We start from the raw sequence: 60,948 nt of genomic DNA, 5'->3' as shown, positions 1-60,948 counted from the left end.
TGTGCGCACATGCATGGAGGCTTAAGTGTGGATGAGTGTGAACTAGGTAGAGTGCGTTTTCTTCTTGACAGACACATGCTCTTCACGGGCCCTCAGTGAGGAGCTGGCCCACCAGAGGCAGAAATGTTTGAGGGGCAGCATCCTGGGCGGTGTCTTCTTTCACCCCCAGCTGCCAGCTAACAAACAAGTTGGCTTAGTGGCATAGGGGACAGGGAGTGTTTTCCTTCCTTCTTGACCTTTAACAGAAGCCCGATGTGGGCCGCCAGCTGGGACTTCCAGGCCCGGCAAAGGCTGGAGCTCATGCGAGAGCCATTGGCTTGGAGCTGGGGCTGAGGTACACAGAGGGGCCAGCGGGGGCTGTTGGGGGCGTGGGCTCCAGCTCCATGAAGGCCGAGTAGAGGGTGGTGAGGTGCAGGTCACCCAGCGCCCCAGAGCCCCCGTTGCCTGGTGGTGCCAAGTCACCTGCCCCACTGCTTGTCTCTGCCAGACAAGGCCCTGGGGGAAAGCAGTGGGGTGGTGGTGGTGGTGGCGGCATTGAAGATGATGTTGGGGATGAGGTCACCAGAACCAAGGGGTCGAGGGCCAAGCTGTCATCCTTCAGTTGTTCCCAGAGGTTTCCTAGTTGGGGAGAGAACAGGAGTCACTGGAAGGCAACAAAGGGACCCTCTCTGTCCCCCACTCTATGTTTTTTTTGCCTGCTAAAGAGAGAGGGATTGGGATAACATTGACTGGGAAACAGACCCTCCCACCAGCTGTGTGATCCCACGCAGTTTGCTGAACCTCTCTGATTCCTCCTCCCATGTTGGATAGTTTGAAAATTATAGCCCCATTTTTGGGCCAGGGATGAGGAGGGTCAAGAGTGAGAGAGCTGGGCCTCCCTGGTGGCGCAAGGGGTTAAGCACAGCACTGTGAAGCTATCCGCAGCCTCTGCAGCACTAGTTTGATCCCCGGCCAGGGAGGTGACCCACATGACACAGCAGACCTCTCTGGTCTTTCCAGCTGCTCCCCTCAGCATTGTATTTCTTTCTTTCTTTTTTTTTTTAAATGGGGGTATCACATTTTGGACTTTATTTTATTTATTCATTTGTTTGTTTGTTTATTTATTTATTTATTTATACAAGCACTGGGTACAGTCAGAAGCACGGGAGGGTGAGCGAATTCACCAGAGCCAGAGAGGAGAGCAGAGCAGGCAGACTGACAAGAAGTACACTGCTGAGGGGAGCAGCGGGCGGCAGGAGAGGTCTGCGCGCCATGTGGGACCCTCTCCTGGCAGCCGGAGATCGAACTAGTGCTGCAGAGGCTGCGAGCAGCTTCACAACCCAGTGCTCAACTGCTGCGCCACCAGGGAGACCCCTCAGCAGTGTATTTCAGTCAATCCGCCTGTTCTGTTCCCTACTCTGTCTCTGGTTAATCCTCCTCAACCCCACCCCCCCCCACCCCGCCCCGCACCTCTGGTGTGTACCTCAGCTCTTGTATGCATAAATAAATAAATCTTAAAAAAGAAAAAAAGGGATTTGGGATCTGCTTATTGAAAGCACACAACAAATACTCTGTACTCTGGGGTTAGTCTGGGGAGGGAGCCTCAGGAACTCTTTGCCCTGGCCACTGCCCGAGTTCTAAAGGAAGGTGCACTGCAGCCCAGACCATGGATTCCCAAAAGTGCACTGCTGGACCCAGTAGGGTAGTTGAGCTCGGCTCCCTGGGCCTCCTCCACTGCAGGGACCAAGGACGGGAGCAGAGCCAGGAAGCACACCTGATTGGGGAGCCAAAAGTGCTGCCACCCGTACCTTCTCCTGTTTTGTGTGATTTTCATCAGGATAGCCAGAGCCTGGGGCTCATGCCCTGGGTATCAGGGTTGCAGGGTCTGGAAGAAGGAGGCTAGAAGAAACCTTGGGTTGAACTTGCTGCCTGGCTTCCAGTCCTAACTCTCCCTGTTTCTGTGTGATCTTGTGTGAGTGACTTAATTGTGGCGAGCCTCTGTGAAGTGGGTTTAATAGCCCCCGTTTCCTAGAGGCCTAGATGAGAGAGCACATTAAAGTGACCTGCATGATGCCTGATGGTTAGCAGTGGCTCAGAGAGGGTAGTCCACAAGTCTTTAGCTTCCTCCGAGGCTGCTGAACCCTGTTCCCCACTTCTGCAAAGGGCCAGGATCCAGCTGCATGTTTCCGATAATTGCTTCCCAAGACCTGGCTGTCTCCCCATCAGCTAGAGAGCTCTCTGAGGGTCAGCCGCCTCCACCTGCGTGTGGATGCCCCTCTCCCCAGTCACACAGAAGGTCTGAGGCCAGTGTCAGCACCTTCCTCCAAGCCTCCTGTGGCCAGAACCAGGGCCTGGGGGTGCGCTGGAATTTAAGTGGGAGTGGGGACCTGGCCACAGGCCAAGATGGAGCAGGCAAGACAAAGAGGAATGGACAGACCCTCTCCCTTGACACCTTCCCTCAAATCTCTCCAGGATTTGTCTAGCTCTCAGGCTTACATTCTTCTAGGGGGAAGATCTGCCTCCTTCTGCATTCAAAGATGGACTCTAAGAATCAAGAACTGCTTCTGTTCAGACTATCAGTTGCTCACAACCTTAGAACATAGAACATCGGGCCTTTCCAGCCTTCCCAGATTTCAGAGTGGTCTGATAATAGAGTCAAGTGGCACATGTTCATGGACACCAGGAGAGGGAAGTGGAACCAGGACATTCCTGTATGCCCCTCGGCACCCTGCTGACATCTCTGTGTCAGTGGACAAAATAGCTGACGGCTAATCAGCTGCAGCCTGGAGACTTGGGGAGCAAGAGCCACAGTGCCTGGTGCGCCTCTCCAGTCTGGTCCTTTCTCCCCCTTCCCACCCTCAACTCACCCTGGAAGTCAAAGTCGGTGAGAGAGGGATTGATGGCATCCAGGTCAGTGCCAAGGTCTCCATCTGGCAGCAGTGGGTCATGCATGGTCCTGGCTGGGGAAGGTTCAGCCAGCAGCTTGGCACTGTGGCTTGGTGGGGAGTGGGCAGGCAGAGGTGAGTCCTGGGGGGTGCCGGGCTGGGCCCGTAGCTCCAGGTGCCCATCTGGCTGCGGGAACAAAGGCTGCGGAGGTCCAGGAGGGGCCAAGCCCGGTGATAGGTGCGAGTATGTCTGCCCATAACAGGGGGGTGCGTGCCCCCCAAGTAGGTCCTGCAGTGGGTTCTTGCCAGGAATGGGGCCCGGAGCTGGGTGGAGAGAGTGCAGCGGCTGAGAGAGACCAACTGGAGGTGCCAGGGGGCGGATGGGGCCTGAGCCTGCTAGCCCAGGGGGTGGGCAGCCCAGCAGTGGGGAGCCCAGCTTCTCCCTCTTGTCTCCAATGAGGCTGTCCAGCTCTTCTGAAAAGGCCCAAGAGAGAAGGACACGGTGAGACCTCCTTTTCCCCACAAGCCCTCCCAGCCTTGGAGTCCACATCAGGCCCCACATCAGACCCCACATCCTCGCCCATCACTTCTGCATGCTCAGCTTCTCTCCCTCTCTCTGTTTGCTCACGACACCCGGGGCCCTCCCTTGCACGGCGCATTACTCACCTGGCTTGGCCATGCTTTTGCGCACAGCAATGGGGTCTTTCCTCTTCCATTTCTGCAGCTCCTCTTGCATCTTGTCAATCTTGGCTGGATTGAGGGCCCACAGGCAGCCCTTTCGAGAAGAACTTCCCGATTTGTTCTCCACCTTCTCGAAGCACTTGTTGAGAGACAGGTTGTGGCGGACGGAGTTCTTCCAGCCATCGGGTGCCGTCTGCCGGAGCAGAGCAGGATGAGAACTCAGGCTGGGCTCAGGCAGTGGAATCTGAGCCCCAGGAAACGTCTTTGCCCCCCGAGCACAGAACTGCCCCCTACACTGGGGCTGGTTGTCCTCCTTGATACCCAGCCCATGCTCGGGACCCGTCAGTGGCGAGCAGGGATGAGCAGGAAGCTTGACTGCAAGTTATTTTCATCTAAAATCTGCCTTCTTCCTATCCCACCCCTAACCCCTCCTAGGACTGTCAAGGTAATTCATACGGGAGGGTTGGTGGGTGTTACAGAGGCCTCCAGGCCACCCTCCATGTGGAGCTGGACCGCGCCCCACTGGGTCTTCAGGCCTGTGCTTGGACCCCTTTGTGGAAGGGAACTCACTACTCTGAGGTCTCTGGCACCAGCTTTGGAGAGGGAATTTGAGGAAGCAAAGAACTACTCTCTTCCTGGGTTTGCTGGATCCCCACTGGGGCAAACTCAGGGGAAAGCAAGATGGGTGAGGTTGGGGAGTGCTTGCGTGTGTGTACATGTTGCACACGTATTTGTGATAGGCTGTGTGTGAGCAGGCACATGGCCCCAAGTGTGTTTCCCTGGTGTGAGCTTGCTTCCTGGGTGTGGGTCTGTGAGTTACTCTGAGTGTGAGGACATGTGTGTCCCCAGGCTGAGTGTGTGTGAGAAAGTTTCTCTGTGTTTGTGTGTGTACCCATGATTGTATGCGTGTGTGGGTGTGAGTGTTCACATGAGTGTGCCCTGGTGAGGAGGCCAGCCCTCAGGCAGGCGGGGGGTAGGGGTGGGGATGGTGGTGTGCTCGTGCCAACAGAATAAACACCCATTAGGAGGCCCGGTCATGCCACCAGTGCAGTAATTGTGCCCAGGGAGGGTTGTAAAAACCATTAGGCTGACTCAGTTGGGTGAGAGGCGGTGGTGGGGGTGCTAGTCTGCCCCCACCTCCCCAAGCTCTGTTCCAGGCTCTGCGACAGTCCTGGGCCAGCTGTGGGCAGGGCATCCACTCTGGCTGGTGGAGTTCCTTCACCCTCAACCCTAGGTCCCTCTCCCTTTCAGCTCACAGTTTTTGTCTAATGAGGGGCAGCCACGCCCTCCTCCCCAACTCATTTGCCTCAGGGAGCAGCCAGGCTGAATCACGCCCAGCAGAACTGGGCCTTGATGCCAGCGTCACTGCTAGCTGCTGGCAGGAGCTGCTGAAGCCTTTCTCAGGGGCAACTGGCCTGGCACAGGGGGCTAGTGGAGATGACCCCCAAGGCTTCCAGGGTCACCAGGGAGGGTTCTTGAGCCACTGGATTAGCCAGTTGGGGATTCATCTTTAAGTCCCATGACAACCCCCAATGGGAGTCAAGGTTGTGTCTCCTGACAGGCAGAGTTAATGGGCACTGGGCCATTTTATGGCCTCGTAAATCTGTGACTTTGGGATGCCATGGCAGCCCCCACCCCAGCCACTTCCTGTTTGGAAGAAGGATGGTCAGCACCAGCAATTACATCCAAAGGCTGGACACTTCCCCAGTCCCACATTCCTGACTCACGGGGCTATAGGACGCCCACCTCAGCTGGTTTAGGCATGAGTGCTGTCCACCCCAGGGCCCATTCTGCCCCAGAAAAATGATCTTGAGGTGGGAAGGAAGCAGGGGATCTTTGAGCTAATGCGCTAGGTGGGTCAGAGGGAAACCGTCAGAGTGGGAAAGAATCCGTGTCCCAACTAGGCCAACTCAGCCATTTTACAGATTGAAAAACTGAGGCCCAGAGAAGAAAGGGTCTAGCCCTAGATCTCACAAGGAGCAGTGGCAGAACTCAGACTCCAGCCCTGTTCCTTAGGTGAAGGGCCCTGCCCAGGTCACCCCATGGAGATGGCTTCACATCTAGGGCCCGTCCCATCCTCACAGATGCTTTCTCTCTGAAGTCAAATGTGAACTTGGGAGTGAGGGAGTGATGCAACTAGCTAAGAACAACAACTAGAACCAAAAAAAAAAAAAAGCTGTTAGACCTCTTCACTCTTCAGCCCCATAAAACAGGGATTACACGGCTCCCAGGAAAAATAATTAAGCCAGGAAGATGAGATGCAGGGAGGGGCTGGGGGCCAGGCAGGGAGTTGGCAGGGAAGGAAGGCTGAGAGGAGGGGGGCAGGGCCCTCACTTCCCTCCCTCTGGCCTGGCCCCTTGAAGCACTAGAGGACCCTCCAAAGTTTTAGGGGTCAGGGAGAGTTTGGTCACCTGACCTGCTGGGGCTATGGAACAACCCTGGAATCTGGCCTTGATGCTTCTCGAATCCCAGAGACAACTTTCCTCCTTTTCCTCTGGTTCCTTCCAGAACCTCGGGTGGATGACCATACTTTTCCATCCTTTGCCAAACCACTCTGGCCATCTTGTCCAGTCCTCATCCGATGGTAGGTCAGTGAGCACAAATGTGTGTGACTGTCAGCCTCCAAGTATCCAGGCAGAACAAATCAATGGGGGAGATGGTAGGGCTGGGAATCCTCCACCGGCAGGTGGAGCTGAGTTCTGGATTACATGGCCTCAGCTCCTATCCCTGCCTGGATAGGATGAGATTATACCCACCAGGATACAAATCTTGGAGAAGACCCTCCTCACACACAAGCTTTATCTCCCCTGCACCCACTCCAGGAGAAGGAGTCTGTGCCGGGGGCATGCAGAGAGAGGAGGTGGTGGTGTGTGGAGCCACCCAGCGCAACCCAGCAACTGATCCCACCCGCTCTGTGTCCTTGAGCAAATGGATCACCCTCTCTGGTATGTTTGCTCATTTGGAGAGAAGGGTCCTGCCTCTAGGGAGGGAGTCTGGTAGACCCCCAGGAGCCCTTCCTGTGAACAACTGGGACTTAATTCTGCACATAGGAAGGTCAGGTGAAGCAGCCAGTACCCTGGGACACTCAGGGACCGTGAAGCCCACACCCACTTTCTGGCAGAACTGCAGCTGAGCCTGCCGCCTACAGAGGCAGATCTAATCTTTCCCTGGAAGGCAATGGGTTCTGCGGTCCTAGATCCATGTCACTTTGGCCGGGCAGCTCCTATCCAAATTCCTCCAGCTCTGCAGCATCCTGGGGGCAAGGGTGGGGACAAGCTTTCTTTTCTTTCCAAACTTTCTTCCCACTTGGGGTGGGTGGAGGCTGCTCCTCAAAGTCTATCAGGACTGACATGTCCACCTTCCCCCAGCATAATGTCTGACTCCATGTGCTGTATGACCTTGGGGGAAAAGCTCAAGCTCTCTGTTTCCCACCCAGGGAAGGTTCTGACCTTCTGAAGTGAAGATTAGGGGAAGCAAACTCCCTCCTTACTTTCCTTATAACTCTTCTCCCACCTCCCAACTGTATCTTCCAGCTCCAAAGTCACAGGTGCCAATGTGACTTGTCCATGGGTTGGGGGTGGTGGGGAGGGGGTGGGTCTCAGGCTCACCTTGAAGTAAGGAAAGTGCTCCGTCATGAAGTTGTAGATCTCGCTGACAGGAAGGCTCCCGGTTTTACTGTTCTTAAGGGCCATGAAGATGAGGATGCTGAAGGAAGAGAAAGATCCTAAGAGTCTGAATCTCTGACCAGATCCGGAGTCTTCCCCAACCTACCCCAGACCCACCCTGTCCTGAATTAATGGGTGAGAAGCTCTATGAGGTTGAAAGGAGAAGGGGTGGAGAATAGCCAAGTTGTTGTAAAGAGTTACAATAGCCAAGGGTCTGTGGAATCCGAGAGACTGGGTTGCAATCTGGCTTAGCCATTAGCTGGCTGTGTGATGTTGGGTGAGTGCCTTCACTCTCTGAGCCTCCGTTTCTTCAGCTTTGAAGTGAAGAAAGTAATAGCTACCTCAGAGTTGTGAGGATTAAGGATGATGCCTAGCATATAGAAGGCACTCATTAAATGGAGGCTTGTTATTACCAATGAGCCCTTAACCAGATGCATGAATGTTGGAAAGAAAGGGAGAGAATTAAGGTTTCTCGAGCCCCTACGTTGTGCCAGACACGTTCTCTCACTTAATCCTTCCAGTGACCTGTTACTTTTCTTCTCTCTGTCTCTTCCTCCCTATGTGTTCTCTCTGGCTCTTTTGCTTTCTCACTATCCCAGAAGCTTAGTTAACTTGTCTGAGAGAGATTGGTTAACTCAGCTGAGGTTTCACAGCTAGTACATTCAGAATGTGGTCTTGAAGCAGTCTACTGGACCCCATGAATTGTGTGTGCGCCTCTCTGTCAGCATCTGCTTCCCATACCCCCCTATGTGTTCCTGGCAGATATTTCATTGTCTTTTCCTGCCCTGAGCTCACAGTGCTGTGACCTGACCCCACGTGAGGCTTGGCACGCAGGAGGTGGAGTGTCATGGTTGGATGAATGAAAGTTCAGATGGAGGGTCTCCCTGATGGGCTGGGTGCTATTGACCTGACACTTAAAACCCCCATCTTGGGCCTCCCTGGTGGCGCAGGCAGTTGAGTGCTGCACTGTGAAGCTGTCCGCAGCCTCTGCAGCATGGGTTTGATCCCGGCCGGCCAGCTGGCGGGAATCCCACATGGTGCGCAGACCTCTCCTATCACGCCTGCTGCTCCCCTCAGCAGTGTATTTTGTCAGTCTGCCTGTTCTGTTTCTCTCTCTGTCTCCGGTGAATCCTTTCACCCTCCGGTGCATCTGGCCTGTACCCTGGTTCTTGTATAAAAATAAATAAATCTTTAAAAAAAGTCAAAAAACAAACCCCGTCTCGAAGACATGGCACTGGATCTTGCAGATGTAGGATAACTAGTCACATCTGCAGTCTGCACCCCTCACTTATTTCCAGTAGAGCTTGGGGGTGGGAGGGAGAGAAAGGGGGCAAGCACCCTCCCTAAACTGTCAGCCCCAGGCCCTGGTTCCAGAGACTAGAACTTAGTGGACTCACCCCAGGGCACCAGCACCTGCTGAGATGAGCTACAGAGATGTTTCCCAGGGTTATGTGAGGGCAGGGGGCCATCTAGTCTCTCCCTGCCCCCATGCAGGAGTCCTCTCTGTACCCCCTGGAGGCCCACAGGGTTTGACTTCCACCCCCTAGTGTTACCCTTATACCACAGGGATTCCATGCCTCAGTTTCCCTAGGGGTTCTTCCATCCCTCTTCTTTCCACCCAAGAAAATGTACCTGTAGGAGTAGATGGGTTTCGGGAAGAGAGGCTGGTGCCCATCGGTGTTGGCCTGGGGTGCGATCCGTTGGTACGGATAGTGTGAGGAGCCCAGGTAGGGTACAGGGTAGCTGCCGCCACCTGGTGAGTACTGTAGAGGTCAAAGGGGCAGAGTGGTTGCCATGGTAATGAGCTTCCTAAGGAGCAAATTCCCCACTCCCCAACTCATATACATCCCGAGAGGGAACTGAGGCCTGTGATGGGCTCCACCAACTCCCAGGGTTCAGCTGTCTGAGGGGGACTAATAGAAGCTGTGGCCTTCTGAGGGCCAGGAGAGCCACATTCTAGAATTCAGGTTCTCAGTGGCCTCCATGCTACTTCCTCCATCCCTTTTCCCTCAGGCCTTCAGGTGCTCTAGTTGCCACGGTGATGACACAGGAGTTTGGCTGGGCTAGGAAGTGTGAAGGGTGCCTTGGCCTCTGTACCCTTCCAGGCAGGCACCAGACCTCCCTTGCAGCTCCTAGAGCATTGGGCCGGAAGTGGGATGTCCATCCTGGGTGTTTGCTGGGCACTGCCACCTTTTATGAGTTTCAGTGTCTCTTTGAAAGGGCCGGTCATGGTAGTGGGCAGGTGGGGGTAGGAGGTAGTTTTACGGCAAAGGGAGTGGCTGCGGTGCCAGGGATGGATTTTTATGGGGGTGGGGGGGATAGAAGACTCTGACTTCCCCATCTGCTCCAGGCTGAAGTGCTCTTTCCAGGTCACCCGAGAGACACTTAATGCCTGAGTCACCTCTTTCCAGGCTCCATAAAGCCCTGGGTGCGGCCATCTTGTTCGAGGAGGGGGTACGGAATGCAGAGGCATCAAAGCAGGGCTGGGCATGGAGAGGCCATTTAAGGTCTAGTAGCCCCTTAGCCCTGTTGTGGCTTAGTCTCTATTGGCTGCCTCAGGGACACCCCCTACCCCAGGTCAGCCTGGTCATTCTTGCTGGGCTTCTCCCAGCGGTGAGGATGACCCCATTATACGTCCCCTTTGCTTCGCTCCATCTCTTTCTTTCCCTCCACAATGCAAGCAGTTTTTCCCCTCCTCCCCAACACACACACACACACACACACACACACACACACACACACACACACACACACGCCTGCCTCCCTGGCTTGGCCAAGATCAGGGCCAATGCCAAAGAGCTGGGAGTAGAACCTGCTCCACAGGCAGGGCCTGTCTCAGCGCCAGGCTGCAGGTGGATGGAGCCGGGTGCTGGGCAGCCACTTGCTCTGTCTTGCCCGGTGACTCCTGGGAGCTGCCCGACTGCTCTGGGGCTCTTTTCTTTCTCTTTTTAAAAACCTCCATCCCATGCCATTGTGCAGTAATTACTTGGCATCCTGTATACCTGGGAGGAGCTACAGCAGAGAAGTGATGTGGGGAAGGGAGAAAGGGCCAGAGATGATGGGGACTTGGACCTTCCAGGTGGGAAGACCCCTAATGTCTATGCTAAGGGGAAGTCGGAGGCCAAGGCCACATAGCAGGATGGTGGTCTATCCAGATGGGACCCCACTGTTCTCATCTCTGCTCAGCCTTGTGTGTCACCCCACACCATCCTTTTCTCTTTTTCTCTTTGTGTGACTCTCTTCCTCCATCCCTTTTTGCTTCACACACTTGTTCTAATCTCAGCCCCATTCTCTTTTCTGACACCTCTTAGGGGTCTCAGGTGACTGCCACCCCCGCCAGTTCCCTTTAATTGCTGAACCCCAAACCAGGTAGTGTTTCCTGAGGTTTCAGGGCCTCGCTGCCCCTACCTGCCCATCCAGGCGTGCACACACACTCACATAGACACTCACATACCCTGAGGCTTTAGGGAAGCATGCCCACTTGCCTCAGACTCACCTGGTGGAAGGGGGGCTGGGAGGGACAGTACATGTGCTGCAAGGGGGGCTGGTAACAGTACATCCCAGGACCACTCTCCAGAGTTGGGTGCTTGATCTTGACTTCCGACCCCTGCTGGAAGAAAAAGCAGATGACCAGGCTGGGCCTTATTTTCCCCCATTCTCTTTCCTGTATCTTGAAACTTACATAAAAGCAACTCTGTCTGCCCCAAAGCTTATTCTTAGAGAACAGAGAAAAGAGAAGGGCAGAGAATTTCCCAAAGCTACCCCCACATCACTGCAGTCAGGAGGCTGAGGATGGGCTGTCCAGAGAAGCAGGGGAGACTTGTTTGTGGTCACACCAAGGTTAATCTGCAGTGACAAACGGGTGCAGTACCTGACCCCACTTGCTAAGTCTGACTCAGGGCCCGTTTGCTGGTCCCCAGTCACTCAGAGTAGGTCTGTGGACGACATCTGGAAAAGTCCCTGGTTCCAGAATTCCAGAATTCCCGCTGTGGAGCCAAGGTGAGGGGAGCACAGGTAGTAGCCAGACCGGTTGGTCCTGCTGGGGGCCCCGGAGGCCCTGTCACTTCCTCTTCTGCCAAGCCCAAGGAAGCCCGGGAGGCTATCTGGAGGAGATTGACAAGTCCCTTCTGCTCTATCTCTGGCTGTCCAGGGCTCAGAACCTTTACTCCCTGCTCTAGGGCATGTGCCCATTGCTGGTCTGCATGAACCCATGGGACTCACCCACCCTGGCTCAGGGAGCCCGCAGCTGCTGACTGGCCATGGCCAGACTCTGGCTCCCATGTTGTAAGCCCCGCACCCAGCTCCCAGGGCCTAGCACCGAGCTCTACCTTGAGAAAAGATAGGAAGGGCACAGAGCTAGGTGCTGGAAGGTTAACAGGGCCAAGAGAAGGTGGCCCATTCTCTCTGGGGTTACCAGTGGCTTCGGGAACCAGTGTCTGGTCCCAGAGGGTCAAATCAGCTGTGAGCTTTTCCTGGATGTGCCCTGGGGTTGCTGATGCAGAGATTGCCATAATCACAGAATCTTGGGCCTGGAAGGGCCAAGATCCCTGTGTCCAACCCCCTCATTTGGTAGATGATGGGGCTGAGCGCGCAGAAGGGAAGTGAGAGGCCTAAGAGCACCAGCAAATCAGCCACCTTGCTGTGAGTGTCTGGGTCTGAGCTCTTCTCCATTGCTTTTGCCTCACCTCTTACATGCCAAGGGATGTCTTGGGCAAGACACTTGGCCTCTATATAGCCTCAATTTGCTCATCTGCAATACAGGGATAGTAGGACCTCTTTTGAGGTTTTCGTGAGGATTAAATGGGGCCACTTGAAGGAAAGCACGTGGCAGAGGGACCAAAGACTGGCATTAGGTGGGCATCTGGGGGCAGTGGCTGGTGCCCTCACTGTGGGCTGCTGTCATGTTCAATGGACTTGAGGAGATGCAGTCAGAGGGCCTGAGAACCTGAACAAGGTCCTGTGTTGGCCATACCTGGTAGGCGCCCAATCCCCTTTTCTATCTTCCAAGCTTAGGAAACAGTTGGAAGTATCTTGGGGATGGAAAGGGAACTTGTTTGAAAATAAGAGGCGAGGAGAATTAATGGCATCTGGAGGGGGCACAGCCCAGGCTGAGCCCACTCAGTGCTCACCACCTCTGGGACCTGTATACTAGGGCAAAACTCAGGTTAGCTTTCCTCTTCCCAAAACTACAAGGCTATGAGGCAGACACTATTAATTATGCTTTTTAGATGAGGTTCGAAGAGGCTAAATAACTTGTTCAAGGTCACAGATCTTGTGGGTATGGCTGTGGAAGGACATGTGGACAGTAGGCACTTTGAAGGTATTTCTATGAATACAGAGAATGGGACTGGGAATGGGGCAGAGAATGAGACTGGGAAGGGTCCTTTGAAAAGACTTAAGCTGTCTGTGCGCTGATGCTGGAGAGAAGAACATTAAGCTCGGTGGCTCCTCCCTAAACCCTTTCTCTTGGCCTCTGGAATGTGTTTTTCTTCTCACATTTGCATATGGGCGTGTAGGTCTGGCTGGGATTCTTGACACTTAAACAAACAGAGAAGTCACATACACAGGAATCCTGACTCAGGAGCCTCTGGGAAGCTGCCAGCTTCCTAGCTTGACCTGCCTCCCCCATCTCACTCCCCTCCAGGCCAGGCCAGGCCAGGCCAGCAACCCTTCCCAGATGACCCATGCTCACAATGAAACCAGGAGAACCCAACTCTCTAAGCTTGCTGCTTTCCTGCCCCCTCCTGTGCACACTGACTCTCAGTAGAAAGGTCTGGAAAGTGAAGGGGGGAAGCTTGATTTTAGAGGAGTCTTTCTGGGCTGCCTGGATCTGGGACGGGGGGTAGGTGGGATGGCCACCGGCCACAGGTACTCACCAGGACTTGGGGGCTGTGCTCCTGACTGGGGTATGGAAGCCCATTGCACCAGGCCTCTGCTGAGAAGCCAGGTAGGAAGGCCTCAGCCTCCCCCACATCCACAGGGATCTCCTCGAAGGCCTCCAGAGCACCCGGGGTCTTAAAGGAGTGTCCATCGAGGGCCAGGGCTGTCTGGGCCTCAGGGAAGACGTCTTCATGGAAATGCCTCTTGTATGGGTGGAAAGGCACTTGGCTGCCCTTGAGGAAGCGCCCGGGGCTGCTTGCTGGGCCCTCTTCAAAGCCGAAGCCTGGATACTTGTCTGAAGGTGAGACCCGGAAGGGACCTGGGCCAGGACCAGCTGGGCAATGACCTTGCACTTGCTCGGGGCCTGGTGAAGCGATGCTGGGACTGTGTGGGGGCAGTGAGGGTGCCCTCTCTGGAGGGCCTTCGGGCACAAATGATGAGCAGCTGAAGCCGGCATGCTTCTGGGGTGAATAGAGGGGAGACAGCCTGTGAGTGGACCCTACTCTGCGCTAGGGGGAGGGAGTCTATGGCTAAGCTCTGGGGTGCCCCCAAATTATGAAGGAGACATTGCCCACCCTTGGAATCCCCCACCTGGTGAGGAGAGACTGCTTCTAAACCTTGGATGCTATGAGTTGACGGATGCATGGCCCTGCCCTGGAAATGCCTCAGACCGAAGGAAAAGCAGAGGTCTGTATCTAACACTCTGGATCTTGGAATAACTGAGTACTACATTCCTGGTGAGAGGGATGAGACAGACCCTGGCAGATCCCTGGGAGTTGAGTGGTAGGAGGGAGTGATTGGTCTATCTGATGCCTGTGTAGACCTCAGGACCTTGGCCTCGGCCCAGGCCTAGGTGCTAGGTACTTACGTTCTGTGGGGCAGGGGAGCCTGGGAGGCCGGGTGCCTGCATGAGGTCCCCTCGGGGCTCAACCTCCAGTCTGGTGGGGCCCGGTAGCGTGACGTCAGACTGCGTAGGGAGTAGTGACACCATCACCCGGTCCTGGCCTCGAAGAAAGCCAGCTGCGATGAGAGTGAGGACCGGCGTCCAGGGGTGATCAACCCAAGTCCATGCCCTCTACTTCCACCCCACGCCTGGACTGGAACGCTGACTCCAGTCAGACATCACATGATAGAGAGACAGAGACAGACAAACTGACAGAGACAAGCAGACAAAATGGAGAGATATCAGAATCAGAAGGAAACAGATAACATGACAGAGAGCAAGAAAGATAAGCGGGGGCTGGTGGACAGAGTGCCAGAAAAGCCAGATAGGAGCCCCCTCCCCCGCCCCAAGGAGGGGATGCTTGTCTGCTCATGAGCTCTGTAGCTGGAGAGTCAAAACCAGTTGTGGCTCTCAGTGAGCCCCTACTTCTGGCTCCTTGCATCCCTCTCCTATTTCTAGAGTGCGGGACTCAGGCTCCAAACTGTGGCAACCCTCTCTCTGTTCAGTTGCTGAGCAAGCAGGGGGTCCTGAGAGAAGGGGGAGCTGGACAGGAGGGCAGGCCGGGCCTAGGGTGGAAGTGGCCCTCAGGTGACCCTGTCCTCAGCAGAGGTGGGACCCTGAGGTCCTTAGCCTGGCTGGCAGGACCATAGTGTGCTGCTGGTGGCCTGGTGGTCCCATGAGCCTGGCGGGGTACTGGGGATGCCGCTGCTGGCCCATTCTGGAATGTCTGGTAAGCACTGTTTCCTCCTACGTCCTCCAAATTCCATCTAGTACCTGTGACTTTGTGTAGGCCCCCGGCCCCTTTGTTGCGCTTTAGTCTCACCACTGGAAAAACTTGACCATTCAGTCATTAAAAATAAGGCAATCCTACCATTTGCAACAATGCAACCCTGAAGGCATTATGCTAAGTGAAATAAGTCAGACAGAAAAAGAAAAGTATTGCATGATCTCACTGATAGGTGGAATTTCAAACAAACAAAAACCTAAAATTCAACTGGAGAAAAAGAGACCAGATTTGTGATTTCCAGAGGTAGAAAATGGGGGAAGGGGGTGGTGTAGGGGGATGGGAGGCAGGCAGACAAAAGGTATAAACTTCCAGTTACAAGATAAAAGGTGCTAGCAATGTACCACACCATGACCACAGCTGACACTACTATGAGGTAGAGAAAAGTCATTAAGAGTGTAAATCCTAAGAGTTCTCATCACATCTTTTCTTCTTTCTTTTGCATCTATATGGGAAGATGGAGGTTAGCTGAACCTACCTTGGACAACATTTCACAATATATGCAAATCAAACCACCATGCGCTATACATTAAACAGTAGTGCATGTCAATTATTCCTCATAAAACTGGTGGGAGAAAGAGGTCGGGGGTTGTACTAGATGATAAACAAAGGCTTTTTCTGCTTAGACCTTCTATATAATTAGAATACCTCTAGAATTAGAAAAGAACTCTTCTCCACTACAGCCAAGGGGTAAGAGGACTCAGCCAAAGCCAAACTTGGCCTTTCCTTGCTAATGTGCTAATAAAGCTCTCTGAGCTTTAGCACCATCACCTACAAAACAGGGACAAGACCTACCTCAGCAGGGTGCTGTAGTAAATGAAATCCTGCACACCGAGCATTTAACAATCATGCTTTGCACGTAGTAAGTGCTCAATAAATGTCAGTTTTCATTATGGATATTATTATTAGACTGGCTCTTACTATTATTATCCTAAATTCTCTGCCTTCCTTCTCTATCATCTGCGAAGAGCACTTACTTTTCTTTGCCCATGCAGACCCCGAGCAACACTACCATTTGCTGAGGACCTACTCTGGGATGGCCATTCTGTAAGCGATTCAGAGAATTTTCCCATTGGTTACTCAAACCTGTGAGGAAGGTACATTATCAACCCCACTTTCCAGCTGAAGAAACCGATGTTCAGAGGGATTATGTGACTTGCCCAGGTCACATAGTTAATCCTTCACAGAGTCAGGATTTGAACCCACATCTGCCTAACTCTGGATGTGGCACTCCTATAGCTGCTTGATTTGGTGGGGGCCAGAATGGGGCTGGGGTGAGCTGGGGGATGGCGTGAGCAGGTAACAACAAAAGCATGAGACTTATACTTACTCCTCCAACCCAACACTACCACAAGCAGAGCAGGATAACCGCATTTCCCAGGCTATATTCAGCTCTGGATGGAGGGATGGTCTTGGGGGTCCCCTGGCACCCAGCCCAGGGCTCACTCAACTTTACTAAATAAACTGTTTCCTTCATTTGACAACGAGGGCCATGGGGGCGAGGAAGGGAGGGAAGGGCAATGGGGGCAAGGAAGGGAGAGAATCCATCCAAAGTCTCCAAGGAGATCAGTAGGGGAGGAGGCTGGTAGCTGGGGTCTAAATGGGGCCTCCCACCCCTTCAAGAGTCTCATATCCCGGCGCCTGCTCACTCGGCAATGCTAAATGTGGCGTGACCAAGGAAGCGCCGAGCTGGCCGTAACTGGACACCACGGTGGAGCAGGCATGGGGCCCAAGGCGCAGGGCAGCCCATCTCTGGCTCCGCATGACCGCCCGACCTGGCTCCTGCTCCCTGGACAGCTCCTGGACAGCTCGGGCCTGCCTGCCACGGCTGGCCCTGGCCCAGAGCTGCTTTCCCGAGGCGTTCTTCAGCACCTCCAGGGGCAAAACCAGCGCAAAGACCCTCCCCCAGGTCTCAGACTTTGTAACATCTAGGGGGCTTGGGCTGGCCTCTCACCTCTCTGAAAACAGAGTGAAGAGTTTGAGCTTCAGATTGGGGCCCACCTGAGTCTGAGTTCCAGTGGTGCCAATTCCTGGCTATGTGACTTTGGACAAACTCTGTTATTCTCTACATTAGACCTTGTTCATGCACCTCACTGGGGCGTCATGAAGATGAAGTGAGAGGAGGTGTATAAGGTGCCCAGCACATAGAAAATGCTCAAGGACACATGTCACACAGCTGGCCTTGGCCCAAAGTGCCAGTGGCCTCTGATCCCAGACTCTTGTTTTCCTACTGGTCTTGCTGCTTCAGGCCTGGCAGACTTGGGGAGAATGGCAGCTACCCTTGCTCTTTCTGTCCTGTCTACTTGGCTGTCACTCAGCTAAGCTTGAGGGGCTTGGTAACCATCCCTACTCCTCTGAGACATAAACATGAGGAAGCCTCAAGTGTATATGCTGCCTCCTGAGGGCCTGGCCTTCCCAGATGGACCCCATCACCAACTGCCTTATCCCCATCCTATTTCCCCATGACATTATCAATTGCCCTGGTTGAGTTCCTACATATCCGAGGCCTTAACTGAAGGCCTGAACTTTCGTTCCCTGGCTTGGCCAACCTACTAGTCTACTGCCTCCAAGTCCCCAAGGACAGGATTAGAAAGCCATCGCCAGGGAGGCTATGTAGCTCAGACCCCTGCCCCTTGATTTGTACAAGGACCCTGAATGATCCTCGGTGCAGGGATTCTGCTGGGTAAGTTTTGTAAGTGATAACTCCTGTCGGTCACTATGGCATCCCCTTGGTTGCCTTAGCTGAAGCTCTATTCTGTGAATGAGGAAAGGAGGCCTCAGAGAAGAGGTTAAGTGTCTTGTCTAAGACCACACAGCCCCAGAAAGAGGGGGTGCGCCACCAAATGCATGTCAAAGGGACCTCCTGCTTTCAAGGTTGGGCTGAGGGGCTCTGGTTGGCGTATATGAGAGACTCCTGTCCAGCACAGGGAAGGATTTACTGTGGGATGAGGGATGGCTGCCTTGGGATGTGACCTCTCCCTGGAATGGCTGGCAGAACTCCTGAAGTTGGATTATCTAGTTCAGAAGCTCTAGAGTCAGAACTGGGTTTGGATCCCAGTAACTGTGGGGCTTCGGTTGGGCAGGTTGCTTAACTTCCTTCCTTAGACCTCAGTTTCCTCATCTGTAAAAAAGGGCTAATGATACGTACCTCTCTGGGGGATTAGATGAAATATTGCTTGTAAATAGCTTAATGCATAGTACATGCTCAATAAATGATAGCTATTATTAATAATTAGCAGTGGGACAGAGTTAATTTAAAGCATGAACTCTGGGGGTGGGGGCAGAGAGAGCAGAGGGAGCTCTTTCCTGCCTCCCACCTCCAGTTCCCTGACATCATCCACCACTGGCAGATTTAACTTTCTTCCTCCTGACTATAGCCTTAGAGATCATTCCAGGCATTCCCCTGCGGCAGAGCTGGTACGGGTAGAAAGTCCTAGGGATTAGGGTAGGAAGAAGGGGTGGCTGTTAGGTCAGATCCCTCAGGAGACCTCTCTGAAGCATCTAGTGTCCTGGGGCTGACATCTGCTTTCGGAAGGAATCTGTCATTGATGGCTAAACTTTATCCTACCTGCCTCAGTTTCAGGAAACACGGATATGTGGGTGCTAATATCAGCGACCCGAAAGCAGGAGGCCCTTTCTTGGGAGCTTCCCCCTGAGGGCTCTTGTGACCCTGCCACTTAGTTTGGGCTGCCCCCTTCCTGGGTTGGAGCCAGGCCAGGGCTCTCAATGGCAGATTGTGCCCTCGTCCTGGGCACCCTGTACAACACGCGGCAGTTCACAGAGTTCATGTCTTCCACCTCATTTCTTCCTCCCTTTGTTTCGGAAGGGAGCAGACAGTGGTGTGAGGAATCAGCTGTTAAAGGCTTGTGAGAGCCAAGCGTGCCCTCCTCTTCCCAGCTTCGTGTTCAGTGAAAGCAGTCCCAAGGGCCACGGTGGTAGGGTTTTACCCATGGAAGTGAGCAAATCCATGGGTAAACGGCAAATCAGAACTTTTTTTTTTTTTAGGGCTGGTGAATATTGATCAGCATACTGCTGGCAGGAGAGTAGGTCATCAACCCCATTTTTCAGGGGAGAATATTGAGGCCCAGAGATAGGAAGTGTCATGCCCAGGACCCACAGCTAAAGTTGAAAACCACAGCTTCTGATTCTCAAGCCTGTCAGAGCTCCACTGCATCCCAAACACACACTCCAGAGGGGCAAACACTGCAAAACATTAGCTGAGTATCTAGGCATCCTGTCTCCCCCTGTTATCTCCTTCCATGATCCTTGGAGAGTGGAGGGTAGAGGTGGGATGGAAGAAGTAAACTTGACCTTTCTGGAGTCAGAGAGAGGAAAAGAAATGACTAATCTGAGTGGGGAGCGTGCAATTCCCCAGAAAGCTTGACGACAGGATCAACAACCATCAAATCCCTGCCCTGTGCCCTTCTCACAGCCAGGCCTGTGCCTCCTGTACCCACCACAATTCCCCACCTCTCAGAGAAACTTTTCCTGGTTCCCCAGGACTCAGGCAGAAGTGGTCATTTGCAGGTGGGAGCTAGAGAATAACCTGTTTGCTGGCTCTGTGACCTTGGTCAAGTCGCTTCTGCTGTTTAGTTCTTAGTTCCCTTAGAAGTGAAATGAGGGGCCTCCCCTGTGGCGCAGTGGGTTGAGCAGAGTGCTGTGAAGCTGTGTGCAGCCTCTGTAGCATGGGTTTGATGCCTGGCCGGCCAGGGAGATTCCCACATGGTGCGACCGACCTCCCCTGTCTTGCCTGCGGCTTTCCTCAGCAGTGCTTTTGGTCCATCTGCCTGTTCTGCTCCCTACTCTGTCTCTGGTGAATCCTTTCACCCTCCCGCGCCTCTGGCCTGTACCCCAGCTCTTGTATGAATAAATAAATCTTTAAAAAAAAAAAACAAAAAAGGAGAAGTAAAATTTGGTGCTGGGACCATTTGCATCTAGAGATGCTATAGTTAATCCTGTGGTGCTGTGTATGGTCCACAGAGCTGCCAGCAGGGCCTCACCTCTGCTCTGCCTTCAGCAGGGACCTCCCTGAGGAAATCCTCAAGGGGACCAGGAAAAGCTGGGTGAGTTATTGCAGCCCAGAAGGAAGGTGTGTATTACCATTCCTACTTTATAAATGAGGAAACTGAGGCTCAGAGAGGGTAACCTGACTTGGCCAAGTTCACTCAGCTAGTAAATTATGCTCCCCGGGATTCAGACACAGGCTTCAAAGCCAGCATGCCTAACCACTATACTACACGGCCCCACCTCAGGACACCTCAGCTTTCTTGCTCACATCTAGAAGCCAGAGTGGCGGGCGGGGGGCAAGGTTGGAGGTTTCCTTGGCAGGGTCTGTCCCTGTGGGCAGCTGAGTCACAGAAGACATGAGGGCCCTCACTGGGCTCTCTCCACGTTCCCACCCACCTGGGCTGCCTCCTACCTGCCCTTTATGAGCCAGGTGGAGCCGGTGCAGTTCCACCTTAATGGTTTCTGTTGCTGGCTGCGGCAGCATGTTTTATGAGGGGTGGGGCTGTGCCTTTGGCCCCACCCGGGGCTCCACCCTCCGGGCTGCTGGGAGGGGTCGCCTGGAGCAACTCCATAATTACCTTTGAGGGGTGGCAGGGAAGGGACTGGGGGCCACTCCAGAATACTGGGAGTGCTAAGTTGCCAAGAAGGAGGGGGTTTCTAGTTCCTCTCCTCCCATCAAGATTACGGATTCTAAGGCCAAAATTCTTGCTGTTCTGGCTCTTGACTCTGCCTTGGTTTGCCTAGGAAGTGGGTCAGCTTCCCCTGCTTTGAGATCTGACTAAAGCGCCTTGAGAAACAGCTAGAGATGAAAAGGACAGGGGGTGGAGTGCAGAAGAAGAACAAAGGATGAAGGGCACCCATGTCCCCTATGGGATGCTTTCCTCGAGATCTATTTAAAAATAAAATGAGCTACTGACACCTGCAGCTGAGTCATTCCCATCCCCCAAATCCATGCTCTCCCAAAGCCACATTAGCCATTCCCCTGCCTCTAGGATCAGGCTAGTCCTACAGCACCACTCAGTATGCCCATCCTGAAAATGCACTTGAGCCACTTTCCATGCCTGGGGCTCACCTGGAAAGTCTTCCAGATTTCTCACCCTAATCTCTTCTATCATCTTAGTCCTCTTGCTGTCCTTTCAGCTGTTGAGAGAGAGGGCCCTCTGAGGGGTGCCAGCAATCTTATTCCCCTTTGCACAGTACCCCTTCCTTTCTACCATCCCTGGCCATCTCTAAGCAGCTTCCCATTTCTCTAGGTCTTTCCTAGCCCCCTGACACCCAGCCCTGGTCCCAAAGGAGATTAATCCAAGCACTCACAGTAGACTCTGGGCCATGGCCACCATCACGGCTTCGGGGAGTCATTCAGTCCATCAATACCCCAGGAACCTCCATGGCGGTATAAATACTCCCACATGCCTGGACCGGCCCCCTGCCTGAGGGCTGAGGCGGGGCTGACTCCCCAGGCTAGGCAGGCAGGTCACATGCCCCATAAATGCCACAGGACCACAGGTCCTTCCCAGCAGCCCTGGGGAGACTGACTGGGGCCTGACCTCATTGGATGGAGGAATAAATGGGTGATGAATGGGTAGATGAGTAGATGAGTGGATAGATGAATGGAATAGACAGATCAGTGGATGGGCAATTTGATGGATGGAAAAAAGACTGAATGGAAAGTTGGACAGATGGATAGATGAACAGATGGACAAATAGATGGATGAATGGACAGGGGACAGATGGATGGATGTCCTTGACCTGTCTGTGGACACTTGGTAGGTGGGAAGGAAGGGATGCTTGCTTTCAAAGAAACAAGAAACGCTACCTCCGAAGCTCCCAGCCATCCTTTCTGAAGCACACCTGTCAGGACCCCTTCCCTCCTCTGCTACAGCTAAGGCATCAGACAGCTTGGCTCTACTGTTTTCCAGAGCCATCCTACCTGAATGACCATGCCTCTCTGGGATATTTTGTTTTTACTTTTTTTTTTTTTTAAATTTTATTTACTTTTGTGTAGAAAAACTGGGGTACAGGCCAGAGGTGCGGGGGGTGAGAGGATTCACCAGAGACAGAGTAGGGAGCAGAACAGGCAGATCTACTGAAATACACTGCTGAGGAGAACAGCGGGCGAGATAGGAGAGGTCTGCTGCGCCATGTGGATAGCTCCCTTGCCAGGGATCAAACTCAGGCCACAGCAGTGATAGTGCTGAGACTTAACCCCTAGGCTACAGGGAGGCACATTATGCCTTTACTTTTGGGTGCATTGGTAGTTTGCCTTTTCCTCCCTCCTGCCTACTCGGGAGTGCAGAATCTGAAGCTGTGAGCCCACCTCTAGATCTTGTTCCAAGAAGCAAGATCATCTCGTCCTCCATTAATAGAAGGAGGAGGAAGAAAATTCTCAATTCCAAGAACATGAACCCATAGATGGGCAGCTTAGGGAGAAGGTGGCCTCCACCCTCTTTCTGAGGAATTTTTTTTAAAGGCATGGCTGAAAGGTGGGGCTTCTTGTCTACTGAATCGCCCAGTGGCAGTGCAGAAAGCAGAGGTTTGATTTCCAGGGAAGAAAGTTCCTTCTAATTCTCAGTCTACCCAGCTGAGCAAGTGACCAAAGGGTGGATGATGAGACAGGGAGTGACTGAAGGAACAGGAAGATTTTTTTCACAGATTATGAAAAACTGCCTTCATTCTTCACAAAGGCTTCCTCTCGCCACACTGACTAACATGGGGTGAAGGAATGGATGCAGGTGGGGGGTGGGAAAAGTTCCCTCTGACTATCTATTATCTTTGCAGTCCTGTGGTCCAGGAAGAAGTCCCACCTCCATAATGAAGTCACTCAGGGCTGAGCCTGGTGATACCCCCAACCCGCACGCCTCCTGTGGGTGGCCTGGTAACTGGTCACCAAGTTGATTAGCTATAGTGGTGATTTGCAGCTGAAGATTTGAGCCGTGAGGACAACAGGTCTGACTGGGGCCTTGTTTCACTTCCCCTCAACCTGGTATTTGTCATCTCAGAAGCCCCCAGCTGCCCCATAAATCAGACCCTTCACAGGGACTGCTTCTGACCAAAGACCCCAGAATGGTTCTCTCAGCTCAGCCATCAGTGTGGGCTAGTCATGGGAATAAGTCTCATTTTCTCCTTTATAAAATGGGGTCCTGAGCTCTCTGGTGGCACAAGGGGTTAAGTTTCAGCACTTTGAAGCTATCAGCAGCCACTGCACCATGAGTTCAATCCCTGGCCAGGGAGGTGACCCACATGGCTCAGCAGACCTCTCCTGTCTCTCCTGCTGCTCCCCTCAGCAGTGTATTTCAATAGCTCTGCCTGTTCTGTTCCCCACTTTGTCTCTAGTGACTCCTCTTAGTCCCTGTACCTCTGGCCTGCACCTCAGCTCTTAGATGCATAAATAAATAAAATAAATCTTTAAAAAAATAAAATAGGATCTTCATCTTTGTCCTACACAGTTTACCTGACTGTCCTGGGGACTGGGTGAGAACTGGGATGTTATAATGCTCTGAAGAAGCCAATACCTTCTTGTCTGGCCCCCTTGCTGCTCCCCTTGGGGCCCCAGGCCCACAGGATTTCAGGAGTGGCGTGGGGCTGTGCTCTCTTCTTCCCAGGGCGCTCCCCATGGGGACAGTCTAGAGTGCTCCCATCCAGCTGGTGGGCCCCTGCCCACCTTAGTGGGGGCCCTAGATGGCTTAGGATCCCACCAGCACTTGAGCCGGGGGCCGGTCATGCTCTGTACATATCATTATCAAGGGGACTGCTCATTATTACCAATCTATTATTAGGGATATGAACTCTGCAAGCACTGCTAATAACACAGATCTACTACAAGACACATAATATTGGTGTAGCCCTTCCCCCATGCCAAAATGCTCATGACCGCATGTGTGCGCACGCGCACACACACACACACACACACACACACACACAGGAGGCAGACACTAAGGTAGCTTCTTGGACTTACTGAGTGAGAAGAGGCCTGGGAGGCTCTTCCATGCAAGAACCCCTGTGTTTGATGGATGGGGAAACTGAGACACCACCAGTGAAAAGGATTGTTCCCTGCTAGGCAGGTGTCTGCCCACCAGCCTTTCCTCCAGGCCCCTTGGCTGGGTGAAGCCGGCTCTGAGTGCCTAGTCATTCCCTTGCCCACTGAGGAGAAGATGTGGAGAGCGGCAGGTTGTTGGAATGTTTCCCTGAATCCACCCACCTCCTGGGCTCCGGTGTCCACCTTGGACCTTCCAGATCCTCCAGGGCTTGACACTCATTCCAAAGTGCTTTATAAAACACTTCCCACCTCAGGTCCATGGAAAGGCCCAGAGAGGTCAAGATTCCTCCCCAAAGCCACCTGCTCTGTGGGCTCCACAAGGGGCCTGGGGACACTTCTGGTAGTGAACACTGCTGGGGGTGCTGTGGAGGGATGGGGGGTTGTTAAATCAGAGTTTGAATAATTGGGTTTTCTGATCACGCTGGGGTATGTGTGTGTTTATATGTGATCGTTGAGCACATCCTATGCCTTTGGAGCCTGATGGGCTGCTATAGTCTGGGACATGGCTATGGAATTTACAAGTATAGGTGGGATCTCCAAGTGTCTCCGGGCAATCCGGTTCCAGGGACACGCCCCATTCTGGGCTTGTGTGTGTGTGTGTGTGTGTGTGTGTGTGTGTGTGTGTGTGTGTGTTGGTGCCTAGGATGGCTGTAGCTTGTCAGTCTTAGGCTGGGGGAGCAGAACTTGAAGTTGACTGACCACCATCTTCCTGGGAGCATGGGCTGGAGGGTGTGGGTCAGACTTCCTCGTGGTGGTTCTGTTGCCTCCCAGGGTTCTTGAGGAATGCCCACCCCCTGGAGCTTCCAGAGTAGCCACGAGAGTATGGGTTCCCTTTTTTCTGTGACTCACAGCTGGCTCTCGACTCAAGTTTCCTGAGAGATCACGATTCAGCTAATTCTCTCCCCAGCCCCATTAATCTGAGCTGACTAAGCAGGAGCCACAGGCGGGGTAGAGACTCAGGGATGCTCAGGCCGGGCAGTCATTCCTAAACACCCCAGCAGTGCTCCTCGCCACAGCTCGGTCCATCTCCCTGCTTTGGGCCTGGCCAGGCTTACTTATATCAGTTATGCTTCTGGCTCCCTGAAGAAGTTGGCCCCCATCTCCCTGGGGGTCCCTGGGGATGGGGTTTAAACAGGTGTCTCCATCTCCCCCTTCCATCTGCCACCCAGTCACAGTGCAGAGAGGTCCATCCAGACATCAGATGTCACCTTGTAGAGCTGCACCTGCTCATCTTTACTATTTGCTCAGCAGCAAGTCTTGAAGACCTGTTGGAATCAGGAAGCTGGGGGCATCCCCAGGGATACGCCATCCAATCTGTTCTGTCCCAGTGGCCTGGCTCTGGGTTTTTCCGGACACTGGGAGAATGTGAAGATATACCAGGACGCACTGATGAGGGGTTTTGAGCTCCAGTGGGGATCTCTGACTACAGAGAGGTCCATCCTAGGAAGGTGGGGATCATGTGGGATGTGAGGATGGGGTTAGAGATCACACTCGAGGTGGGGCTGAGCAGGAGAGGCAGAGCGGGAGCAGAGGGAGTGAAGTTGGGGGTGGCGGTGGGGAGTTGGTGGGAAGAGGAATGGGCTGCGGTTGGAAGTGGGATGGGGTTGGAGGTGGGTAGGGTTAGGATGTGAAAGGAGACAGGGACGGAGTATAGGGGTTATGAAGGGTGGGAGTTGAGGATGGAGATGGGCAGAAAGGGCCAAGGGTGGGAGTGGATGAACTGGAAAGACTGACAGGATTAGGGACCTGGAACTGATGCTTCTGAGATTCACTCTCCCCGAGGTCATCTTGCCATTCCCCTGCTCCTGGGCATGTTTCCAACCCAACCACACCCATCTCAGATCAATAGCTGCCTCTCCGCTCAGGAAACCACCTCCCGTGGTCACAGACAGTCCAGCCTACCTCAATTTAAAATGCTCAAAAGGGGCCTCCCTGGTGGCGCAGTGGTTGAGCGCTGGGTTGCGAAGCTGCCTGCAGCCTCTGCAGCGCTGGTTCGATCCCCGGCTGCTCCCCGGCCACCGGAGGAGGGTTCCACATGGCGGCAGACCGCAGACCTCTCCTGCCGCCCGCACGCTGCTCCCCTCAGCAGTGTACTTCGGTCCTTCTGCCTGCTCTGCTCCCCGCTCTGGCTCTGGTGAATTCTCTCACCCTCCCGCGCTTCTGACTGTACCCAGTGCTTGTATAAATAAATAAAAATAAATCTTTAAAAAAATAAAAAAATAAAAAAATAATAAAATGCTCAAAAGTCTCTGAAGTCTGATGTCCAGCTCTCCTGCGCCAGAAGCCAATCTCAACTTGCTGAACTGCCCCCTGCAGGCCTTAGCAGGGATGACTGACTGTGACTCAGAAAGAAGAGGGGACCCCACACCTGTGAAACCTCTGTCCTCCGCACCCCGCTGTTATTGGGCAGGAAGGGAGATGGACAGGTGACTCACTAGAATGTAGAACTGGAGAGACTTATGGAGGGACAGTGGGCAGGGGGCTTTCTTTCTGTCCCTTCCTGTGCATAAACTCCCAGGATATTTCAACAAGAATTAATAACAGCCCTCAGGCTATGAGCTTGAACCGTGCAGGTGGTGGGGCTTCTTTGGGTTCTGGAAGACTCAAGCTGGAAGGAGGGAGGATAGACATTGGGAAGGACTTCCTGACTGGGAAGGATGGAGAGCCCAATACAGTGGCTCTGTATTTCTTTCTCAGAGGCCAGATGGGACTCTCCTTAGGGGCTAAAGGAAACCTTTCCCTGAGACCAAGGGGGCTGGCACAAGACGGCTTCCCAGGAGGCACAGGTCACTGGTGGGCTTTCCCCTTGATCTTTCACTTTCCTCAGCCTTCTCACTTCCCACGATGACTGAAGGAGACTGTTGATGGGGGGGGGGCCATCTGGGGGTCAGTGTGTGGATGAGTCAAAGAAGGGGAGCCGGAGGGGTCCCAACCCCCTTTTCTTTTTCTTGCCTTCCCAGGAGCAGAATAGAGAGAATTCTGGGGCTCCCTGAGCCCCTGGGAAATAAAGTCCTCTGAGAACTCCCTGGCATTCCCGGGAGAACAGGTTCCTGGCCCTGGGAGGTGAATGAGGCGCCGGGCCTGGGGGGGGGCAGCGTGCCTCGGCAGGCCCTGGAGCCGGGAGCTGAGCTCGCAGAGGCAGCACGGGTGGGGCTAGGCGGGGAGCTGGGACATGTGCCTCTCCCCATGGCACCTTCTCTCCCCAAGATCCCGAGCCTCCCCACGACTCTGGTCCTGCTTGGCCCACGACAGGGAAGAAGGGCCAGCCGGGAGGTGCTGGCCCCCAGGAGCCGGGAATGCCCTTCTACTGCCTATGTGGCAGGGGGTCAGGAATGACCACGATGGTACAAGGGCCCTAGTCAGGCCGGATGGGGACAGGACCTGAGGGCAATAACAGCCGCCCATCCTCCCAGAGGGACTGGGCTTCATGCGGGGGAAGAGAAACTGATGGGACAGAACCGGACTCTGCGCCAGTGGGGTCTTCAGATCCCATGAAGGACTTCAGGACTGTCAGGGAGTGATCAAGTTTCCGCCTTCAGGATTAGGAAATTGAGGAGAGGGCAGCCCCATCTGGCCCAGCGTGGAGGCAGAGGGGGCGATGACATGACATGACTTCCCAAGAGGACAGACTCCCTGTCCTCCTTTCGCTTCGACCACCTGTGCCTGACCTCATGGAGCACATGACAGACCCCCACCCCTGGAGGTGCAGAGAGCAGGCAAACACGCCTACTTGTTCGAGTCTATTTTTAATCTGTGATTTTTGGACATTTAAGGAGGGCCTGGGGGACTCCATGGGGAATGCCAGAACCTCACCTGATCAGGTAGGGTGTGGGAAGGAGCGGGGGGAGTCAGAGGGGGCTTCCTGCTGCTGCAGCCATTTCCCTAAGGCCTTTCACTCCCCAGACCCCCAGTTCTAGGCTTCAAGGATTCAAAAGCTCCCTGCATATGCCGGGCTGCCCTGCAGGCCGTCTGGTATCAGGGGTCTTGCTGGAGAGCAGTGTTCTTACACCTCTGTGCATTCTACCTTGAGTTCGGCATCGGGTTCTGGCCATAGCACCTGTTAGCCACCTGCTGCTTCTTCACCAGGTGCGCCATCACCTTCCTGCAACCCCTGCCCCTATTCCAAGACCCCAGACATCTAGACCCCGGCCCAGGCTGTCCTGGAGATGATGAATCCCTGATTGACAGTTCTCCTCGGCACCACCCAACCCCCAGCACTGGGCTCTACCCCTCGACCCTGAAAAGCCACGAAGTTTGGGATCTGCCTCCCAGTCTTTCAACTCTAGTTTTCCAATTTTAGCACTTCCAAGGCCTCGTTTTCTCCCAGCATAGGGCTGTCAGCCACCCCTACTTCAATGCACAGACAAATACACAAAATCCAACAAACGGCAGAATGAAAAACCACACTACAGCAAGAAGGATTAAAGATAGACAATCTGGATCAGGACTGAAAGGGAGGAGCATGGAGGAGAAGGTCCTCCTGGGCCTCCAGGCACTCACCCTGCTTCCCAAGTCTCCCTTGAGCTGCAGTGAGAAGATGGGGGAGCACCCAGATGCTCCCAGTCGCTCCCAGGGCCCGTTAAAAAGGCAACCCCCCACCCCATGCCCTGGCTCAGCTCCGCTGGCCTCCACGGCTGACTTGGGCCGGTCTCCTCTTACCTGCTCAGTGAAGCAGGTCGGCGTGGGGGCCCAGGGCTGGGGGGCCAGGAGCTCTGTCTGTCTGTCAGTCCGTCAGCTCGGCTGTCCCGGGTCTGTGCTGACATCAGGTGAGGGGAGGCAGCTGCTGGGTGAGCCAATAATTATGATATCAGCTTCCCCTTGCCCTGAGGGGCTGCTGCCAAAACGGGGAGAAGAGCAAGGTGACTAAGAAGCTAGTTTGCTCCTTGGCTCTTGTTTGACAGGTACTGGCTCCTGTGCCCGCCCCAGCCACGCCCCAGCCCCCCCCCAGCCCCTCCCTACTCTTGGGCCAGCCCAGGCCCCCTGTCTCTGCCAACGGGCACAGCCTGTGGCCTGCGGAGAAGGGAGTTGTCCTGTGGCCCCCCTATACCCCACAATAGGGATATCAGCCCCCAAGGGTGGGGCCCAGGCATGTTGGGGCAAGCACACATGTCAGGAGAGCCAGGCCACCATATGTATGTTCATGGAACTGTGAGGGGGTTCTGGGGAGCAGCTCTGGGTGGGGGCTCAGAAATCTCTGAGGTCTAGTATTGACAAGCAGTGGTCGTTACCCCTCAAGGGCCAGATGTAATCATAGCTCTGCTAGGAACTGCCTGTCCATCTATCTGTCCTTCCGCAGTACCTATGACACTTTCGGGGTGTCTCCTGGTGTGTGTGGGTGTGTGCATCCACATGTGCATGTATCCCTGACTCCCTCTGTGTCTGGGCATGGATCTCCATGTGTGATTTTTGTCTTCTGTATTGTATGCTTCTGCTTCCATGTCTTCCTCCATATCTGTGTATGTGTCTGTGTCCCACTGTTCAGGCCCGTGTCCTCTTGCGGGTCCTTTGTGTGCTTGCACCTGCACGTCTTTGCACACATGCTCCAGGGCAGCAGTCCTGCCCTGTGTGTGCATCTGTGAATCTGTGCAGGTGAGCTGGGGGGCTCCTGTTCTGTGTTGTGATCCCACAGCCACTCAGTGTGGTCTGGAGGATAGAAACAGAAACTCACGTGTCTGTGGCCCTGGTCCCGGCCCCCAGAGTTCACATGGAGAGTGGAATGTCTGGTGAGCCCTGGGAATTGACCCCCACTGCACCCATCTAGACCCAGTTCTGCGGCTTGCCCCCAACTCCCTGACAGCCCTCCCTGCTTCTGCCCCAGGCCCCATTTTCAGCTTCTTCTCACAGCTTCCTTTTTCATCTTCCTTGCCCTACCCTGTCTCCTGTCCCTGGCCATTTTCTCCTTCTCTCCCTGCCCCCTTGTCCTGACTTGTAGGCCCACTTTTATCTTTTCCCAGAGCTGAGGGCTCCAGGGGCTCTGGTAGATCTGTTTCCCAGGCAGCCCTGGATTTTGGCTTCTGGCCTGAATGTGTGGACGGGCCTGCCTCTCTCGACTTATTCTGTTGCATTCCAAGAGGCAGGTAATGCCAACCTTGGCAGGGGATGGTGGTGGTCATCTGGCACCAGCACAGCGTAGAAGAGAACATTGGGAGACTTCTTGGTCCAGGCAGGGAATATCCATTTCAGAAAAAGAGGGTGCTGATTCAGATAGAAATGAACTGATCTGTGAATGATGGTTAGCTGTTCACCTTCCAACCTGCCCCTCAAGCCTCAGTATCCGCATCTGGCAACAAATACATATTATTATTCATTCATAGATTTATAAACTTAATAAATTAAGTTTAAAATTCCTAGTCTAATCTCTGGTATATAGTAGATACTCAATAAATGTTTGTCTTTTTCACTAAAACCAGTGGTGCTGGGTGGGAAAAGGGGATGTGCAGGCATTCCCACTTGGATATTTGAATTGGAACCCTGATCAACTCACCTTTCTCGGGGACTCACACTAGCAATCAAAACCGTGCTCTCTTAGCTTAATAAGCAAAGGAGTTTCAGGGTGAAAGGGCAGCTGTCAGGACCTTCTAATGTGTTTGCTAACTGCTTCTGTACAAGACTAATTGCTATTTCTAGACTCAAGTATTTCCATATGAATGTTCTGGACACAGAGAATCAGGAATGTTCTAAGTTGGAGGCTGCTGTCCTTGCTATCAATCAACACTATTCCGAAGGTCCTAACTAGTGCCATAAGACAAGAAAAAGAAATAATGGACATAAACATGGGAAGGAAAGAGGCAAAAATCATCAAGAATTACAAATGATGTAATAGTTTACTTAGGCAATCTAAGAGAATCACATGAAAAACTATTAGAATTAATGAGGGAATTTAGTAAAGTGGCCTACTATATGTTAAGCATAAAAAAACCATTTCTTATACAACTTATATTCTTATTTTACATTACAATTGGGAAAGTATAAAGGCACAAAGGTCAAATTCACAATAGCAACAACATTACAAAATAGATAAGTATAAACTTCACAAGAAATGTATAAAGTCCTACAAAGAAAACCATAGAACTTTATTGACAGACATAAGACAAGACCTGAATAAATATAAAAGCATATCTTGTTCCTGAATTAGAAAGCTCAATATAATGTTGCAAAGATATTAATTCTGCTCTAACTAATTTATAAACTAATTCAAATCAGGTTTAATTTTTTCTGACAAGTTGATTTACAGCTTGGGGAAGAATAAATACTTGAGAACTGCTTAGAACTTTTTGAAAGAGGATCCTAATGGAGGAAATTGCTCTGCTAGATTTCAAAATGTTCACTAAGGCTTCTGTAATTTAAACAGTGTGATTTTGATGCAAATTATAAAATAAATTGATGGAAGATCACTGAATCCAAGGTAAGCTTCGGTATTTGTGAGAACTGAGTGTATGATAATGAGGTGTTTTAAAGCAGCAGAAAAGAATGAAAAATTCAATAAATGGATATGAGGTAATGGATTTTCCACTTAAGAGAAATAAGGTTAAATTCTACTTCAAGGGATACATGAAAACATCCATATGGATTAAATATCTGGTATAAAATGAAAACCAAACAAACCAATAGGAAAATACAGGAAACATTTTTACAATTATGGAGTCAAGGAAGCATTTTTAAGCATGCCATCAAATCCAGAAGCCATAAAGGAATATGCTGATAGACTTCAAATTTTCCTTAGAGTGAAATATACTGGAAACAAAGTTAAAAGGCAAAAAATCCTGGAAGAAAGTGTTGCAACATAAATGACAGAAAAAGGGTCTCTCTTTTCATATAGAAGGAATTCCTCTAAATAAATGAAAAAGACAACTTCACAGAAAAATAAGCAAAGGAGGAGAATAAGCAATCCATAGATTAAAATACAAATGGCCAATAAACAAATGGAAGAGATTTCTGACTTCATTAAAAATCAAGGAAATGCAGGGCCTCCCCTGGTGGCTCAGGGGTTGAGCGCTGGGCTGTGAGGCTGTGAGGCTGCCTCTGTAGCGCCAGCTCGTTCCCTGGCCTCCAGGTGAGGGTCCCACCAAAAAAAAAAAAAAAAAAAAATCGAGGAAATGCAAATTAATTCAGGGGCCCAGGAGAGAGGCCGTGGTTTTCACCTTCTCACAATGAGACCTCCGATGGGTGAGATGAACTTCTTGCTGTCCTGAGACGAAATCCTTCTCTGCTGAGGGAATGGGTGTGGGCTCTGCCTCCCTCTTTTCTTTGGGAAGTGCCACTTCCTCATTTTAGCTAGCCCAGGAGTTGAAGCAAGAAACTTGGGAATTCCAATGGATTGAAAAGAGATCTGTGAGGACCTTTTCCTCTTTCTCTACCTCCAGAGAGGACCATCCTCTTCGCTCTCATCACACCAGACCCTCAAACTTCTCCCCTAGACCCAGAGAGTTTGTCCTCACATCTATCCTCCATCCCAGTTGCTGAGTGTTGATTCTGCTCTTCTTATAGAGGGCTCCTATCTGGAGGTTTGGTCCACACACTTCAACAGCCTAATTTCAGGGCCTGCACATGTAGCTGTGTTGGGATCTAGTCTGGATGGGCTGTAGCTGGTGGTTAAACAGACCGTGGACATGGAAGTTGAAGGCCAGAACCGGCTCACTATCTGCTGTCGAGCCTTGTCCAGGGTTGGGCTGTTTTGAGCCAGAAGCAGCAATGGCAGAAGCTGGAAATCCTTGCTCCAGTCTGGGCAATACTCTGGTGACCCCGGGATAAAGGCCCTCCCTTTGGAGCCCTGGTGTAATGGAGGAGGGGCCCCCTCCCTGTACCCCACATCAGGATTGGCCACCTTCTGCTCATGTGAATTGGACTTGTCTTCTCCATAGCCTGCCACTTTCCAGGTCTTCCAAGTCCCATTGCACTGGCATGAAAGACACTTAACATCTGCTGAGGATCTGGACCGAAGCATAGCCGCCAGGAAGCTCTGAGTCCTGAGAAACCCGTGTCAAAGAAGGCTGGACAGGTCTGCAGTTAATCAGGATGGACTTCCTGGGGTTGAGCAGGCTTTCCTTGACTGAGGGTTGAGGAGCGTGGAGGAAGGGGGAGCACAGCCAGAGCTGAGGAGGGTGTGTGGCGGGGGCACGGATTGGGAGGTCTAAGCCTGTTCTGGTTGACTGACCCCTGGGAAATTCAGGGAGTTTCCAAGCTGACAGCTTGGTGGGGAGGGGGGTGTCCCATAGGGAGGGACTTAGCTAGAGTCCTGCTGGGTGGGGAGGGCAGGCTTCTCCTGTCTTGTCTTAATCTCTCCTGTTACAGGAGGCATGGTGTTGGAGGTAGGGAGGAGCAATGCCAGTGTGTGTGTGTGTGTGCGCATGCACATATGACACTGGCATCAGTGTTTGTAAGCACATGTGTACTTGTGTGAGTACCTCTATTTCTGTTCTCATGCTCACACATGCCACTGTGTGTGTGTGTGTTAAGTCCATGGAGCTGTCATGTGATGCTGGATGTGTCCATCCCAGAATCCATGTGCCAGTGTGTGTGAGCCTCTGTACACATGGGAGAGTGCAGTGTGCACGGGCATTTGTGCCTAGATGGGTGTCTGGGTGACTGTGTGTGTCTACATGTGTTTCTGCCATCAACTGAGTGAAGGGCTCTCTGTGTGTGTGTATACAGATAGGCATGTCTGTGTGCCCACAAGTCCGTGGCTCTGTGTATATGTGTCTCTGGGCTTCCCTACCCTTAAAAGCAGCTCTTCTGGCTTCAGTGTTTTTTTTTAGTTTTCTTACATCATTGTTCATTTTTGTACAATATTTGATTTCTCCCCTCAGGGCTAGTCCCCATGGTTCTCCCCCCACCACAGCACATGTGACCCATCACCACAGTCCCTTGCGCTCTTTTGACACCTCTCTCCCCCCCACCCCTGCTGGAGGCCTCAGATCTATGGTCAGCCTGCAAGTTTTGTCTGACCCTTTGCTCAGTTTTCCTGTGTTCTGCCTCTAAGTGAAACCATTCAGTATTTGTCTTTCTCCTTCTGACTTATTTCGCTCAGCATAATGCCTTCTAGCTCCATCTGTGTGAGGGCAACTCTTCTGAATCACTGTCCCCATCATTCAGTCAGGCTGCTGCTCAGCACTCTCTCCCCATTCTCTCTGTCCACCCCACTGGCACCCTCTCCCTTTTGAGGCCCTCAGATTCCCTGCCCCTATAAAACCTCACAGCTCTGTTGATTATGACTAATGGGGCCCAGATTGAGGTGGAGGCTGCAGGGGGCCCCTTCTCCAGGCTGACACCTGCCAGAGCTTCAGCTGTCCCAGACCCACCCCACGCTTCACCCTGCCCTTCTGGCCGCACCACTCGCCCTCCAGCACAGTTCACTCTCCCCTTTCAGAAAGCAACCTCTCATCTGAGACTTTGGGGAGACAGGAAAGTCACGGTGTGAGCCCCCAAGGGGCTTATTCTGAGGTTGAGGTCCTGAAGCCTTGGAGCTCCTTGGAGCTGTCCTTGACTAAGGCCCAAATCAAGTGGGATCAACAGCCCAGCTCCCACCTCTTCCATCTCTCTAATGAGCATCCTCTTTCTACATTGTCAGGTTCCTCCTAGAAAAACTTGGCTTGCTAGTTCTTCCATGGGCCCTCTGGCTGCTATTGTTGCCTTTGGGGCTGGTGCCGGCCAGCAGGAGGAGGAGGGAGGGATATGGGGACACTCCCAGGGCCCTCAGGGACACAAGCAGGGAAAAAGAGAAGTTGGCTCAGAAATCTGGGCCTCTCTGCTGAGCCCAAGATGACTGACCTAGGGAAGCCAAGATGCCGTCTCCAGGTCACCAAGCACTCCACACTCTGTGGTTTGGAAAGGGGCTTTGAGGGCAACTTCCCATCAGGTGCAAGAAGTCCCTCTGGGCCTCTGATACATTCATTCCCTTGAGCTGGACCTGTGTGAGGAACTGGGAAACACAGCTGCATTAGGCCAACTGTCTCAAGTTGTCTGCAGTCTCATTGACCTCTGTCACTAGAGCGCTCACCCAAGAGGTTCTGAGCCCTGGCACTGCCAGCTCTCAAAGCCCCTGGGCCAAGGCTGCGGGTGCTTGGGCAGAGGGGGCACAGACCCGAGAGTCCCTAAAACATCCCATCCACCTGCCACAGCCCAGCGTGTGTGTGAGGAGGAGCTGGGCTTTTCGGCTGCCTGCACAAACCTGACCTGGGCTGACAGGCCCTTCCTTCAAAGGCTGGCCAGTCCGTGCCGCTTTATTGCCCAGCTAATGACGGTGATTAGGCCGACAGGTGCCGCCTGTCTCCCTTCCACCCTCCTGCCTGCTGAGGAGGATGTTTCTGAGCACTTGGGGGAGGCCTGGGCCCTCACCCCTAAGGGGCCACAAACCACGGCCAGCTCCTCAACCCTCAGTCAGGTTTGTCCTCTTCGTCCCCCAAGAAGAAATGAGCCAGCCGAGTCTTCAGCCCCTGCACTGCTATGTGACCTTAGTCCACTTCTGGCCCTCTCTGAGCAGGGCTGAGGGGAGGAGGGGACGAAGGGGAACCGAGAGCACGCGTGGGCGCATGTGTCCCACAGGAGCACACTGGTCTTTCCCAGCCGGGGTTGGACTTTAGACACCTAAACAGCAGGGAGTTGCGACAGAGCATCCTCCCTGCAAATGGGCTTGGGACTGCTTCTGAGGATCCCACTGGATTGTGGGTAAGCCGTGGGGGGACTTCCACCCTTCTGGGGCCAGCCTACTCCCAATGGGAGGGACTGTCCTCTGGGGGCTGGGGGGGTCCTAATGTGGGTCCGGGTGGGAGTGTGATTTATGACTGTACTTCATGAGTGAGGAATGCCAGCCTGGGGGGCTGGGGGGCGGGGCCACCTGCCTGACACTCCTCACTCTGCGGGATACCTAGCGTGTCCTGTCAGGATCCCCTGTCCCCTGGGGATAGCCATGTTCTCCCCCATGTGGCAGCCCCCTCCCATCTGCGCCTCCCATCTCAGGAGGACTGAGTGAAGGCCGGGGCCAGGAGGAATCCAGAATTTGATCCTTTTTGATTTTCTCCCTTCACAGCTCAGCCCCCTTTTCTACTGGGCACGGCAGTGATGGTAACTATCTCTTTTCTCCCACTGCAACAGGAGAGAACCGGATGAGGCACTAGGAAACGTCCATCTAGGTGAACTCAAGGCGTATATGCCACTGTCCGCAGGGATGGAAACGTAGGCTAGGGGTAAAGGTGAACTTCCAGCCGAGAAGAGATGGCGCACTCCCAGAATGGGTGATGGGTGCGGCCTCATCCTTCCCTATCCCGCCCCCACTTTGTCAGATAAATGAAAACTCCACGGTTTCTGAAGAAGGGGTGGTGTGCAGTGGGAAGGCAGAACCGACCCAGTGATGCCTGGTCCTGGCCTCTGGAGGCCATGCCAGTTTTGAACCTGTTGCTGTGAGAGTCTCACCTGCCTCTGTGTTGCTTCAGGCTGCCATTTGGGGTGAGGGTCCATCTCTCTGGGCACACAACATGGGTCAGCCTACCTTCCTTGGTCTGGCAGGACTGGTTTTTCCAGCTGGAGGAAGGGTCGGTGAGGAATTGGCAGGGGCAGAGGGTTTTATGTAAATGCCCAGGGAGTGCTCTGGGAACGGGGAGGCCGGTTTTCCCAAAGACACGCAGGGACTGGCAGCTCCCAATTAGCTGGGCCAGGTGATGTCAGTGCTGCTTTCCTGGGTAGCTGCGCCCACTCCGATCAGCCTTGGCAGGGGTTCCCGGCCATTACCTTCTCCCTTGGCTGGGAGAGGTGCCAAGGGGCTGCCAAGCAGAACAGAAGCCAGGTTCCCTCCCACCATATCCCCCAACCTGGCGCTTGAACCACATTGTGGGCCAGCCCTGGAAATGGTTGTGAAAAAACCATGTCAGACTCTATTGAAAAAAACTTTAATGTGACTATAGTATTTGAACCCTCCTCTGAACCCTGAGAAGCTGGGGAGAGCTCCGTAGCTAGGCAGGACCCAGAGACTGTTGCCATGGCAACTGTAGGTCAGCTTGCTCCCTGGGTCATCCCTACCCTGAGTTTCAATAAATATATAGTGCAATAAGAACACCAGGCTGGGGAGACAGAACTGGCATGCTAGAGAGGGCGTGTTGCAGTGTCTGTGGACTCCTAAGTGTGCACTGTCAAGCATATACACCTAGACTCACGTGCATGCACACAAACCTCCCTCTCAAGCACCCTACACCACACTCTCTCCACCCACCCACCCACCCACTCCTCCACCCATCCATGCATACACACACACACGCATACACACATACACACACACACATATATACACGTTTTCTTTGACACAAGATCGAGCACACTCACACCGTCCTTATACACATTGACTTATGCCTTTCGCTCAGTGTTTGACTTGGAGCTTGGGGTGTCCACTCCTGGCTCAGAGGAGTAGAAATGGGTGGATGTCCTTGATCCTGGCCAGATGACACTCTGGTCTAGGGGCTAGGCGTGGTTGTGTTGAGCTGGCCACCGAGGCAGTGGGCTGTGGTGTTGCTTTGGGCCCAGGAGGGGAAGGTGTTTAGGCTGAAGATGGGTTGGCTCCAGGTGTTGATGGCCAGTGAGATGACCAGCACGCCGAGGATGTTGAGCAGGAATCCCGTCCGGGCCTGGTGTGTGGAAGAATCAGTTTGACTGAGCAGGTCAACACCGTATCTCAAGTGTTAGGGGGTGCTCAGGAGCTCTCTCGTGAGTAACCCTCTGGGAAGTCTTCTCTGGGGTCTACCCAGCAGCACCAGGCAATGCCTCTGCCCCCTCTACTCCCAGTGCTAACAGGGGAAGAGACGCTTTTTGCGAGCTTCCGGGGTGCTGGGCCTTGTTCTCGTTTAGTCCATCCCTGGTGCCTGGCACCTTCCTTAAATTCTTCCCTAAATTCTCATAGCCCGACCTGAATTTGCTCCACCCAGGGGTGATGTCCCAAGCTCCCCTCTGCCCCCCGGAGTTGAGAAGGGTCCACTCTAAAATTCAGAACCTTAGCGACATTAAGCTACGTTGTGGTCCACCAAGGTGGACAGTCAGAGCAGGAAGGGGTGCCGAGACATCCAGGCCTTTCTGCCACTCACCATATCAGACACTTTGAGGCCTCCGAAAGAGAAGACGATGGCATTGGGCGGGGTGGCCACGGGGAGCATAAAGGCCAGGGAGGCCGCCAGAGTGCAGGGGAGCATGACGTAGAGAGGATGGAGGCAGATGGCCTGAGCCTGGAGGAGGAACAGCAGCAGAGCTGGTCTTAGTCCCCATTTCAGAGGGAAAGGCATGGTCCCCATTGTCCTGCCCCACTCTCTGATGGACAATCTCCCCAAAACACATTCGTCCACACTCTGGCCATGATCCCACCACCCTGCAATAAAGCACTGGGTGACCTGGGAAGGGCCCCTTGACCTCTCTGGAGGGGGATGAGTGTGCGGCCCTGCCCTGCGGGGCGTGGATAGGGGAGGGGCCCATAAAACGGATCTCAAAGAGGTTCGGGGGTGTCATCAAAGGCTGCGGGAACGCGCTTGGGGAGGAAGGGGCTGGGGACGCTCTGGGGAGCAATTTCACCTTGTCACCTCAGGAATGACCAGAACAGGGGCTGGGCAGGGGAGAGGGTGAGGCTACCAGTGAGCTCCATCAGGATACCCAAGGGGTGATGTCACCAGGGATGAGGTGAGTAAGAGGCCAGAGGTCCAGAGGGCCCAGAGCAGCCCTCAGCTGAGGGGGGGGGGGGAGCCCAAGGGTCCTTTCCAGGAAAGGAGAGGAGATATACTCCGCTCTGAAGGTGGGCCCTTGGGTGGGGGTAAGCAGGGGGGCTGCCTTGAGGATTGTGTCACAGGGCCAGCTCACCATGGAGGCCAGGATGGGCAGGAAGAGTGTGGTGGTGGCCACGTTGCTGGTGCACTCAGTGAAGGTGGCAATGAGGAGGGAGAGAATGAAGGCAATGGCAGGATGCGGAATATTCTGCAGCGGGGTTAGCTTGTCCCCCAGCCACTTTGATAGACCTGATTCCTGTGGACAGAGGAGGATAGTGAGGGAGAGGCTGGGCTACTTGGGGCCCCGAGTCTCCAGCTGGGGCTCTGGGAGGATTCTGTTCCTGCCCACTGTTCTTTACACTCCAAAGTAGCTTGGGAAGGAAGATAAGACCCAGCAAGAACCAAGGGTCCCCTTCCTGGTCCTGAAGAACAGCTGAATGTGGGGAGAAGGGTCAGCTGAGAAACTAGGAGAAGGGTCAGAGTCTTTGGGGAACCTGGGGCTCGAAGCGAGTAAAGATTTTTGTCCATTTACTCCTGCTCTCCTGACCTCTCTCAGGAAGTCCCTGGACAGCCTTAGCCTTCTCCTTATCCCCTCTAGCTTGGTAGGTTGGGGCAGAAGGGACCTTGATCCTGGCAAGGAGGGAAAGAGACTGAGAAAAGTCTCACAGGAAGACAATCCATAGGGTGGGAAGAGCTCCAAGGTCTTGCCCTGCCCAGTCTGGAACCCTGGACTGAGCTCCAAGCAGCTGGGACTTTATCTCATGCAATGCTGCCCTGCCCACCCAGTACCCAGAATAGTGCTTGGCATAGCTGGTATGCTTGATGGCTGAACTGATTGCTGACCCAGGAGTCTCAGGCACCAATACCTGACCCCAGGAATCTGTCTTCTTCTCTCTACAGTGTATGAACTCAGCTAGAACTGAGCCCCTGGGTTGCAGGCTCAGGGATTTCCCTCTCGGAGGCTCTGGGGAATAATGCCCTGGTCCCCAGAACCTGCTTGGTGTGATCATGGCACCCCCTGGTGGCCACAGCAGACACGTTGTGTCCACCCAACCACAGCTAACTCGGGTGCTAAAGTTATTTGCATTTTCTGGTTCTCCGTGTGTGAGAGGGCAGTGGGTGGGTGGTTGTCCCCTGCGAACAGTTCCTTCCCACCCGAGAAAATTGCCTCCTTTTGGCTTTGAGAACTCCACTAGGAAGAAGTCTCTGGTTTGTGTTTTTTCCCCTTCTCTCCAAAGGCTACAAAAGGCTCTCCCCACCAGGGGGTTCTTAAGTTGGGATCAGGTCTCCCCTCTGTAGAATAGAAGCAGAGGCCCCCTTTTCCTGCCACAGTGCCTTCCTCAAACAGCTGGAGAGGGGCAGGGGTCTCTCACCTCACTGCCCTTGGCCAGGGCAAAGCCACCACCCAACAGGAACACGATATTCCAGGGCATCTTCTCATTTACTGTCTTCCAGTCCAGGAGAGCAGGAGGGGCCTTCAGTTTCCCTGGTTTTCCTACTCCCCAAGAACAGAAGGATGGATCACCAAGAGCCAGCAGGCTTACTTCCCTCTGCTTGGGCTTCTCTGTACAGGTCCCTACAAGAGCTTAATGCCTGCAGAAGGGAGACCCTCAGTTCTGCAAACCTCTCAGCAACTCTGTCCCCGAGTCCCTGTGCCCCCAAGTGACCTCAATCTCTCTGGACTCTGGCTCCTCCTGTCAAGTGTGGTCAAAGGCAGTTTTCATGCTGGAAGGCAGGGGTTACCTGAAAACTCTTCCCTGTACCAGTCCAGGTGCTTACCTGGAACTTCGGTTAACCCTGGGATCTTGGAGGGCACGATGAAAAAAATTATGCTGATGAAGATGGCCACTGTCCCATCGGACACCATGCTGTGGGTGGGCAGATTGGGTAGGCTTAGTGGCCCTGGGTGGCCTGGGGTCACAGGGTGGAGCGGTGATGGAGAGGGGCCCCTCCCATGCCAACCTCTCCTGGAAAGTTCCCCCGCCAAGCCTTACCGCCCATCTACTCCCTTCCCACCTCCCTTAACCAGGAGAACTCCAAAAGTATTCCTTCTCACCCTAGAATGCTTACCTTTGCCCATTTTCTTTGGAAAAAGCCAGGTTGCCCCAGCCAGTGAAAAAGCCGGGCTCCCGAGTGAACCAGAGCACCACCAGGAGGACAAAGAGGACGCTGACAGCCTTTTCTGCAAAGGTCATGGGGCCCAGCCGCTTGTGTTCTGTTTTGATGACTCGGTAGGCTGCTTGCTCTTGCTCCCGTGCCTGTCCCCCAATGCCAAAATTCTTCCGGAAGCTGCAGGCAGAGGGCCAGGGGCAGCTCATGAGGGCCGCACACCAGGCAGGGGAGCAAGGAGCTCTGAGTGCCTGTGATAAACAAACTGAGGTCTGCAGAAGCCACCTCAGGGTTGCTACACTAAAGCCCTGGATCTTCCCAAGGTTCTAGAATAAGAGCAGAAGTCTCTCAGAGGGTTGTGGCTCTTATTTGGCAGATGCAAGACTGGGGTTAGGGGGAGCTGGGTTTCCCATGCTTGGCTCTGCTCCACCTGCCCCACTGACCCTGTTGTGCCAAGGGTTGTGTTGAGCCTTCTCTTGTACAGAGTGACAACCTAGCGGCCCGAACCCCATGCCTCCTTCTGATCTTGATTCATCACTCCCCTCTCCCCACAACTCTCCAGGAAACCCTGCTTTTGGGCATCTCCTGCAATATCAGCCCTACCCACATCATTCTTGGAGGCACAGGAGTCTCCTGTCTTCATCTGTGTGCCACTTGCTTAGCTCATGTTGACATTTAACTTTTCACTCAGGCAAATCTCAACTACCCTGCTGGATTGTGAACTCCTCAAGGGTAAAGATCACGCTTCACACATCTTTGAATCCTTCATGGTGCCTGGCTCTGTGTTGTCTCACCTTGTACCAGCTCCCAAACTCAATCCAGCCTCTTCACACCCACCTAAGAGATTTTTCCAAAGTATAGTAACAATGCTTAAAAATGTTCAATGGAGGCCCACTGCCTGGGCAGGAAGGGCAAATAACAACTCATCCCACAATACCACACAGGCCACAATTCCTGGCCTGGACTCACATCAGACATCACTAATCAATCCCAAACTCAATTCCAACTGAACCCTAGCAAGCTCTCAAAATATTTTCAACTCAGAGCTCTAGTGATTACCAGTAATCCAGTGTTGAAAGTAGAAATAAAACCTGTTTACTACTGTTGGCCCTGATAATTTTTATGCGGCACACAAGCTCACAATCTTCCCCTGATTGTGTCTCTCACTTCATCTCTGGACACTCCTTTTTGCTATTTATGTTTCAACCACACGGAACTGGAGTCTCCTAATACACCATGCTGTTTTTTGCATTTTTTTTGCCTTTGTACAAGATGTTCCTGCTGTCTGGAATACTTTGACCCCACGCTCTCTCTACCTGGCTAATTTTTAGTTTGAGTAAAGTCAGTTCTACCATCATCTCCTCTAGGGACCTTCTGGAATCCTTGTTCCCGCAGGCTATGTTCCTACAGGACCTCTGCCATGGCCCCCATCAGATCATAACCTGCCAAATGGTGAGCTCCAAGGACAGGGATTGAATATAACAGGTGATTTTGTAACTAACTACCTCAGCGAGTGTACCTTAAGCCAAGGACTGTGAAGCATCACGGGATGGGACCTGGTCCAAGCATCAGGAGACCTGGTTTTCAACCCCAGCACTGACAAACGTACTTGTGTAGTGCACCTTCACTGTCATCTTCTCAGATGCCAACATTTTCTCAAGTGGAGAAAATGGAGTAAGACTTCACTGGGGCAGTGGTTAAATTCTTTTCCGCAATGGTTACCTGGAGTAGCCAACTTGACCCAACTAGAAGATTCCAGAGCATAAGGGCAGGCTCCTAGGCTTTTCTCACCCACTTCTCCACTTACTTGAACCCCAGGAAGATGATCTGTAGCCATAGCCAGGAAAACAGCAACAAGATGAGCATGGTGGGGAAGGCAAAACCGAACCAGGAGGCAAAATTCACCACGTTCCCATTTTCGGGGAAGATCCTGAAATGGGATGAGGCTGCTGCATGACAAGCCCATTCCCGCCTCTCCCACCCCCTAAGCCCCCCCATTCCCTGAGGGTGTATATCCCCAGCCCCTGCCACTCACGAGTTGATCTGTCCTTGCAGCACCAGGTTGGGTGTGGTACCAGTCAGTGTGGCGATGCCCCCGATGCTGGCTGAGTAGCACACACACAGGCTCATGCCCTGGGTAAAGCGGAGCTGCTCCTTGGTTTGGCTGATGGTTGTCACCGAAGGAGCAGGTGGGATGGGTGTAGGAGCAGGTAGGGCTGGGTGGGCCTGGCCATTGTCTGGGAACGAGAGAGAGCTCAGGTGGGGAGCATGGCTGGAGCTTCTTGGCTCCTGGCTCCGTGTCAGTGAGGAGCCCTAGGCCAGGGGGTGGCACAGATTGCCTCTAGATCTGCCCCAGCATTCACCGGGGGGATGACTCACTGAAGGTAGGATGAGCCTCAGATCCCATCTGGCCCAACATCTCCATCTTGAGAGGGAAAATGAGGCACAGAGAAGGGAAGAATCTTAACCAAACCACACAGGAATAATGGAGCTGGAAATCCTGAAGGTCCACCCAGATTCCAGCTCTCTGCTTGCCAGGGTGTCCTGGGGATTAAAGCCAGGAAAGTGCTGGGCAATTCAGGACAAATCTGTCCCTGGACTTCTTGCCTCCCTTTCTCTCCTTAGAGGCTCCATGATGACTACTCCTATGATGACTATCTCTGCAGACCCCCAAGGGCCAAGAACCAAAGTGGGGTCTGGCCTCACCAAGCTGGGCCTCTTCCTTCTTCTGGCAACTTGGTTCCTGGAGTTCGAAGGTGGGGTTGTCACTGCCCTCCTCCACATCCATCTCCTTGCCCGTGGGTGCCTTGTGCAGCTGCTCCAGGACAGCATGTGCGATGGGCACCATCATGGCTGTGGTGGCTGTGTTGCTGATCCACATGGACAGGAAGGCCGTGACCAACATGAAGCCTAGGATCAGCCTAGAGACAGACAAATGGACACACTGGCATTCTGGCATCCCCTCAGGGACTGGATTCCCCAAATGCCACACTGTCCCAGCTTCTGCAGGCCTGGTTTGTGGGCACTCACAGGGCAGGCCGCACCCCCACGATGAGGAGCACGTTGAGGGCGATTCGTTTGTGCAGATTCCAGTGCTCAACTGCGATGGCCACCAGCAGGCCCCCGATGAACAAGATGTTAGTGTCCTTGAGGTACTCAATGCAGACCTGGTGGGCAGGGATGGCTGAGAGGCAGGAAGACCCTGGGATTCCCACTATGCCCCTGGGCTTATGGAGCTCACTGACATTCCCACAAAGAGGTTGCCCCCCTGGGTTCTTGGAACCAAATGGAAATGGTCTTTGGATTACCTGCAATTCAATATTAATCAAGCTCCTCTCTGCCAAACTCATTTTCTCTTCCCTTGGGAATGACTGGGAAACAATCTATCCTGACTCCACTCATGTTTCTAGCCATGGACTGGGAGATCAAGAATTTAGCTGCTTCTAGAAGCTAGAGTGTAGCCTCATCACCATCCTGGAACTTGCCCCTGATTGACTGAATCAGAAACTCTGGGCAGGCATAGCACTCCATGTTTTAAGTAGCCCTCTAGGAGATCCTGATGCACCCCTCCACTAACACCCCCCACTTCATCTTCTAGATGTCTCCTCCCCCAGGGTTCTCTGACCTGCCAGTGGGAGGCAGGGACCCTCTTCCCTATACTCTCCCTGTGACGAGCTTCTTTGGTTACCAGCATTCTAGGGTAGACCCCTTCTGCCCCTGGACCCCCTTTTTCCTGTGGACGAGAAAGCTTACCTCGGAGGCATCCATGATCCCCATCATGGGGAACAGGACGAGGGGGAGGAAAGCAGTGACGGCCAGGGGGAGGGCCTCGGTGCACCAGAAGAGCGCCATGACGATGATGCTGTAGCCGCAGTAGGCTTCCTGCGGAGGGGAGGGGCAGCAGAGCCATGGGGAGGGGCAGGGCCGAATCCCAGAGTCGCATTATCTCCTGCCCCCCAGAGAAAACAGTCCATTGTGACAGTGTGGGGAGCCTCTAAAAGCCAGCCTTGAGCCCCAGGCCCAGGGACCCTGGAGGAAGGGCACGGAAACCCTCCGCCAGGAGGGCTCTTCTGGCAGGGGCACTGCCCACTCTGTCTGCTGAAGGAAGGGCTGCAAGTTGGGACAATGGGGGCTGGGAAGTCCCAACCACCCTGTCCCTCTCCTCCTCTCCCCCTGGAATGGACTAAGCTCACTCCTTAGGGCCTCTTGCTCTTTGTACCCTAAAACTTGGGGAGGGTCCCTTACAGGTGACCTGTTTATAGAGCTGTTTATAGAGCAACTTTTAGGAACTGGTGTTTTTGTGTTGTGCAAGAAATGCCAACAGCCATTAATTGATAATCCCACTGTTATAGATGAGCTCAGAGCAGGTAAGTGGCTCAAGGTCACAGAAGTAGAGAGTGGCAGGGCCAGGATGGACCCCACATGAGGGGTCTGGCTGCCTAGCTCCGAGGACCTTCCCTCCACAGCCTAGGGAGCTGCAAGCAGGTCTGCTGTGCCATGAGGTCAGTCTCACTTCCTTTTCATCAAACTTCTACCACCGCTCCTCACCTTGGACAATACCTCCTGGGCCCCAGGGTGGGGCCACCTTGATCCTTGACCAGAGACCCACCCCTTTTTTTTCTCCTCCCCCTCTCTCAGGAGCAGGAAGCTGATTCTGCTGAAGCTGCTGTTTCCTCAACCACTTCCCCACCTGCAATGGTTGAATAGCCAGTTACTCATCTTCCCTCTGGCCTAAGGGCAGGCAACCTCTCCTGGACCCCGTGTCCAGCCACCCTGAATTCTCTAGCCAGAGACAAGGAGGGGGCTGTGGCCGAGGGTCACCCTGCTGATCCAAGAAGAAAGCTTGGTGAATAAGAACAATGAAGTGTCCCAGGAAGAGGCTATGCCAGGCATTGTGCTCCAGGCTGTTCAAGTGTTTTTAAATGGCACTTAGTTGCTCTGTGGGTAATGACTGTTGTTCTCATCTTCCAGGTGATGAATCAAAGGTGCAAATAAATGAATTATCTCAACATCACACAAACAGTAAGTGAAGAAGCCAAGCCTTCTGGTTCTTTGAGTCCCCCTTTTACCTTCTGCCCTGAGTTCCATTCTTCATGGCTGAAGGGTGTCCCCCAGCCTCAGGCCTGATTGCACAGGGGTGTGTGCAAGGGGTGAGTTGGGGCTGTGAATCCAAACAGAACTAATCTTCTCTGGGGACTATCTTTGGGCAAGTTTCTTCACTTCTGAGAGCCCATTTCCACTTTCCAAAGGGAGCTATTAATATGCCTGCCCCTGTGGGTGTTCTGGTGTGACATCTATGGCTCTCCTCCCCTTTACAGCTTCCCTGCGTCCCTCTCTTGTCTGTCTGTCTGCCTCTGGATCAAAAACCAAAACTGGGTTCAGAGTTCCATTCAGAAGTCATCCTGGTGGTTCTGGTCTCTGCCTTGGTGGCTCTGGTCTCTGCCCAACACATCCTGCGGGTCAGCATGCCCCATGGCTGCATAACTCACTGACCTGTTTTTTCTGGGCCATGGGGTTCTTAATTGGGGTGTGGAATTCCAAGGATTCATGGTTAGATAGGAAAATGACTTCATCTTTTTACTAGCAACTAACCAAGGCTATGAACAGAGGCAATGAACCATACCACTATTAGCAGTGATTTTATCACAGATATTCAATCGTGGCTCTCGGCTCTCAGATAACTGCCCAGAACAGTTGCCGTTATCTCAAACAGTATCTCGAAATATTGTTTACATCCACCACAATTTTGACATGTTATATCAACATGATCTTATTTGAAGCATTAATAAAGAAGCACCTGTATTCTGAATTGCCGCTTTTTGTTATGCCTGTTTAACTGTATTTCAAAATAATGGGTTTCCTTTGTGATCCTAAGCATTTTATTTTGTGCATCCAAGAAGGGCCTACAGTCTACCAGGCTTGGAAAGGGTGTTAGAGTCCCTGCTTCAGGCAAAGGGAAAGAAATCAAGTACCTAACACACTACTGCGATTTCCCTGAATTGCTTTGGGAATTTTCTAAACTTCCCGTGTGGAATTTGTCTCTGGTAGGAGCAGGGGTCTCCACAAGCCCCAGCAGTGCAGGTGTGAGCCAGAGTGGAGAATTTACAGCGGTCAGGCACAGCCAGGTGGGTGCTTCACACACCTCCTCTCTCATTCCATCCTTGCGCTCTGTATCTTGGTATCTGTTTCTCGTTGCAACTGAGAGGTGAGGGAAATGAGACTCAGTGAAGTCTGGCGTTGCCTGTTGATATTTGCTGGTTGAAACTTAAAGGGTATGGGTTCGAGGTTGGGATGCGGTCTACGTTTAAGGCCACCCCCCCCCACCCCGCCCAGGTCACTCCCTGAGGGCAGAGCCCTAGGAATCCTTTCCTCTTTGGTCCCAAAATATGTCCAATTCCAGTATCCCCTGCTCTAGAAGCGGGGACCTGGGGATCGGACTTATCCCCCTGGCCAACTTAGTACCTTCTGCCTTGCAGACCAGCTCTGCAGAACTTGGGCTGCCTAAGCCCAGCTGGTGCCTACAGCAGGTCACCCAACTGGCAGCCCACCAGGGCTGGTGCACCACACAACCCCATGTGAGGTTCACCACGCGTTTGTGCAGGGTGCAGCCTGCGCTCTATCCAGGTAGTGTCTCCCACAGCTCAGAAACTGGCAGGAGATGGGCCTCCCTGGGGGCCAGGTGGTTGAGCACCGCACTGTGAAGCTGTCCGCAGCCTCTGCAGCGTGATTTCGATCCTGGCCAGCTGGTGAGAATCCCACATGGCACGGCAGACCTCTCCTGTCTCACCTGCTGCTCCCCTCAGCAGTGTATTTCTTCAGTCTGCCTGCTCTGCTCCCTGCTCTGTCTCTGGTGAATCCTCTCACCCTCCCACGCATCTGGCCTGCACCCTGGTTCTTGTATAAAAATAAAAATAGGGCCTCCCCGGTGGCGCAGCGGTTGAGCGCTGGGCTGCGAAGCTGCCCGCAGCCTCTGCAGCGCCGGTTCGATCCCCGGCTGCTCCCCGGCCACCGGAGGAGGGTCCCATATGGCGCGCAGACCTCTCCTGCTGCCCGCTGCTCCCCTCAGCAGTGTACTTCAGTCCTTCTGCCTGCTCTGCTCCCCACTCTGGCTCTGGTGAATTCTCTCACCCTCCCGCGCTTCTGACTGTGCCCAGTGCTTGTATGTTATAAATAAATAAATAAATCTTAAAAAAAAAAAAAACTCTTAAAAAAATAAATAAATCTTTAAAAAAAAAAGAGAGAAACTGGCAGGAGAGTTTTCCCTGGGGGCCAATGCTGTTTGTGCATTTTTTCCCTCTATCACTCCTTCCCCAGGCTGAAAGGCTAGTTGCTCCCCAGCTCTGTTTCTCGGCTATAGAATTTATTCTTTTCTTGGTGTCTGTTTATGGGAGCCCTTCTGAGGACGGGGGTCTTGTCTCTTCCATCTCCACGTCTCTAGACCCTTGCTCTTTTGCTGTGGTGTGGCCAGGGTGTGTAAATTCTCCTTTCCCACTTGTACCACCCCCACCTCCTCCTCCCTGCCCCAGGGAGTCGCCTTGTTCAGATCCCTATTCCTCCTCATCCTTGGTGCAATCCAGGATATTGGGAGTCCCTTGGGGGCAGTCACCGAGCCTCCCACCTGTCTAGCTGACAAATAATCTTTCTGGGCCAGGCATCTATTCCTGCTGTTTCCATGCCCCCAATGCTTCCATTTGCTTCTCTCCAGCTCTGAGTCATTAGCCAGGCCCAAGTCCCAACATCTGTCACCAAGACTCCTGCAGAGGCCCCTGTTGACCACACAGCTTTCTCTCTTGCCCCTGAAATCTTTCTCTGCTGCCGCTGGCATGATCTTGAGACACAAATGTGTTTAATCCTCATACCCAACTGCAACACACAGAGACACACTTACCCTTCAAAGTAACAAATACTTTAGGGTTTCCCATCTCTCTTAGGAAAGTTCAGGGCTGGTCTGTGTGCCTTACTGCTCTCTCTGCTCCAGCCACACTGGCCTTTTCCAGTTTCTCAAATACTGTCCTGCCTGTAGCCACAGGGTTTTTGCACCAAATAATCTTCTCTGGATCTCTTTTCCCCCCTCACTTTGCCCAGTTGATGTCTACTCATTCTTGAGATCTCCGTTCAAATATTCCTTTTGTTCTTTTAAAGTTTTATTTTATTTATTTATGCATACAAGAGCTGGGGTGTAGGCCAGAGGTTGGGGGGGGGGTTAGAGGACTCACCAGAGACAGAGTGGGGAGCAGAACAGGGGGATCTACACTGCTGAGGGGAGCAGCGGGCAAGACAGGAGAGGTCTGTTGCGCCATGCGGATAGCTCCCTGACTGGGGATGGAACTCCTGCTGCAGTGGCTCTTGATAGCTTGGTAGTGCTGAGACTCAACTCCCCAAATATTCCTTTTTTAGAGAAACCTCCATGGCTTCCAGGCTGGGGTTTATTTCTATTTTTCCCACTCTAAGCCCCTGTACTTCTTCTGCATAGCACTTGTCAGAGATTATAATCAAACATAGTTTCATGAATGAATGACTTATCTTTGTCATCAGACTATGCTCCAGAGAGCAGGACCCAAGTCTGCTTCTGCTCACCCCATGTAGGCTGCCTGGTTCCTCTACGGAGTTGACAGTGAATGAAAGGGTGAATGAGCTTTTTCACGAAGATGGTGCCGAAAGCAAAGAAGGAAGCCCCTGCCCCTCCCAAAGCCAAGGCCAAGGCAAAAGCTTTGAAGGCCAAGAAAGCAGTGCTGAAAAGCGTCCACGGCCATAAGAAAAAGAAGATCCGCACTTCACCCACCTTTCGGAGGCCCAAGACTTTGCCACTCCAAAGGCAACCCAAATATCCGCGGAAGAGAGCTCCTGGAAGAAACAAGCTTGACCACTATGCCATCAAGTTCCCTCTTACCACTGAGTCAGCCATGAAGAAAACAGAGGACAACAACACACTTGTGTTCATTGTGGATGTCAAGGCCAACAAGCACCAGATCAAACAGGCTGTGAAGAAGCTCTATGACATTGATGTGGCTAAGGTCAATACCCTGATCAGACCTGATGGAGAAAAGAAGGCATATGTTCGACTGGCTCCTGACTATGATGCTTTGGATGTTGCCAACAAAATTGGGATCATCTAAACTGACTCCAGCTGGCTAATTCTAAATACAATATTTTTTAAAGATTTATTGATTGATTGATTGATTTATACATACATACATACAAGCACTGGGTACAGTCAGAAGCGCGGGAGGGTGAGAGAATTCACCAGAGCCAGAGCAGGGAGCAGAACAGGCAGAAGGACCGAAGTACACTGCTGAGGGGAGCAGCGGGCGGCAGGAGAGGTCTGCGCGCCATGTGGGACCCTCCTCCGGTGGCCGGGGGGCAGCCAGGGATTGAACCGGCGCTACAGAGGCCGCGGGCAGCTTCCCAACCCAGCGCTCAATGGCTGTGCCACCGGGAGGCCCATAAATACAATTTCTTACCATAAAAAAAGAAAAGAAAGAAAGAAAAGGTGAATGACTTTGAGGCACTAGGGATAGAGACATGAGTCAGGCCCAATATGGCCCTTGGGGCTCTATGTGGACTGGGCGGGAGGGTGATGGGTGGGTGAGCTGCCCTGCAAGTTCAGCCGCTAACAAAAGAGAGAAACCCTCCTAGGGCTTCCACACCCCAAAACTGGCTGTCTGCTTGCTTCATTACAACTGGGAACACAGGCCAGAGTCAGAAAAGCTGAGTGCCCAGGCTCAGTTTTATTAAGGTGCGTCCTTGGGCAAGTTACTTCACCTCTCTCAGTTTTGGTTATTTATTTATTTATTTTTATTTTTACTTTTTTTTTTGAAAAATTTATTTATTTATTTATACAAGCACTGGGTACAGTCAGAAGCGCAGGAGGGTGAGAGAATTCACCAGAGCCAGAGCGGGGAACAGAACAGGCAGAGTAACGAAATACACTGCTGAGGGGAGCAGCGGGTGAGACAGGAGAGGTCTGTCGCGCCAGGTGGGACCCTCGCCGGGAACCTGTGCTGCAGAGGCTGCGGGCAGCTTCACAGCCCAGCACTCAACCACTGCGCCACCAGGGGAGGCCCTTTATTTATTTTTGAAGATTTATTTATTCCTACAAGAACTGGGGTGCAGGCCAGAGATGCGGGTGGTGAGAGGATTCCCAAGATACAGAGTGGGGAGCAGAACAGGCAGATTGAATGAAATACACTGTTGAGGGGAGCAGCAGGTGAGTGAGGAGAGGTCTGCTGCACTATGTGGGCCATCTCCCTGGCTGGGGATTGAACCCATGCTGCGATGGTTGTGGACAGCTTCATTGTTGCGTCTTAACCCCTTGCACCACCAGGGAAGCCCAGTTTTAGTTATTTATTTATTTAGGTAAGTGATACTGAGCATGTCCAACTATACAGAGTATCTCCTTTATGCAGTTTATCTACAAGTGAAAATAAGAGCAACACCGATCTTATTGGGTTATTATAAGAATGAAGGATGTGAGTATGTAGGTCTAAGCCTAAAGGGACTGTCGATGGTCAGATTGGCACTGGGAGAGAAATGTGCTCCTGAGTTACTAGAGAGCCAGGGTGCTTCCAGGGTTCAAATGGAGATGAAGGTGTCAGGGAATCCAGGGCAGACTCTGGACCCTGGGTGTGGACAAGGTATGGGACCTGCGGGCATGTGGCCTTTACCCGTTACAGACAGCAGCAAACATGCCCTTGGTATCTGAGATGTGACACTCATTCCTCCTGGTGATTGAAGGTTAACCCAGAGCTGGGGATGAGCTGGTACACAGCAGGCCACTCCCACTGCCCCTCTGCCCCTGGCAAGTAGAGGTGCTACTGGCAGTGAGCACTCCTGGGTCTGGGGAGTGAGAGGAGGCACAAAGTGGCAGCCTGCCAAGCACGGCTGTGAAGGAGACCAGAGAAAGGCATTCCAGAGGGCAAGGGCTCTTTCCCTGAGCCCCCCTCCTTCTGGGCTGAGGAAGGAATACTGAGTGGGTACTGAGGGATGAATAGGAGTTCAGTGGGTGGGTAAGTAAGACCTATCAGGGTGAGGGAGTAAGCACAGAGGGAACAGAATGAGGGAGGCATAAAAGAGGAATCTTGGAGGGCTGTAATGCTTGGAAGGAGCCTTGTCTGCCCTGACTGAGATCGAGGACTTCATCCAAAATACAGGGATGGAAAAGGAGGTCCTTGAAGAGTTTTAAGCAGAGACAGTGACGTGGTCGGGGGGCTGGCGTTTTATTAAAAGATTACACTGACGCTGCCTTTGTGATTTTAAAAATATGCTCACTAGGAACTTCCCTGGTGGCGCAGCGGTTGAGCGCTGGGTTGCGAAGCTGCTTGCAGCCTCTGCAGCGCTGGTTCGATCCCCGGCCCTCGGATGAGGGTCCCACATGGCGTGTAGACCTCTCCTGCCGCCCGCTCCTCCCCTCAGCAGTGTATTTTGTCGGTCTGCCTGTTCTGCTCTCTGCTCTCTGCTCTGGCTCTGGTGAATTCTTCTACCCTCCTGCGCTTCTGACTGGACCCAGTGCTTGTACAAATAAATAAACAAATTTTTTTTTTTTTAAAAAAAGGTCACTAGGGGGTTGCAATTGTATGGGGAATATAAAAATAAAATTTATTATTTAAAAAAAAAAAGCTCACTAGTGTTAAAAATACTTAGAAAAGCGGTCTCCCTGGAGGCGCAGGCATTAAATAAAAATACAAATACTTAGAAACATTTGTATCTTTACCCTTTTTTTTGGTTCCAGGAGCCCCTTCGCCAGCCTGATGAAGGCTTCCAACTTCTTAGACTATGTTTTTATTTTTATTTATTTTTTTAAAGATTTATTTATTTATGCATACTAGAGCTGGGGTACAGGCCAGAGATGTGGGGGTGTGAGCATTCACCAGAGACAGAGTGGGGAATAGAACAGGCAGACTGACTGAAATACACTGCTGAGGGGAGCAGCGGGTGAGACAGGAGAGGTCTGCCTCATCACGTGGTTCAGCTCCCTGGACGGCCGGGGATCGAACTCGTGCTGCAGAGGCTGAGGATTGCTTCACAGTGCGGTGCTCAACCCCTTGTGCCACCAGGGAGGCCCTAGACTATGTTTTTAAATTCATTAAATAATGTAGGATTACCAAGGAAACCAATGTTATGGAAATGATATTAAAAAATAGATAAGATGGTGATATATGGGATCCTTTGTTAACTAATAAGGCCTTCAGTGACTGACAGCAACTGTAATTTCAAAGTCATGATTCACGTAAACAATCTTTCAAGGTACCTGCACCAGCTCTAATGCGATAGGAAAATATCTGTGGTCTCTAGGGTGGCAGTTTCAAAGGGATCGTTAATATGATTGTGGTTTGTGGTCCACATTCGGAACGGAAGGAAACGCTAAATTTTCTGTAAAGGTTATTGACAAGAAAATGCAATTTTTTTCCATTCAAGTTCACAGACCCCCCAAGGATGAGGAGTCCTTGCTGGGGAAGGACGAACATCACACCGGCCACTGAGATTTTCCTCTGGACAGACCTCTGTCTGGGTTCCCTCTTTTGTGGAATTTTGCACGATGTGCCTGTATCACCTGATTAAATAAATAAATCCTCTAAAGATGAAAATAAGGAGCTTGTTCCTGCTATCGTGTGGTGGGTGGATTGGAAGACAGGCAGGGAGGCCGGGAGGCATGCCGGGTGTCCAGCTGGGCAAGCACAGGGGCTGGGAGCAGGGCATGGCCGTGGAGATGGGCAGAGAGATGTGAGACACCTCCAGTGGTGTCTGGAGGGTTTGGGTAATGGCTGAGAGTTGGTTAGTGGAAGTGGAAGGAGGAAAACTTTCAGGGGTCTGTCCCAGGTGTCCAGGTGTCTGACAGTGACCACAAAGAAGGAGCCCCTGAAGGAAGTGCAGACTGACCTGGGGTGGGGGTTTCCTTTCCAGGAATAATATGCTGATGCCAAATGCAAAATACCTTTGAAAGACTGCCTATACAAAGGGGACAGCAGTCAGCCCATGTATAAAAATATTCCCACAGGGTCTCCCTGGTGGCGCAAGGGGTTAAGACGCAGCACTATGAAGCTATCCGCAGGCTTTGCAGCAGGGGTTCAATCCCCGGCCTACCAGAGAACAACACACACGGTGCAGCAGACCTCTCCTGACTCGCCTGCTGCTCCCCTCAGCAGTGTATTTCAGTCAATCCACCTGTTCTATTCCCCACTCTGTCTCTGGTGAATCCTCTCACCCCCACACCTCTGGCCTTGTGTGCATAAACAAATACATCTTTAAAAAAAGATAAAAATAATCTCACAATGTCTTTTGCAGTTGACCCGGGAAGCCAAACCACAACCTCTACAACAGTTGGGATTGGTTCAATTGTAACAGGGTGGTCCCCAGGAAAGGGGGAGATTCCACATTCCCTGCCCCACCCAAATGGAGGGTGGAGATGAGCAGAGAGAGAAGAAGCTGCAGAGGAGACTGAGGAAGGAAGCAGGATGGAACCAGAAGGGGACCTGGAGGAGGCGCATGGAACCTAGAGACACGTGAAGAAACTGCGCTTGCCTTTGGTCGTGGACTGGGTGACACAGATGTGGGTGAGACCCGAGGGAAGGTGACAATGGCAGCTTTTATCTTGATGTTGATTTTGCTCTTTTCCTTCCGGGCTTGTCTGGTTGTTTCTGACCCTTTTCTGTGGGTCCCCACTGGAAGATGCTTTAGACTTGTGGCAGGCTTTGGGGCCTTGCTCTGGGCCGATCCCATTTGGATGGACTTTTACCCATGAGGGGACGGGTAACTTTGGGTGCTTCATTTAGAAACTAGACTCTTTGCCTTACCTGTATTGTTTCCTAATTGTATTAAAGTTCCTTCCCATTAAAGTCTCATATGTTTTGTGTTGATGCGGCGGATGGCAGAACCCATTTAGAGCAGGCAGGTTTGGGGGGGATCTGGGGTGCACTTCTCCCTGCCCTGTAACACAATGACTATCAACATTCTTAATTTTTGCCCCCCATTCTCTAGCCCTATTTCCAACTCAGGACCAGCCAGTAAAAGCCAGATACACTCCCCTAACCAGTCACATAAGGTGCCCCGCTTCTGGTGAGCCCACCTCCAGCCTCCCCCATCAGCAACCTCCAGTCAGCCACACCTGAAGCTTTCCCTTTTCCCACCGAAAAGCACTGCCACCCCCAGCCGCCTTTGAGGCTCTGCCATATGCAAGGGATGGTGGCCGACTCCTTGTTATCCTTTGCTTGATCTCATTTGGGTGATTTTTATTTATTTCTGTCTCTTAATGTGAATGCTTTTGTTGCCCCATCTGCTGCTCCAGGAGGCCAAGGGGAAAGGTGTCTGAGTGTCAGAGAAAACAAAAGTGGGGACAAGAGGCCTGACATCATAGTTTAGCCCCAGACGAGGCCTGTCTGTGTCTACTGAAGGGCAAAACAGCAGACCGGAGCGAGGCACGCAGGTGGGAGCCATGACGCATGGAGCCTTCCCACACTCTTCCCAGGTCTGATCCCCACAGCAGCCTGGGCCTCGCTGCTGAGTGAGAGGCAGGAAACTGCTGTGGAAGATTCTACCTTGCTTTGTCACTCTTTACCTTCACCTGGGCAGGTGCTGATAAGCATGAACAAGATTTGGGAGCAGAGTCCAAGTTGGAAAACCTCTCTCGCTACTCCAGGGATCCTCCCGATTTTGGAGGCTGGCTCCTTCTAATCCTACTCCCAGGCACTCCAGAGGCCAAAATCTGGTCTCCTCAGGTGCTGCTCAAGGCCACACTCAGGGACCACACCCTCTGCCCTGGTGGGGGTCACCAGGCACACCTTGCCTCCTTGCTTGGGCGTGGAGAAGAGGCCAGACATCTACACAGTGCCTGAGGTTAAGTGTGTTTCCAGGAATTTAGACAAGAAGCAGAGTGCAGGGAGCCACTGTGTACTGAGCCCCAGGTGCCAGGCACCCTTTGGACACGGGTTATCTCATTTCATCCCGACTGCAGCCCCTTAGATGTGAGAAGCTTGGAGAGGCTGGGTGAGGTCACACACACCACGCATGTGCTCCTGAGCCCAGGTCAATCTAGATCCCAAATCCCTGTTTGCTCCTTGAACTCTGCCTTCTCAACCAAGAGCCAGGAAATCTCAGAAGATAGAGGTGGATCCTGGAATGGAGGTTCAAACTCCTTGTTCAGTCCTCATGCTCTCAGTGAATCATCTGAGTCCCGTGTTGTCTTTGGGTTTCAGAATAACTTACAGTAAGAATATACTAGTTACACAGACTTTAAGTGCCCATGCACACACACAGTGCTGTTTCTATGGTCTAGGACTGCAGGTGACTCAGCTTAAGAGATTCTGCCTTCTGTTCTTCCTGTAAATACGATATAGATTTCAGCTAAGCCCTGCCCTGGCAAACTTTATCCCACCAGGAGACTGTTTTTACAGATAGTTCTGTTGGGGTCTGGAAGGTATTTGTGTTTTCTAAATTACTGGCTTTTTAACCTCTGGGCAAGCACTTACCCCTCACTGCCCTATAAAGCCCAATTCAAATGCCTCTTGCTTCAATTCTCCCTCCTCTGAGCTCCAGCGCCTTTTGGCTATACCTTTGCATATATACTTGGTGTCCTGCACTGAATACAGAATGTCTGTATTCCTTTTGTAACCCCCAACTCAGATAAAGTTAGCAGGCATCTTGGACTGAAGGACAGTGAAGGATTGGCTGAAGGCTGGGCGGACATGAGGGTAGAGGCTCAAGAGGTGACTCACAAGAGGGGCACCACCCTGCACCCCTGGATAGCCTCAGGCAGAGATCCTGGGACCAAGTTCCAGGCTAGACTTCTGCCTTTTTCTAGTTGGGACTTTAGGCAATTTGCTCGACCACTCTGGGACTCAATTTACACGTCTGTAAAATGGACACAATAATTGTACCTTCACAGTAACTCCGAAGTTATTGTGATAAATAAACACATTAATGCTCTGAGGTGCTTGGCACGATGCCTAGAACATAAAAATACTCACTAAATGGGGCCTCCCCGGTGGCGCAGCGGTTGAGCGCTGGGTTGTGAAGCTGCCCGAGGCCTCTGCGGCGCCGGTTTGATCCCCGGCTGCTCCCCGGCCACCGGAGGAGGGTCCCACATGGCGCGCAGACCTCTCCTGCCGCCCGCTGCTCCCCTCAGCAGTGTACCTCAGTCCTTCTGCCTGCTCTGCTCCCTGCTCTGGCTCTGGTGAATTCTCTCACCCTCCCGCGCTTCTGACTGTACCCAGTGCATGTATAAACAAACAAACAAACAAACAAACAAACAAAATAAATAAATAAATAAATAAATAAATAAAACATGCCTCTATTAAAAAAAAAATACTCACTAAATGTCAACTCTTATATGCACACAGTGTGAGCCTCGCTTGGGATTCATCCTTCCCATTTCAGGGTCCAGGAGCGTGAGGTAAGCAGGGGACTCACTGCAGAAAGAGAGGCTCAGCAGGAATTCAGGATGGGGTCTTATTTGCCCACATCCCTTCATTCATTCATTTGCTAAGTATGTGTTGTTTCCCTGCTTCCCTCATGGACCCTACATTCTGGTATAGGAGTCAGAGGGTAAATAGAAAACCAATAAACACATCATTTCAGACAGTGAAATTTCAGCCCTTTAAATAAAGTAATGGAATTTTGTAATAAAGAGCACCAGGGGCAGTCAGAAGAGGTTTCCCCAAGGAGGTGGATTTAAGCTGAAATCTAAGGAATGAGGATGCTTCTGGAGAATAACATTCCTGGCAGGGGGTTAAGCAGTTTGAGGAACAGAGAGAATGCTGGAGAGGCTGGAGAAGAGTGAACAGAAGTGGGGAACAGAGCAGTCCCCAGGGACAGAACCCCAGGGACTTCTAGTCTAAGAGGTTTAGATTTTATTCTAAGTTGATGGGTGGGGTTTCCAGCAGGGTAGTGATATCATCATCTGTTGTGAAAAGACCATCCTGGTGGTTGGGTGATGACAGTCTTGGGATGGGGAGAGACAGGTAAGAAATCATGGTGACTGGCCAGGGTGGAGGCAGTGAAATGTGGCTCCAATCAGAGAAGGCTTGGGATATCATCAGCAGGACATGCTGATGTGTATGGAAACGAAGGGAAGAGAACACTCTGGAATGGCACTGTGTTGGTAGCTCCAGAAGATAGATGGTGGAACTGCATTTTGATGAGGGAGTCTGTGGGAAGAATCACCTGGAAAGGTGACAGTCGGGGTTTTGTTCGGGATGGCCGGACTGTTGACAAAGAGAACATGCAGAGAACACATAGGGGGAGGCGCCCGGGGGTAGGTAGAGAGGACACATTGGGAGGTTGGGGCTGGGGTTACAGTCTGGGGAGATGCTTTATATAGCCAGAGCCTGCATGGATCCCCTGGGGCAGAGTGAGGATAGGGAGGAGGAGCCAGGACAAGTGGCTGGCCAGAAGGAAAACCAGGAGAGGCTGTCCCCAGAGCCAAAGAAGTAGCTAGACTTGCAAAGGTTGGTGGCACCTGTGACGAATGCTGCTGAGTGGTTGAGGAAGGGGACTTGGATCGGGGTTTGCTACCACGGAAGTTGCCAGGCACTTGATGAGAGTCTGCTTGATGCCTAGAGTCCTGGGACTGGAACTGTCTTCAGAGAGAAAATACATGTGCTGGGTGAACAGTCTTGGGGACTTCTGCTTTCCGAGAGAGCAGGGGCAGGAGGCATGGGTAGAGGGTGTGTGGGAATGAAGAAAAGGGCTTTTTTTAAAAGACGTGAGATATTCTAGCATGTGTCATGCTGATGGGAAATATCAGGCAGAGGGGAAAACTGATGATGCAGGAGGGAGAGGATAATTATAGGAGCAAAGTCCCTCAGAGGGGCTGGTATCTAGGGCCCCAGTGGAGAGACTCGCCTTCACAGATAGGACTGAGGACTCAACTGGTTTGAGGCAGTAACTGGGGGGCAGAGGCAAGCAGCAGGGCTGGGCACAGTGGAAGGAAGACACATGGCACTTCCTCCAGGAGGCCTAGTTTCTGGTCCTGAGTCAGGCTTCCTGTAGCGCTTTGGACAAGTTACTGAATCTTGCTGGACTCTGGTTTCCTGCGGGAGAAATGGAAACCACAGCCCCTGTCTGTCCTCCCTCCTGGCTGAACACACTTGCCCAAACCTGTCTGAAAACTCCCCTGCCTCATCACAAGCACAGATAAGCTACTGGCTTTGACCTGACACGAGGGTCTCTCAAAGGTCAGTCAGGCCTTGTCACTCACAGGTGGCAGGGCCCCTGGCCCTTCACAGTCTAGTTCCTCACCCCTCTGGGACACTGAGGACAAAAAGCCTCCTTCAGTGTCCCTGTCTCTGACCAAGAAAGAAAAGGGTTCATTGAGGGGCATTTCTGGGGTTCTGGGTAGAGCCAGGCCCAGGTCCTGTCTCAGCCTGCAGGAAGCAGCGGTACAGAAGACAGCACAAACTGCAAGCAGACCCCACCCCCACCCTGCATGCATGTGCTGTGTGACCTGTCAGATTTCTACTGCAAAGCTTGAGTCTCACGTCCTCCTCCTGGACAGACACTTCCCAAACCCTCTGCCAATTTTAGAGTCATAATTTTGTGTTCTTTTACTTATAGGAGGTGTTACGGGGTTCGCGGTGGGGAGGGCTTTCTTCTTGATGGATTCCATAGCACTAGCCCAGAGGGTTTGTTAGTGATACGAACTTTATCTTCTCTAAAGTATGCATTGGGAAAAGTCTCCTTCTTAGAGGTCGAGACAGTCACATCCAGAGTGTGGGTAGGTGACCTTGCCTTCCTCTCTAGTGGAGAAAATGCTGCTTTCTGCTTTATAACGACTTGGTCAGCCTCAGCCTGATCATGTCCAGTATCATGGAGCCTCCAGAGACTCACCCGACCGTATATCCTGACAAACATAAAGATGCCCCGTAAGTGTATAATATCCAAGTTCCACAAGACCAGAACTGGCCTAGGGATTTGGGGTAGGTGACTTAACCTCCCCTTCCCCATCTATGAAATGGGACAGCCAGACTGAAATGGAGAGAGTTAGCTGCACAGTGCAGGGCGCAGGGTTGGGGCTCCAGTAACGGGAGCCAAGGGTATAACCCTTGCTGATTGGGGGCAGGGGTGGCAGCAGGCAGCGGCACCTTCCCCTCCATTCAGGGTACAGTGTCTGAGTCCCATTGTCAAGCTCTCGCCCTCCTCTTTGGCAGACTTAGCCCTGGGGATCACAGGTGAGTGCCTTCTTTCTGCTTACACTGCTCCTGAAGATACAAACTGCCTGCGCCCCTTCCATTTGTCTCCGACAGCTAGTCCTGCTCGGCCCCCCTGAGCGAGATCCAAGCCTGGGTGGGCCCGTAGTGTGCAGATCATCCTCATCTGCCTCCACCTGACCTCCAGAACTGACTACTCATCTCCCCAGGCAATTGATTTCAAGTGCACCTGACGTTTGGGCTCCTATTCCTGGTTGCAGAGCAAAAATCTCTTCTAACCTCTTAAACCTCAGCCCTCAGGAGGACCAGGGGGTATGGCCTCACTCCAGGGTTGGAGGGATGAGCAGGTTATGTGCTCCTCAAAATGCCCAACCCTGGCCAGGCAGTCCCTTCCCTGTACCCTTGAAGCTTATTTGTGGTAGTTCTTACCTTGGAGGCCAGGACGATGGGCAGAGGCAGCAGCACAATGGGCAGGATGAGGACAATCAGAGTGGAGCGGTAGGCCCACAGGGGCTGCCAGTAGGTGGCCATGGTGAGAGCTGTGGAGGAGCCACAGCGTCTGGATCCCGGGACCTAGAGGACACGCAGCAGGTAGGCGACCGGCCAGGGCAGGCTTATATAAAGGCTTGAGTGTTAACCATTGACCCACCCTAGCAATCAGAGTGTTTTTGGAGTCCAGAAGGTGAGAGTAAGGAGGAGGGACCTGCAGGAGGTGTAAAGATCAGGAAGACTTAGCAAAGAAAGAGGAGGGCAAGATCAAGGAATAAAAGCTTCAGATTCCTTCATGAAGTTAAGGCCAAAGTTAACTCCTTATGTGCGTGGAGGCTGCTAAGGGCCACAGCAGAACGAGCTGGGGAGGAAGGGACCTGGAAGGCCTACGCTTGGCCTTGATAGGGCCAGACCCTACGCCCTCTAGACAGCCCAGCCTCTCCTCTCTCCTTTCACTCCCCAAAAGCTGGGATCTCAGTTGAGCAGTTTATGCAGGGCATGGGTGTGACAGCCTTGCCTCAGGTATACCCTACCCTCTAGGAGTTTCTAGTCGAGGATGGAGGGCAGGGAAGCTCAACATGTAGTCTGAGCTGGTTACTATTTCATTTACTCTATAACCACA

General features: G+C 52.6%; 3 protein-coding genes across 5 annotated transcripts; 1 reads left to right on the top strand and 2 right to left on the bottom strand.

The window, feature by feature from the left end:
- Nucleotides 1-298: 298 nt before the first annotated feature.
- FOXN1 (forkhead box N1) lies at nucleotides 299-21,183 on the bottom strand (the record flags this gene model as incomplete). 3 transcript variants are annotated; one of them, XM_084238383.1, is made up of 9 exons in its annotated part: nucleotides 299-618; nucleotides 2,847-3,338; nucleotides 3,531-3,738; nucleotides 7,154-7,250; nucleotides 8,843-8,973; nucleotides 10,707-10,820; nucleotides 13,087-13,551; nucleotides 13,959-14,090; nucleotides 21,139-21,183. In XM_084238383.1, the coding sequence occupies 9 exons, from the start codon at nucleotides 21,181-21,183 to the stop codon at nucleotides 299-301; spliced, it is 2,004 nt and encodes a 667-aa protein (XP_084094509.1). The 3 variants fall into 3 exon arrangements, with proteins under 3 accessions (XP_084094509.1, XP_084094510.1, XP_084094511.1); XM_084238384.1 differs by having other exon boundaries at nucleotides 10,707-10,817; XM_084238385.1 differs by lacking the exon at nucleotides 21,139-21,183 and having other exon boundaries at nucleotides 13,087-13,548; nucleotides 13,959-14,100.
- Nucleotides 21,184-37,299: 16,116 nt separating this feature from the next.
- On the bottom strand, nucleotides 37,300-60,368 carry SLC13A2 (solute carrier family 13 member 2; the record flags this gene model as incomplete). The annotated part of the gene is made up of 12 exons (XM_084238501.1): nucleotides 37,300-37,470; nucleotides 37,924-38,061; nucleotides 38,684-38,845; nucleotides 39,963-40,084; nucleotides 40,369-40,457; nucleotides 40,660-40,878; nucleotides 42,506-42,628; nucleotides 42,734-42,935; nucleotides 43,405-43,619; nucleotides 43,729-43,865; nucleotides 44,452-44,580; nucleotides 60,267-60,368. The coding sequence occupies 12 exons, from the start codon at nucleotides 60,366-60,368 to the stop codon at nucleotides 37,300-37,302; spliced, it is 1,809 nt and encodes a 602-aa protein (XP_084094627.1).
- On the top strand, nucleotides 49,329-49,814 carry LOC311173414 (large ribosomal subunit protein uL23-like; the record flags this gene model as incomplete). Its single annotated transcript, XM_084237356.1, has 1 exon — nucleotides 49,329-49,814. The coding sequence occupies one exon, from the start codon at nucleotides 49,329-49,331 to the stop codon at nucleotides 49,812-49,814; it is 486 nt and encodes a 161-aa protein (XP_084093482.1).
- Nucleotides 60,369-60,948: the final 580 nt, after the last annotated feature.

The sequence above is a fragment of the Talpa europaea genome (genome assembly GCF_964194135.1).
Source record: "Talpa europaea genome assembly, chromosome: 7".
In the NCBI taxonomy this organism is placed as follows: domain Eukaryota; kingdom Metazoa; phylum Chordata; class Mammalia; order Eulipotyphla; family Talpidae; genus Talpa; species Talpa europaea.
The sequence above is the reverse complement of the archived record's forward strand: the minus strand, read 5'-3'. Positions and strand labels throughout refer to the sequence as shown.